General features: G+C 50.8%; 1 long non-coding RNA gene across 2 annotated transcripts; it reads left to right on the top strand.

Annotated features, from left to right (window-relative positions):
• Nucleotides 1–30,864: 30,864 nt before the first annotated feature.
• LOC140695728 (uncharacterized) lies at nucleotides 30,865–57,948 on the top strand. 2 transcript variants are annotated; one of them, XR_012071578.1, is made up of 6 exons: nucleotides 30,865–36,429; nucleotides 39,579–39,712; nucleotides 39,827–40,012; nucleotides 46,656–47,047; nucleotides 47,210–47,334; nucleotides 57,363–57,948. It is a non-coding gene; the product is annotated as an uncharacterized lncRNA (long non-coding RNA). The 2 variants fall into 2 exon arrangements; XR_012071577.1 differs by lacking the exon at nucleotides 57,363–57,948 and adding an exon at nucleotides 50,686–51,306.
• The last annotated feature ends 13,540 nt before the right edge of the window (nucleotides 57,949–71,488 follow it).

The raw sequence follows: 71,488 nt of genomic DNA, 5'->3' as shown, positions 1-71,488 counted from the left end.
TGGATAAGGCACCGACAGGCGCTATCCTTGGTCAGGTCTGAATTGGTAACATTCTGAATCGGCAAAGGCAAACTGGTGGCATTTCTCTTCCAGAATGTGAATTGAAGAGCGGCTGCCACGATCCCAAAGTGCGTCCCAGATTCGCCCGTTTTGTAACATGTCTTAGGAATAAAAGGCTTCAATGATTCAGGTGTTTCCAGAACTACTTCAAAACCTACTCGTTCTCTCAACATGCAACTCATGTGGTGGGGATCCAACGAAATAACAATTCTGAAAAAAAACACAGAAGTACACAAATGAATAATAAAAAGAACAAAACCCAACAAAACCTCTTCATACCTGTCTTTAAACTAGAATTTCACAAATATAACGAACATTGAATTATTATGTTTTTAACCACTTAACAGTCTTCCCACAAGCTAGTTTTCTGGAACACACCTGGGGATGCGCTGACCTGCGATGGCAGTTCAGATTTCTTTGGGAGCCACAGCTGACTTAGCTTCCTGCCCCTCCAAGGCTCAGGAGCGCCGGAGCAGGAACTGGGAGGGCCGTTAATCTGCAACACCCCCGGAACTCTGCAGGACAGTAAAACAAGCCAGGGACACGTGTTAACTACCTGTGCTTTAAACTGAGCTGCTGCGAAGCTCTGCTCTGTCCCCCTCTGTCGCTGGCCGCAGCCTTTTCATAGACGCTGGGGGGTCAGGGCGCAGGCACACCAGGTTCTCGCCGAGCTCCTTAACACCGGGTGTGGGCAGACCCGATGGCTGCGCGATGCTTCTGGGCCGTGTCTGTTCTAGTTTATAACACGAATAAATCTGGTCTTGGCAGATTGCAGCAAATTGACACTGCCAGATAAGTAATGGCATCGCCACAGGTACAGTTTGACCTTATTCACGTATTTAGACTTCAGAAATGACTAGTAAGATGGTGAAAATTACTTGTAATTACATAGCAAGTTAAGATTTCCTGAAAATGTTCTCAAAATTATTTCACTAGATGTCGATGCAAAGTTTCTCCTCGCTCTTTTATCTTTGTGTTGCGTTTGCAGAAAACAAACAGATGAGTCTTTCTTCAACCCGAGATCTTTCAGTCACTGCCCTGCAAGGGGCAACTCTTTGTTTTCCTTCCCCCAGAACCAAACTTCTATGATCTTTTTCATAGGCTGTTGTGATAATTCCAAGTATCGGTGTGCTCTGTCCTTGGAGCAGTTAGCTTTAGCATATAACAGCAGCACGGTACGTCTCTCTGACGGCTAGAATTCTTTTATGATGTCAGAATCGTTGTCGACAGTATCACTGTCCTCACGTGTTCATGTACACATCTTATAACTAATAACCTGTGGAATGAGCTACTTTACTTTGAAAGCTGACATGAATAAAATAATTTAGAATTTTTATTCATTTAATTGGTGCTTCCAGAAAAAAAAATTCAATTTCCAAGAGCATAACTCTTACAAAAAGAACAGCAGTGTAAACCAAATACTTACCATTTATTGGGAATCTTGTGACTGCTCTTTCTAACACATGTAAGGTCTGAAGATTTTTACAGGTGAGGAAACCGAGGCTCGGAGCGGTGAGCAGCAGGGAACGCTGACGCCAGGCTGACAGGCGTGTCTGCCCCTCTGTATGAGGTCGGGCTGCCCGCTGTGAGGGTCTCGGGGCACAAAGTAACACATGCGCCTAAAAGAAGCCCAGTATCCAAACCGTGGTCAGAACGGCTAGTCTTTTAGACTTTAACTCAGTGGTAGGATTTTATTTTACTCAGTTTCCTAAGAAACACTCCATTATTCCTATTCACGGTGAGTATAAAGTTCAGAGAGAGCCACTACCTCGCCTCCATTTGCTAAACCTGCATCCCACACCAGCCCGGACACCTGCCCTCGGCAGCCAGCGGGGCATCAGCGCACATCAGCACGCGCACCTGTCGGCGGCATTCAGCTCGGGTGCCTTTCTCTGCCTTGACCGGCACACACAGGTTCCCGGAGCACCGGCCTGTCCGTCAGGTCAAGCCCCCCTTCAGGTCTTCTTCCTGAAGGGCTCAAGGATGGCAGGGGAAGGGACTGTTTCCTTGTCTCTGAGCCTCTGGCCCTCTAAGCCTGGTGGGCTTCCACATCCTCAATGCTTTTTCTTGTCAAATCCGATTTATTAATTTTAAAAATGAATCTATACCCATTATTGCTAGTACAGAGTGGTCATTTTTCAAAGGTCAGTGTCTTTTCTTTTCTTCTACGCGCCAGTCTGCTTTGGAGGCTAACGCATTTACACTGATGGCCGCTGTCCTCAGCTTGGCATGGCTGAGAGGTTGTGTCAGCTCAACAGGACACACAGAGAGGGCTACTTTGTTGTCACTTAGCTCTTCAGAGAAAGCTCACACCAAGCTGCTGACACGCTGACTGAGTGCTCTCACTTGCTGCTGCGTTCTCCCAGCCCACAGCTACACAGCTCATCCTGCCTGAAAGCACGGTCATATTCCTGCTGGTCTGATTTTTCTTTCTTGTCACCACACCCGGTGCCATATTCTTGTTCAGATAGTCTTACATAATAATGCTTTTTATATTCCTGTATTTTATGTCACTAGGAAAAAGACTGCTAGAAAAAAGGGAATGCACATCTTTGCTTAATAAGCGACTCTCCAGTAAGCGGCAGCAATTCGAAGTCTGACCGGCGGTTCATGAGGATGACTACTTCCGAACACTCCCATCCATATTGGCTGCTAGTGCACTGAAAATTGTTTTCTGTGTTGGCAGGGTTAGAAAAAAGGGGAAAAAAGCCTCTTTCCACTGTTGTCTTAACTTGCGTTTCTCTGATGGTGAGGTTGAGCTGATTTTCGCACATCTGTTGACCATTTGGATTTGCCTTTTCTATGACTCAACTCTCCATTAAATATTGTTTGCTTGCCTTTTTCTTTTCAATTTGTAAAATGCTGGTGATATTTAACTTTTGTGATGTGTATATGTTGCAAGTTCTTTTTCCAGTACATTATTTGTCTTTGACTATTTATGTGATCATTTATCATTAAAACAATGTGGTCAGACATGGCTATGTTTCCTATATGGCTCTTTGTTTCTCAATAGCTCAAATAGCTCCAAAAGGTTGTCAAAATTATGTATTTTTAAAGATTTTAAAAAAGATACTGTTTTGAGTACAGTATAAGTAGAGGCTTAGTTTTGGCGTCTTCTAAACGAATAGCTAATGTGTCAGCACCATTGTTAAGTGCCCTCGTATCACTGTCCAGGACTGAAATAGCTCTTCTGCCATACATTGTTTCTGCACACACTTACTTTGTGCCTAGAACTCCTGTTATGGAATTCTGTCCTGCCAGTGTAATACTGCTTTCCATGTCAATGACTTTGTGTACATTTTACAGTAGTTTAAGTCAAGTGCCTACTCACTCTTCTGATATTTAAAATTCTACAGTCTCGTCTAAAATATTTACTTTTCTATATTGTTTCAGTTAGATTAGGCCAGGCAAAGAAGAAACAATTGACTTTGAAGTTTTAATGCTTAACTCAACACAGGTGTACCTGTTGCAAACTCCCACGTCGGGATGGTTCGAGCAGCTCTCCTCCAATCGAGAACCCAGGATGCAGGCACGCCTCGTGGCACTTGTGGCACTGCCATTTCAAAGTGCAGCTTCTGAATTTGTCTTTGCATAAGAAAAGTAAATAAAAAGCCAAATTAATTCTCAGGTACAGTCCACTGGTCAGACCACTCATGTGCTCCCAGCCTCAGAGCAGAGCGGATTGTGATGTGAAGGTAAAATGTAGAATTTTGGTGAGCAGGACTCTCTCTGTTTTATATCTGGCCTCTCAAGCCATTTTATTCAGTGCAAAACAAAGTTTTCTTCAGGTTAAAACTGCATCACATGTGCATATTATTTGGGAAGAATTAATGCTTTTATGATTTAAAATTTTCCTACCCAGGGAGATGATACTTGTAGCTGTCTACCTCGCCTGCTTTATGTTCTTCAACAGGACTTATAGTACAGATCTTTAATCTTTCTTATTAAGCATATTCGTAGATACCTTACAGTTCTTTTAGTTTGGAAAAATGGAATAATTTGTTCTCATTTTCATTTCTAATTATTGAAAGTATAGAAGAAAACTATGATTTTGTATATTTAGCTTATATCTAGCCACCTTACTAAACTTTATTCTACATTCTGGTAATTTGTTTTATTTTACCTTTTTCTGGGACAATTTTTTTTTAAATTGAAGTATAGTTGATGCATGATGTTATATAAGTTGCAGGTATACAACATACTCACAACTTTTAAAGGATTTACCCCATTTACAATTATTATGAACCACTGGCTACCTCCCCTGTGCTGTACAGTGTATCCCTGTGGGTTATTACTTCACACATGGTAGTCTGCACCTCTTATTCCTCTACCCCTGTGCTTCCCCTCCCCCTTTTCCTCTCCCCACTGGTTACCACTAGTTTGTTCTCTGTATCTGTGGGCCTGCTTCTTTTTGGCATATCCACTAGTTTGTTTTATTTTCTAGATTCCGATATAAATGATATCATATAACATTTGTCTTTTTCTGGCTTATTTCACTAGCATTATATCCGCCAAGTCCATCCATGTTGTCACAAATGGCAACATTTCGTTCCTTTTTTGGCTTAGTAGTATTCCATTTTATACATATACCTCATGTCTTCTTTGTCTATTCATGTGTTGATGGACACTTAGATTGTTTTCATATCTTGTCAATTGTAAATAATGCTGCTATGAATATTAGGGTGCATGCATCTTTTTGAATTAGTGTATTTTTTTTCAGATATACACCCACGACTGGAAGACCACATGGTAGTCCTAGGTTTAGTTTTTTGAGAAACCTCTGCACTGTTCTCCACAGTGGCTGCTCTGACTTACATTCCCACTAACAATACAGGGCTTCCTTTTCTCCATTCTAGTAATTTGTATCAGTTTCTGAGTTTTTAAATATTTTTCTCCTTTTCTGGATATAAAATATTATCCACAAATAGTGTTTCCTGCTCTCTGGCATGTAACCACATTATTTGAGATTTCTTATTATATTATCTAGATTCTCTAAAACTATTTTCTGTACTTGTGATGCCCCCACTTTTTTTGATGATATCCCCCAGACATCTCTATCTTGCAATCTCCTTAAAGCCTATATGTGACCCATTATAAAATTTTGAACTCTATCCACTTAAAATTTTCTTAATCCTTCCTGTCTACTTTCTTTACACCATCTCAGCCTCAGGTCATAACTTAACCCTATTAACCAAATTACTAGAGTATCTTTCTCATTGTTCTCTTTGACTCTGAAACCTAGTCTGCCTCCAGAGCTGTGTTTTTACTCCAGAATCTAATAATGATCCACCTTTTATTAAAACCTTCACTAGTCCCTCATTGTCTGTAGAATAAAGATAAGGCTCCTTATTGTTTCTTCTCTCACTGCCTTGACAGCCTGGCATTTGTCTACTTACTGGTCGTCATACACCTGATACGTCCTTGTGGGCAGGGTCTCCTCTGGGGCATGGTTTCCTCCCACCTGTTTGACTCTGCCTTTCATCATGGCACCATTTTAAGCTCTGTGGACAAGTTCTTCTGTGGTATATTACACTGGCTTCTTCCTTGCAGGTATCATGACTTCTTAACTGAAGTTAGACCTTCAGACACCAGAACAAAGCCTTCTTTTCATGTGTCAGTTCCCCTCTACTTCTGACCAGTGGAATGAGGATGTGTAGGAGGCCAATGTGTCTGACCAACCTCCAGATCATGATGCTTTTATGATGTTGTAATCCTACGCGCTGAATTACCTGTTGCAACAGAGCAGTGTTTCTACAAGGATGAAGAGACGGAAGGTGCTGAGCAACTGAAGAGTCGAGAAAATGACATATTGCAGCAAAGAATGATTGCGGACTTTATAACAAAGTAGTAAATTAAATTGATCTTTTCAAACTAGAGTTTTTCTAAAGGAAATAGAAATGGAACAACTCATGGCCTTAATATAGTTAAGACCAAATATATGAACACATAGACACAAGCTCAACTGTCATCATTTAAACATGATTCACCCGGAAACAGTGGAACATATTACCAGCATGAAGCTTCGTGAAATCAGGCTTCTAGCTCATTCCCACGTATACAGGCAAACCTCGTTTTACTGTGCTGAGCTTAGTTGCCCTTCACAGATGTTGCGTTTTCCGCAAATTGAAGGTTTGAGGCAACCCTGCGTTGACAAGTCTACCAGCGCCATTTTCCCCACAGCCTTTAATCCCTTGTGTCACATTTTGGTACTTCGAGCAATATTTCACACCTTCTCACTACTGTTATTTGGGTTGCGGTGCTCCATGGTGAGTGATTATTGATGTTACTACCTCAAGTCACTGAGGCTCAGATAACGGTTAGTGCTTTTTAGCAATAAAATTTTTTTAATTAAGGTATGGTCATTGTTTTTTTCAGACACAAGGTTGTTGCCTGCTTATTAGACTACAGCAGAGCATGCACGTAATTTTTACAGGCAGTGGGGAGCCAAAACATTTGTGTGACTTTATTAATTTTGGGGGTACATATATATTTTTATTGAAGTAGAGCCAGTTTACAATGCTGTGCCAAGTTCTGGTGTGCAGCACAAGGCTTCAGTTATACATGAACGTACATGTATTTGTTTTCATATTCTGTTTCACCATGAGTTACTGGCTTTATGTTTATGTTCACTTTGTTCCAGGAGCCTGGATCCAGACCTGCCTTGTCTCCAAGGACACCCATGTGCTGCGGAGAGCCTCTGCCTGGCCCAGGGTATTCACGCGAAAGCCCTCTTCCTGTCAGCTCTTTCCTCAACAGGAGGAGGGGGGAGAAGCCTCGTCTGAAGCTAGTTTGCAAAGCAGCCACTGCCCATCCCGTGCCGTTCAGCTCTCCATGCACCCTGTCTTCTGCTTCTTCCGGCCACTCAATACCCTGTCTGTTTTCTCCATAATTTCTAAGTAAGTGTCTTAATGTGGCTTTGAATGCTGTTTTAAAACAGAGCTATAAAATCTTGACTGCAGGTCTTCATCATCCAGTTTTTCATACGTAAAGCCTCTGCAAGGATTCAAGCCCGGGGAACGTATTCCACAGGGACCGCGGAGAGGAAAGATGCTACAAACACGAACTTGCCCTTATTCGTGTCTTAAGAAGAACTACCAAGATCGGCCCCAGTGAGCCCCTCCTAGAGTAAAGAAAGCAATGGTGTAGGTGGTCAGTTATCTCCTACTATGTGTTTATAGAACTTCAAGGTCACAGGACACCACGGACCCCTGGAGAGCAGTGTTGCTTCTTCCAGTCACTGCGAATCTGGGTCCTTAATAGCCCTTAGCTTGAAATCAGTTTTCAAGCTCCCCCTCTGTCTGTTTTCCCTCCCTTTCCCTTCCTCTCCTGTTTTCTTTCTTAATGTTCCTGTATTTGGTTCCCATAAACGCACAACAACGTGATGGGCAGACTCGCAGCGTGATGGAGAATGGAGAGCTCACGTCTGGAGCGCAGGAGCCGCGCCTGGCCTCTGTTCCCAGGGGTCAGCCCCAGGCTCTGCACGGAACACAGGTACAAGACCTTCTCCAGAAAGGCAGGATCATCTTGTCCCAGTGCTGGGCAGTCCAGCACAATGGAGGATCCGCTATCTTAAATAGTATATTTTGTCACTCTGTTGCTTAATTCCGTGGCCTCAGTATTCCCAGCATCTTCCTCTGAAGGGGAAGCCAACCCCAGCTGAGATGTCCAACTGGGGGTGTACTCCACCCCCCACCGTAGGTCTGGTCAGACGACGTAGTGCTCCCCGTCAGTTCTAACAGCTCTTCCTTGCTGGCTGGCTGGATGGTGGGAGGCATAACGTGCCCCCACTCATCCTGTCTTGGTTTAAAGTTGAAATCTTTTGCTCATCATGGATGTTTTTTGTCTCAACTTCATTTTTTAAAGGTTGCATTATGACACGATGTATCGTACTCTGGTCTCTCCTTAAACTGTGCCCCTGCGGTTGGTGCCTAACTCCGTGCACCCCAGGCCCAGCCCGCAGCTCGACAAAAGCTCCAGGGAAACGTTAAACATGTCCGTTAAATTGTCTGATTGGTTCAAACAATTTTAAGGGAAGTTAATTTTGACTTTCTATGCTTTGCGTTTATCCACAAAAAATAAAAATATCTTTATTTTACATGAAAGAAGAAAAAAAAAGAGTTGAATAATTTTACTAGATTATTCCAAATCCAGAGCAACTAAAACAGCTTCTAAAATAAGCAGTCAATTTCCTGAACAAGCACTTCGTCAGGGGTGGCTGGAAGAAACCGCAGCAGGACTGTGGCTCTCTCAGGCCCTCAGCAGACACTTGTCCACTCCCACGGGAGCAGGCACTCAGAGGCCAACGTTAGTGGTCCCTGATGTGGAGGCCTTCTTTCCTTCCAGAAAACAAATTGTCCAAAGAGCACGGCCTGGACTCCCGGGCCCAGGGTGCGCATGCACTTCTCTTTGAGCAGCAAACACTTTCCTGAGAAGACAAGTGCGGTTTCAATTATAGTCTACAGACATTACAAAAAAATACATTTTAAAGCTATTTTATAGAAAAAAATACTCTATCGTCTTTTGTCTGCTAAAAATATTACATGATGGATTTTCTGTATGGAGCAGGGCCTTAGACAGCACCTAAAATGAATCTGTAACTTTATAGATGAGAAAACTGGGGTTAGAAAGAAAAGGGTGGAGAGGGGAGCACGTGCTTAGCACACCTGAGGTCCGGGTTCAATCCCCAGTACCTCCACTTGAAAATAAGTAACTAAATAAATAAACTGAATTACCTCCCTCCTACCAATTTTTTTAATTTTAATAAATTAAAAAAAAAGAAAAGAAAAGGAACATGGTGGTTTCCTTGATTAGATTTCCTTAAATCTCATGGCGTGATTCTAACCTATTCACGGAGAGCCTGAACATCCAGGGTTTGCACCGTAAGCAGTGACATCAGTGATCTCAGCTAGTGGATGACCTTGGAGCCAACACGTTTTTTTCCTCTAATACTAACTTGTTCTCTTACTTGGAAAAGCACGAAGGCTGGGCCCCCTGCACTGACGTGCACCCCACCCCGGGAGGCAGTATCCTCTGGTCTTGTCTTTCTCCAGCTCGTGTTAGCCCACGTTCCCTCCAATTAATCTCTGTAACATTTTGAAAACAAATGAAGATTCAGTTTTTCTTTGTTTCTTTGCTTCTTTAGCCCACTGAAGCGTTGGGCCATGCTCTGCAGTAACACGTTTATTGGAGAACAGAGCAAATCTAGCTCATTATCGGTCATTAAAATTTGATCTCTTTCTAGCCATGTAACCTCAGAGATTAAAACCTTAATGGAGTAGCAGTAGGGAAAAAAAAAAGACTTCATATGGCTGGCCACCTGGAAAACCAATGTTTCTATTAAATTTTCTTTTCCCTAATGTTCTTAGGAGTTGTGTGTTGAAGGATATCTTTCAAAATTCTAATTTTGAACATTCCAGGGTTCCCTCTCCCCACCAGTGTAAGCATGTGTGTATACAATTCAATGCATGTTTTGTAGTGATACCTATTAATGCAAAATATTCTTGCTCTAAATTGTCTAAATAAAAGTGTAGAAAATGCCGCTAAAAACACGCATAGCCCCATGGTATAGAGTAGCAGACAGCCCCCAGACTGTAAGCCCCAGGGAGGCAGAATTTGTCTTCTTCATTTAGCACTTTTTCTACAGAGCCTTGGTCCAGTCCCTGGCACGTCGGAGCCACTCAGTGACACTTAATAATGAATGGATGATGCTGCCACAGTATCTTTGTCTTTTCATGAGATAGCTTTAGTTTTTAGAAGCTTAACAATGAGCATTGATGGATAATATAATGTCTTTTGATGTATTGTAGTCCTTGGACTTTAAAAGGCAGATGCCTTTTTTTAACTTGAAATATATTGATTTATAGTGTTGTGTTGATTTCTGGTGTACAGCATAATGATTTAGTTTCTCATATATATGTATATATATATTTTCATATTCATTTTTTATTATAGGCCATTACAAGATATTGGATACAGTTCCTTGTGCTACACAGTAGAACATTGTTGTTTGTCTATTTTATAAATAGTAGTTTATATCTGTAAATCCAAAACTTCTAATTTATCCTCTCCACCATTTACCTCCACCCTGTAACCGTAAGTTTGTTCTCTATGTCTGTGAATTTGTCTCTGTTTTGTAAGTACGTTCCTTTGTGTCCTCTTTTTCTTTTCTTTTGATTTCACATATGAGTGATATCGTATGATATTTTTCTTTCTCTTCCTAGCTTACTTCACTTAGAATGACAGTCTACAGGTCCATTAATGTTGCAGCAAATGGCATTATTTTATTCTTTTTTATGGCTGAGTGGTATTCCATTGTATAAATACACCACGTCTTCTTTGTCCAGTCATCTGTTGCTGGACAGTTAGGTTGCTTCCATGTCTTGGCTACTGTAAATAGTGCTGCTGTGAACACTAAGGTGCAGGTGTCTTTTTGATACTCCCTCCAGATACATGCCCAGGAGTGGGATTGCTGGATCGTATGGTAAGTCTAATCTTAGTTTTTTAAGGAATCTCCATGTGGTTTTTCGTAGTGGCTGCACCAAACTACATTCCCACAAACAGTGTAGAAGGGTTTCCTTTCACCACACCCTCTCCGTCTTTCATTGTTTGTGGACTTTTCCGTGATGGCCACCCTTGCTGGTGTGAGGTGGTACCTCATTGTACTTTTGATTTGCATTTTCATTATACTTAGTGAGCTTGAGCATTTCTTCGTGGCCCTATTGGCCATTTATATGTCTTCACTGGAGGAGCGTCTGTTTAGGTCTTCTGCACATTTTTGGATTAGGCTGTTTTGTTTGGTTTTTTTTGGTCGTTAATTTGTATGAGCTGTTTATATAGTCTGGAAATTAAGCCCTAGTCAGTTGCATCATTTGAAAATATTTTCTCCCATTCTGTAGGTTGTCTTTTTGTTTTGTTTATGGTTTCCTTTGCTGTGAAAAGCTTGTATGTTTAATTAGGCCCCATTTTTTATTTTTGTTTTTATTTCTATTGCCTGGGGAGACTGCCCTAGGAGAACATTGCTGAGATGTGTGTGAGATAATTTTTTGCCTATGTTTTCTTCTAGGAGATTTATTGCGTCTTGTCTTAGGCAGACTTCTTTTAACCTGCATTAGCTAGATTGATGTCAATAAAGAACAATAAAAATATAATTAATATAAAATTCTTTTGAAAGGGACTCAATCAAGCATTTTTTCATACACTGATTTTTGTCATTTTTCTGTGATTTATAACTGTGAAACTATCCCAGTATGATAGATGTGAATAATTTGGTTTTTACTTATCTGTCTGAAAGAGTATTTTAAGGATGTTGGAAGTAGAGTTGGAACTGCAGATTGGAAGAAAATAACGTGAAGTGGTGTTTCCACTGTCACCGGTCCAACTAGAAAGTGGCTGGGCTTGGGGGACCTGCCCTTATGAGCCAGTACTACAGCGAGTCATCCCAAGTCCAGCACCAGCCACCCCAAAGTCCCTGAGCCATGCAAACATGCCTCTCCATGCATTCAGATTTAAGGGGGTGTCAACATTCTCAGTATTGGGTAATTCATATTCAGTGCAACATTTAAAATAAAAAAACAAAATCACTACCAAAAAGTCCACGATGAATTAAATATCACAGCTTTAAATAAAAGATAAAAAGATGTTAACATCTCTGACTGTAAAGAATTATGAGAATTGATGAGAAACACTAGATAATTTGACCAAAGTCAGAGTGAAGGGTGGAGTATGTCCCAAGTCAGACCTCTCCTCTGCATTTCACTTTCTAACTCTCTCAAAGTCCCACCTGGTAGAATAGGTTCCTCTTCTGATCAAAATTTTCCCATCTAGTATCTCTCATCTCAGGCATGAATTTATTTAAAAATAATGCACCTAATATTTTTAAATCATATAATTTTTTAAAAAAGCAACCATTTGTGGGGACAAATTTTCTAAGTATTTAAATACATTAGTTTTTTTTAAAAACGTGGTCTGCATAATACTTATTTATACTAGAAAATGAAACTATCAATTTCAGTCCTACAGAATAACTGTCATTAACACAAGCCATCATTATGAGACTTTTAATTAGCCAGGAGTCTAATTAGGCAACGCCAAGTACAATAGTTACATACGGCAAAGTCTGCGAAACCCTAGCCTGCCAGGCATTGCTGCTGACCCTGAACGTAAGTGTTACGGTGGCACAGCATTTCTCCCAGCGTGCGACAAGCACATGTGATGGTCATCACAGTGCTCGGGGGGGACTTGCTCTCCGGTCCTGTAAGGGGATGAGCTGGGTCAGCCAGATGCCACGTGCTGTGTGCTTGACACAGTGACTCAGGCACAGGACGACACCCAAGGGAGGGGAATTTGTGTGTCTGTTGCTAAGATTCTGTGCACCTGCGAATTTTATATACTTGGCTTCTTACACATATGTCAGGTAAAATAAAGCCTCACTAAAATGCTCACGTGTGTGCCCAGCACATTTCCAGATTCTTCCGGAACCTTCTGCACAATCTCTGTGGGTCTTTGGCAGCTTCATGGCCAGCAGACAGAGAGGTCCTTGTCCCCCGAACTTCCGGGACAGTTCCTGGTGTCCTCCGAAGGATCAGGGCTGCTGTCTGCAGGGGACTCCTCTGCAAGGGTCGGGTCATCCTTGGTGGGAAACCGCAGGACCCTGCCGGATTTACCCCTCCAGCCCCTGGGAGCCTGCACTTGACGGACCAAGTTGGGGGCCTTGCCTGCAAGGCTCCCCTCCAGCTATTTCAGGGAGAGTACTGAGAGCATTAAGCAAATTACAACCCTAGGGGAAGCTGCGAAGAGAAAGATGCAACATCAATCCTCCCTATGACTTAGGTCTTAAAAAGAAAAAAAAAAGACTTGATGCAATCATCCGCGTCTACAGAAACTCCTTTATTTAAGTCCGCAGCCTGGTAATTGAACTTGCAAATGAATGCGGTCCCAGGCATCAGATAAGCCACCAGCCTCTTAAGTCAGCAGAGCCCGGCAAGCTTCGAGCACCATTTGACTAACGGCGGCCACTCATGCCCCACGTCCCGCACGCACGCTCTCTGCCCCTTGGGGGCCCCACTCCCCCACTGTCCACAGCAGGGCGATGATGCGGGGGCAGCGTGCACAGGGGAAGGCACGGGGCCCAGGGAGCACGCAGATCCTGTTGGGGCTTTCCTGTCCCCAAACTCCAGAGAAGCCTCCCCGCTGGCTCTGAGTCTGCATGCCCCTCTGAGGACACTCAGGGATGCCCTGGAAGTGCCCGTTAGTGCCTGTTCCCCGAGCAGCCGGCCGCGCACTGGGCCTGCGGGAGAGGCGGCGTCTGTTCTTGGAGGACGCTGCTTACCTGCGCCCCTCCCTGTGCCGGGCCCAGCACTTCTCCTCGCAGGAGCTGCCGGGCTGGCCTGTGAGCGAGGGAGGGGCCGGGCGGGTCTCCTGCAACCAGTCCCAAACCAGGCAGCTCCAAGCATCGCTTACTCCCTCGCAGTCTGGAAGCCAGCGGCCAGATACCAAGGCGTTGACACTGCCGGGCTCCTTCCCGAGGCCCTGGAGAAGGAACTCTGCCAGCTTCTGATGGGCCTGGTGCTCCCAGACCGGCCGCGGCACTCCTCGGGTGCTGCCTGCTTCTCCCGGGGGCCGTTCTCCCTCTGCGTCTGCGCGCTCCCCCCTTCCTCCAGGACAGTAATCCCTGGACTTGCTGGTGACACGCAGGCGCTGTCCTGTAACGGAAGAGTCACACCCACAACAGAAGGCAGCGTTTACCAGCTACAGAATGTGGGGTGAGAGGTGCTGTCCTGTCCACGGCCTCCCTTGCCCAGAGTTTATCATGCGTCCAAGAGGCTTCCTGAGGTTTGCCCTCGACGCTGCCTGAGCTCCAGGCCAGTCCTGTCCACCGCGTGTGCAGGGCGGCCACAGCCCCGCAGGGAGCCAGGAGCGGAGACCAGGGACGTCTAACACCTTAGGACATATTTGCTTCTGTTCTACATACAATTTAAACAAAATAGACTCTTGGCTTAAATCTCATAGATCACTTGGTTGGCTTATTATTGACTCAAATGTGAGAAATCCAATAAAAACTAAATTCTAAGACAAAAAAGAATCCAAAACCCTCTCTGTTCAATTTCTTTCTTTTTTTTTTTTTTGAAGTCTAGCCAGTTACAATGTGTCAATCTCTGGTGCACAGCACCCTGTTTCAGTCATACATGTGCATGTGTATTCGTTTTCATATCCTCTTTCATTACAGGTCACTGCAAGGCATTGAATATAGCTCCTTGTCTATGCTGAAGAAATGTGGGTTTTGCCTATTTTATGTATGTAGTTCGTATCTGCATCTCTCGAACTCCCAAGTTAGCCCTTCCCACTCTCTTTCCCCTGGTAACCGTAAGTTTGTTTACTGAAATAGTGAAGCAAGAAAAACAAAAGACATTCTGCTGATGAAAACGCCTGGCTTCCGTGTCCCCCTGAGCTCAGGAGGGACGCATACGTGAGGTCGAGCCTGGCAGTCTGGAGGTTTGGGACTCCGAGCCAGACAGCATGGCACCTGCCTTTACAGTCCAGAGGGTCCCCCGGCTGCGAGGAGGACGAAGCCAAGAGGCGACATTCAGCCTTGCGGGGCTGGTACCTACACGCCAGACTGCAGGTGCACATGCTGGCTCTCGTGCCACAGAGGTGTCACAGCTATTTTATGCATAAGTGGCTTGGGGAGAGAAATTCTGACCTGGATATGCCACTGAGATATTCCGGGTGGCCCCCCTTTTGCTCTCCCCGAGCTCTGAATTCTGCCATGCCTCGTGGAGGTGATGCCTCTGGGACAGCCACTCCCAGAGATAATTTTGCCTGAATTGCTTTTATGAAGCAAAGAGGGAAGACAAAAAAAAAAAAAAAAAAAAAAAAAAAGAGCCAACATGATGCTTTTGAAAATGAGTTTAAATGAGCTTCTTAGCTTCTCGCAAAGATTTGTGTTTACTCACATAATATTAGGCGTTCAGACCATCTTGCCAAATGGAGCACCTTTGGAAATTAGTATTCTTGGAACAGATGACTTGAGTATCAGGGCATTAGGTTTTCTGGCAACGCGATGCTGTGGAAGGGGGAGTATCATTACTCTTTAGGGCAAGATGCAAAGAGAAGCGGGACTCCATCCAGGAGCATCCATGGCTGGCTTTCAAATACACTTGTACCAGTCGTCCTTGAAGCAGCGCTCCTGTGCGTTACAGATCACCCCAAACATCCCCGGACAGTACCTAGGTGAGAATAAATATTGGCTTCACGTAGAATAAAATTGCGCTAACGTTTTGGGCAATTAAAAGATAAAACATGTAAAGCTTATGGAAACAAAAAGAAGCGCTTTTTTTTCTTTCAAGTATTGAATACATTTTTTTTTCTTTAGAGTTTTGAATATAAAAACCAGCAGAACACAGACATCAAGGCAGCACCTAATTGGAATGTTGTTGCAAATCGGAGAGTCATCGCATCAGAAAGGGAAGCCCGGGCCTCAGGGTTACAGCTCTGCCGGTGGAGCTGGCGTGTCCACGTGCCTTCCCTTTAGCCGAAGCGACCCACAAAACGAGTGATTTCCCTCGAAGAGCAATGGTTTAATTTCAAAACGAAAAACAACGCACACGTTCAGTTTTAATGTAACTTATCTCTTCCGATAAGCATAGGGCAATTCATATTATGTTTACATTAAAATAAAATTGTGGTTGGAATGTACCTGCCATTAATATACTTGCTGCCACAAACACTGAGCCAGCAGTGGGGACATTAAACTTCTGTTGAAGCAGAGGGAACAGCCGTTCATGCTCTCGGCCTCTGTGGCTGGCGGCTTTTGAGGGAGCTGGGCAGTGACAGACGAGGCACGAAACAGACCTGTGCGGCGAGGCAGCCTGGCCGGCTGTGCCGTGGAAACTGGAGACGGGCGTCAAGCAGCCGTGCTCATCTCTCGTATTTCCCTTACTTTCATGTTTACATTTAGTTTCAATAGAATAATACATAAAAAGCCCGAGCTTCAAAATGGCCCTAGGATGTCTACTTTGTGAAAAAACTTTGCAAATCTTGTATTTCTGCCCCTCTCCTGTTTCCATATGTATGCCTAACTATCCCGCGTCTGCGTCTACGCATCTACACCCGTATTAACATCGGTATGTGCATCCGGACCCATTTTGCGCCTGTGCCTGCACCTGAGCCCCCACTCCCAGGCTGCACGACCATCGCAGCGAGAAGTCTGATGAAAATGCACGGCAGCTACTCAGAAGGACTGAGTTACCGGAAGCTCCCTTTTTTTTTCTTTTCTCACAGCGGTCATAAATATCAAAATATATGTTGTGCGTGCCTTTTCCAAGGTTTCAGAAGAGTTGAACTAAGTTCGTAATGGAAATCACTGTTTGCTCAGATAAAACAAATAACGCTGGGGCTTCTCAGTGCCTGGACAGGGGCTGGAGTGGACTTGCAGAGGTAAACGGGAAGGCGGGCTGTTAACCCATCACTTCAAGCGTGATGCTATGCAAATAGGTTATCAGTTCTCCAGCAGGTCTGAACGGAGCCGCGAATTCGGAATCACGGCTGGCGTCACGATCGCCGGCCCTGAGAGCTCTTTCTTGCTCAAGCCGAGCGCGGTTGCCGGCCAACGAGCTGGAGGCCAGTCGGAGTTGCTGGGTTTCCAGGCACCCTCGTCGAGCCTTTACCAAACACACACACTCAGGAAGCGCCTTCACTAAATCAACAAAGCCCCCTGGGCCTGAGGCGCCATTGATGTCCACAGGCGTTATCTGGCCCGTTCCTTTTGGCCTCTGTTCATGTGCGGTTTAAAGAGCCGGGTTTTTGGATTGATTAGTTTCAAGAGGGCCGGAAGGATCAACGAGTATGACTTCCAGGTCTGATTCCATACGCGGGTCCCTGTCGCAGAGTCTACCGTAAGGGGCTTCCTTTCACGTGAAGTTCATGGCGGGACGACGGTGTCTTCTCCGGGCTTTCCTGGAGGAGAAGGGGTTCCGCCTCCAGACAGTGGCAGCAGCTCCTGCCCGAGCTCCCAGCCTGCTGGCCTGCCCGGTGGACTTCTGCCTTGCTGGCCTCCCAATTCTGTGTTCTAACTCCTTAAAGAAAATGTAGTTTTTGTTGAAAAAGAAGATATTTTATATCTATATACAGCCATATGTGGAATATATGTATATAGTAAATAGACAGATTCATAGATAGACAGACAGACAATGACGAACTTCTATTAAAACAAAGGGGAGAGCCATTCAGTTCTCTTAGTTTTTACTGTCCTGGCATCTCAATCTCTGTCCATCCATCTTTTCTTCTGTTGGCCTTGTTTCTCTGGGAACCTTGACTGATACACGATCCAAGGCCGAGTCCCTCCCCCAGGTGAGGGAGAAGGACCCACAATGAAGAGCAGAAGTTTCTGTGTCTCAGACAGGTCCTCACCTGTCACCTTGGGAAGAACTACTTAGCCGCCCGCGGACTTCGCAGTCATGGACCAGGACTCAGCCGGATGTCTGGGGCAAAGCAGGAGGCAGAGACTGCCTGTCCTTCATGCCCCCAGGGACGCTGAACGTTGCTTCGTATCCACGGTCTACGAGGACAAAAGGAAGTGCAGTGGAGCTCTCAACGCCCCTTCCGCCCTCACAGCCACAGGTGCTCCTCGGTAGCTCCAGGCGCCTCTGGGCATCCTCCCCGTTGCTGAGGCCACAGGAGAGGCCCGCACACAGCATGCGCTAAGGGCTGCCCAAAAGACCAGCGCCGCCTCCGGATGCCACGGTCAGCTGCACTCGCCGGGGCCCATCTGACTCTGGGCCCCCAGAGGTGCGCTCACTGGAGCGCCCGCAGGGCACCCTTCGTACCCACTGGGCCATCCCAGCCAGCTGGGTCTGCGCTTTCAAGCCTGGCCTGGTTTCACCCCACAGACGTGGGAGGAACCACAGGGCTTTCGCCGCGGGCAGCTGGTTGGGACCAAATAAGTCACGGCGCCTTTTGGGGCTGCTGTGACAGATCAGCGTGACCCAGCAGAGGCGCGCTCTCTCACAGCTCTGGAGCCGAGAAGTCTGAGATCCAGTGTTGGCCGGGTCACCTCCCTCAGAAGGCTCAGAGAAGAGCCCCCTGACCTTCTGCTGCCGCTGGTCCCCACCAATCCTGGGCATTCGCTGGCTGTAGCCGCATCCCTCCCACCCTGCCTCCATCACCACATGATCCTCCCTCTCCGGGTCTCTGTCTCATCTTCAAGCAAGGACTCCCTCGATTGGATCACGGTTCACCCCCATCCAGGATGACCTCGTCTTAACTAGTTATGCCAGCAGACTGTTTCTAAGTGAGGTCACTTTCTGAGGTTCCAGGTAGAGATGAATCTGGTGGGGGGGGCACTGTTCATCCCAACAGGAAACCCATGCTGTTTCCCTAATCACTACAGCAGGCAGTCAGGAATGTGGAGGAAATGCGGGTGCCCGGGGTGCCTGCTCCCTCAGAATCTGTCTCTGGGAGGCCAGGGCGAGGGGCTGGGCACTCTGCTCTGCCGGCAGTGAAGGGCTCCCAGAACACAGGTTTTCAGCTCTAAAGCCAGGACAGCCCTGGGCAAACTGGTCACCTGCAGACCCCTCTCCTAAGCCCCGTGGCCACAGGAGACGTCTCCGTCCAGCCCGGCCGCAGCCTCTTTCTCTTCGGGGGAACCGTGTCCTCTCTGACCAGCTCCGTCCTCTGCTTAGGTCCCAGCTTTGCTCAGCCTCCCATCTTCTCCGTCCTCCGCCCGCGCCTCTGCCCAGCTGTGCTGGTTGGTCCCCACAGGAGCGTCTGCTGCCGCCGCTGGGCATTCTTTGCCGTTCCATCACGCTCTGTCATCCACCCACGGCCCCTGTTGCCTCCTTATTTCCTGCAGGATGGCTGAACGGTAGAGTTACAAGCACATGGAGCTAAAAAGGAGGATAATCTCTCAGATTTTTCTGCTTTTAAGTGTTCGCCTGTTCTTTCATCTTTAGAGAGCGCTAAGGAAATGGTCCCTGTTCTTCCAGAAGGAACATGTAACATTTAGTAAGTCCAGTGAGGAGAACGATGGAGCTCTCCTCTCCGCCCTCACGGGGCTGGACCACAGCTCAGAAGATGCGAGAAGCCCTCGCCTTTTCTTAGAAGGAGGCCTCATCTCTGACAGTTGCTTGTGGATGTGGTTCCACTTATCCCAGTGTCAGTTCCCTGGGGAGTCACTGCTCTGTTCTCCTGACCCACGACTGCAGCATCGCGTGGCGATTTATGGAGACCCCGTCTAAATTCTGGTCCCTTCAACCAAGTAGAACCACGGGGTCTGGGCTTGGAGAAAACAAATTCTGAGCAGCTTAATGGAGTCTTTTTATGTTCCACAGCTTAGTCAGCGAAAGCCCTCATTGGCTCTATGGCATCGCGGGGTCCCACCCTCCTGGTTCAGTGGGCGCCTGTGCGGACAGCCCTGCGTCAGGACCCTGGCACGCTCCTGCCACACTGAGTCTAGACTGGTGTTCTGGGGAAGCCATGGCGGGGCGGGTACCTGCCTGGAGCAGCTGTAGCTTGTCCAGGTACGCGTTCAACTCTCGAGAAGTTAGGTCCACACCAGTCGACACAAAGTGCGATCAAGGAGCAAGAATGACGGTTGCGAGAGGCTTTGCTGAGGCCCTAGTGGGTTCTTCCCGCAGCGATGTACGTCTCGGGCAAAATGCCTGGCAAAGATGTTCCCCACCTGTGAGTCCCACTCCCGGAGGGCAGACGCCTCACAGCGCGGAGGGCGCTCTGAGACCTTTCACCCCTCGGGGACCAGCGGGCCCCCACCAGTGGGGCAGTGCGGGGGTGGCGGTCCCACAGCCCCTGCCGCGGTGAGAGAGGACTCGCCTGCGTAGGGAGGTAGACCTGGTGGAAATGAGAGTTTCTTCAACCGCCTTCTAAGCCTCTGGCAAGGGCGGCTGATATTCAGGATGACTTTCCATGAGAGCAAGTTCACTGAGGCTGAGATGCCCCCCGCCCCAGTATTTTCCCTCTAAAACATCTTGAATACTTACCACTTTTGCTTTTGTGTTTTTTATTATTCTTACTAATACCTAAGATTTTCAAGAGAACTTGGACTTTGCAAATCTCTCTCATACCTGTTAATGCCCTCATCCTCCTGACGGTCCAGTCTGTAGTGAGTGATTTGGGAAGGGGTGCGTCGCTGACAACCCAGGGGTGATACAGATGGTGGTCAGACACTGCAGAGGCCTCAGCCAGGATAGGAAGGTGATGGCCAGGCTCATGAGAGCGCCCGCCAGAGCTCGCCGCATGGAATTGGATGGATGTAGAATTCCGCATTCCCACGGGTGGTCCTGGAAATGCACCACAACCAGAGCGTCCGGAGAGGCCAGCTGTGAGCTGCTCCAGCCAGGCTGGTGTGGACCAGAGTCAGCTCTGCAGAGCCCTGGGCTTGGCACAGCTCCCGACTGAGGCTCCGGGCCCTTCCTGCAGGCAGGACCTACCTGGGAGGCAAGCATCTTTGGCTCTAAAACACACACACCCCTTCAAACCTTCTGTGGCACTGCTGCCTCAAGTGTGGACAATAAAAGGGTGGGTGGGGGGCACGTGCGGGATGCACAGAGGGGATCTTGAGCAAATAAGCTCCAAATCCTGCATCAAACCCAGTTTAAGGGACATCAGGACCCTCAGAGCCTTCACTCTGTTGATGACATTCCAGTCCTCCCGGAGGAAGACTGGCTGCAGGCTGCTTTCCAAACACCCCTGCCGTGGAGCCCCCGGTGCGCGGAGCGTCCCGAGAGCAGGGGCACGCACCCTGGGAGAGGTGGCCTGCTCGGTTCCCGCTCACCTGGGGAAGCTGTGGCAGTTATGATGGCTTCTCGAGGGAGCAGGTGAAGAGGTGTGTGCAGAGGCTAGCACGTGGCTGGGGACAAGACTCCAGCAGCTCCCCAGTGAGGGCATGTCCATGCAGGCCCAGTTTATCTGTTCTTAAAGGACTGCATGGTCTTAACCAGCTGGCAGCCGTCACCCCCTCACTCTGGTGGGGCCGCACCGCTCCCGGGTGGCTGCAGCCGTAAGGGTGTGGGTGCTTTGCTAGGCACCGTGTGACCCCATCCGATGTGTGTCCCCTGTGCTCTGGGGCATGGACTGTGCGAGACGTGAATTCGACCAGAAGCAGTGGACTTGGGTCTTGTCATCTGTTGTACCGTCACCATCTTTCTCCGTGAGTCTTTTCTGGGTGTGGCTCTTTGCTGTCTGTCTGTGCACGTGTGTGAGTCTGAGCGCGTGCGTTTGTGGAAGCTGGAAGTGGGCACTTAACCCAGCACAAGACTGACCCTTGAACCTGAGAGGAGTGGCGACATGAGGTAGAAATGACAGTAGCTGGTGAAGATCTTGGTTTTCCCTCCCAAGCGCCCCGTCACACCTGAGTGCTGGGGGTTGGTGGACGTGCCAGCCCCTGTCCCTCAGTGTCAGGGCAGCAAGCCAGCCCCCACCCCCTCACGTTCTTTGCAGCAAACTCCTTCCCCCCAGTTCAGATCATTCACGACCCTAATGCTGTCAAAAGGGTCGACCAGATATATATGTTGTACCTACTTTTCTGCATATAACTGCATTTTCTAAATTTAGAGCAGCCTTCTGAGATTTAAAGACAGCCTTGACATTTTTATCTTAATTTTGTCTCATTCCTCCGAAGTTGTTTAAAACATTACAGTAAGACATGGAGTATAAGAGTTGAAGGACCCAGTTAAATTGACAGTCATATAAATGAGTCTGTCCTTTTGGGGGAAAGTCTAATTATTGAGGGTTAAATACTCTGCTTCTTTCTAAAAATACTAAGCTCGAATTCAGAAGGAAGGTTCCCAGGATGCTGTGAGGACAGCTGGCAGCAAGGCGCAGCTCTGCGTTTTCTCCACGCGTGTCCTCATTATAATGTAGATCCACGGTTAGCCAGGCCGATGCGGTCTGGAGCAGCAATAGATGTAGCTTAGCAGATCGTAATGAAAACAGAATATTCTATGGAGTTAAAAATCAATAGATTTTAGCCAGTCTTATGCTAATGAACTACTCCGATTTCTTTATCAGTCTCTTGGGGGTTTGAGAAAATTACACCGCCCTCCTCCCCACAAAGTCGGCTCAGCGCTTTCCTGGTGGGTCTTTCTGAGGCCCCTTTTCAAGCCCCCGCGGTGGCTGGTTGAAGCTGGAAGGCTCGGGCAGCCGTATTGATTTAAAGACATATTCGTTCTCCTCTGTTCAGAGAGAATGCCGAGCCAGAATTGCAGGATGCTCATAAATGGATTCGGCGTGTTTTGTGCGAACTAATTAGGAGTCTCCCCCTCGCCTGCTTGCTCTTTTTGTCCCCTCAGCTATTCTAATCCTCTTTATTCCACGAAGCTAGAACGTACGATTCATTATTTTCTTTTTAAATATTTGACAACGCACTTTCAGCCAGATTGGGGTGACTGGGGATGCGTTAAGAGAACTACTGAAATACTGATCTAGTTCCTCTCTGCCTCCTTCCATATTCGTCTTGTAAATGTTCCTGTAGCCTTTCCCCCTCCTCCCCTGCTTCCAGCACACACACACACACACACACACACACAGCTCCTACTGACCTTGGGGCACACATTTGTGTTTCTAAAGGATCTGACCAGATCTTTAACCGATAATCTTGTATTTCGTTAATACTACACTCTGGTTCGCAGAAGAGATGCCTGTTGGTGCAAGTTACCGTCTAGCCCAGGTTCAGGTTAAACCCAGTTACTGAAAGCTTGATTTGACTCAGCATTCTAGAGCTGTCTGATCTGACTGGAGCAGATTTTCTGGAACTCAGAAAGCCTGAGTCCGATTCTGCTCTGCCTTTGTGCGGCTGGGTTGCCTTTTGAAGTCAGTGGGAGCCCTGAGCCAGGCCAGCTCTGCGGAGCCGGGCAGGGAGGGGAGGAGCGGACCCCTGGGATGGCCGTGGAAGGGGAGAGGGACTCTGCAGGGAAGCTGGACCAGCCCAGGTGGAGCCCGGAGGTGGACGTGGGGAAGAAACATTGTATGCAGGGAGCATGGCATGGTCACAAGATGGAAAACAAAGGGGCTGGAGACCCTCCTGCACCTGGCGGAGGCTCACAGGTGGGTTTAAACAAGGAGACCGGTGTAAATCAACTGGCAGTGACTGTCTACTGAATTTTAAGAAAATGTCTTAAAATACTAAAATTGTTAAAGCATTACTCCACGTGGATCATATTCCTAGGTGTTGTCTCCTGACTGTGATATCATGTATTCATTTTGATTGAGGTCACATGGAAGGATGAGCAGAGCAAGTGTTCAGGTGTCCCAGGCAGCCTGAGGCTGAGACACAGCTTCTTGGCGTTTTGGGGGCGCTTCCCCTCCAGCACCAGGGAAGTGCTTCTTCGTGGGTGGACTGTGAGCACATAGAAGGTAGGACCGTATTTTTATTTTAAAAGCTCAAAGTAATGCACCTTCTAAAATTAAGCAACTATGATCTCTACACGTACGCAAAGAACTGAGGACGTAGGTCCGTGGCCACTTTCTGTGGGACCCAAAGACCACAAACAGGTTAGGATGGAAGTTTGGGTCAGAGTCAGGGCCCTGGTGGGCAGTCACCCAACGGGGGCACTTCAGCCGAAAGAAGGAAGATGAAGGATGCCTTTGGTGAAGAGATGCCATCGCTGCCTACAGGAGGGTAGTAACTACCTTCATCGCGGCCAGCACATCGGCCCATCAGCTTTCCTCCTCGGCTCATCGGAGGTTCATGCTCAGAGCATCTTATAGCCACAGGTAACCCTGGACAGTCCATCTCTCTGCTGCTGGGAGCAGTGCTGTCCCGCGGAGCCTGGGCAGGTGCCCAGAGCCCGAGAGCGCCTTGTGCCCCAGAGCCTTGCAAACGGCTCCGTGACCTGAGAGCAGCGCCTGCCTGCGTGCTGGTCTCCCTGGGCTTTTGCATGAGAAAAGTGTTAGGCATTTCTGCTCCAGTTCCAAAAACCCATGACCTGAAAATTCAAACAAGCTGTGTGGTGTTTGCGACCTGAGAGTGAAAGTCTTGTGGTTGAGCAGCCTCTCCCACCTGCTGCCTGTTCACCGAGCTCTGGATTCGAGGGATCTACGGTTTCCCTCCAGCTCAAGGGCAGCGATGGACTAGCCCCCGGCCCCTGTCCTGGTCGTCACCCCCTCCCGCCATAGGATGGCGCTGCCGGAGTCTCAGGAGAAGGCTCTGTGCTGCCCAGCCCCATGGAGACAGCGCCCGCTCCTAGCCGACCGTCTGTGCCCTTCACACACCCAGCACTTTCCCGACTCAGCGGGGGGGTTGGGGGTCCCCCTGTCGTGGGCTCATTTGCTCCGTTTCCCTCAGAGTCTGAGCAAAACGGCACTTGTTCTCTAAGATTTCCCTCAAGTCTTAGATGGCTGGAAACCCCCCTGGTTGGAGACGCCGTATCAGCCTGGACGCGGAGGACCAGCATCTCACGGGGGAGGAACGCGGCCCCGTGCGTCAGGGGTGGACTTGCCAGTCTGTAGGAAGCAGCCTCCGTGTGGGTCCCCGTGGCCCCAGGGCTGTGCCCGTGCCTGTGCGGTTGCACACGCACGTGTGTGTGTTGTAATAATGAGTGTGAACCCTGAGAGAGCCCTCCGCTGCTCCGTCCCGCGTGGAGCGCTGCGGGCCAGCGGCCGGCTTCCCTCTCCCGGGCGCCCGCGCTCACCGGCGCAGCAGGGAGCGGCGAGAGAGCACATTCGAGAAACCGGCCGTGTGGGCCCCAGAGGGCGGGCTGACACTGGACAAGTCACTGGCACTCTTTGTCCTTCCGCTTTGTCAGTCCCCGGAAGGGGATAATAACAACATACTTCACCTGGAGCTGCGGTGAAGGGAGCCACGCGCTGCAGCGAAGCGCTTGGCGCGGGACCCGGCGCAGAGCGACGCCCAGCGAGCCTCGCCCGCTGTCGTCACCACGTGAGAACCTGCCTCGCTTACTTGTTTAGTTTTGGTGGGGGCGGCGGGGGAGGAGGTGTCAACTGGTCTCCTGTAATGTTTTGAATGATTGCTATCTGAATTCCTCTCTTACCTGAATTTTCTTTATTTTTTCCTTCTACGGTCCTGAGAACGTAGCATAAACTGCAAACAAACTGCTCCGCCCCCGTATTCAGCCTTAGGAAAAGCAGGCGTCCTGTCCTGCGACAACACGGGTGAGCCTGGAGGGCGTCGCGCTCAGCGAAACGCGCCAGGTGGGGAAGGGCAAGCACTGTGTCCTCTTACATGCGAAAGCCGGAAGGAGGTGGGCTGGAGGAAGAGCAGGGCAGAGTGGCGGGCGGAGGAAACGAGGGGAGGCTGGCCCGGGACGAGCAGGCGCTGAGGGCGCGGGGCGCCGCCCAGGGACCCACCCACGGAGACCGCGCTGTCCGCCTGAAGTCTGCCGAGTGACTCTTAGGCGTCCTCACACACACACACTCACACACAAGGTGACCATGCCAGTTGAGGGGTGTGTTTATCAACCCGAGTGTTGTAACCATTTATATACACATATAAACATCACATTGTATGCCTCAGATGTATATAATTTTTATTAAAAAAATTAAAAAGTTAGGTAGTTAGGTAAGTGAGGGCACCGGGCAGACAGGTGGGGGAGAGGAAGGAGGGTCCAGAAGACGGCGGTGTGACCGCCTCCAGCATAAAGCGGGTTTACTTTAAATGAGCACCTGCAAGAAACCAGTTAGACCCTGACAGCCGGGATTGCGCGGCAGCAGAAAGGACTTCACCGGACGCGACCTCATATTCACTGTATTATAAGTAGCATAACTACCCACCACGAGCTGTTCCGTGTGCTCCACGGATGAGGACACGCACAAAGGGGATGAGCGTGACTAAGCACTCCAGGGGCAAGAGCCGTCCGCCAGCCAGGAGACCACTGCGGTCAAGTCGGCAGAGTCTCGCGGGGTCACGGTGCCCACGTGCCCGCCGCCGGGCGGACCTGGGGACCAGAGTGTCCACAAGGTCTGGAGTGGGATCCCAGTCTGCGTCAGGGCTGATCTGGACAGGGGAAGGATGCCGCCAGGCAGGTGGGGAAGGATGCGGGACCTGGCGAGCTACCTCACAGGGGAGTAACTGACAGTTCTCAGGCAGCGAATGGCGTGGTCACATTTCTAGGAAGATATACCAGTCAGGTTGTGCTAAGTTCAGCTGTGGTGAGAAACATCCCTCAAAGTCTTAGAGCAGGGCAGGATGGCAGGGGGGTGTTGGAACATGCAAAAATTCTTCCAGAAGAGTGTCAGAACACTCTTTTCAAATCACTCTCCAAATTCTATGTAATTTTTCCTTCTTCTTTGGTATTTATCCCTTACCCTCTGCCTGCTGTCCATCCTGTAGTGCCCGGGGGCAGAGTGACTCCTGGGGAATTACCAGCACCCCTGGACATTGGGAAAAGGAAGACAAGACCATCAAGGGCGGGGATTACTTTAACCTCCTTAATCCTCACAAGTGAGATCCAGATTCAGCTCGAGGTCTGGGGAAATGCATGCATTTATTTTGTAACTGTAACCAAAGGAGTAATTCCACTGTGCTCTAAGCCCCACAAATATTTAAGGAGGATGTCTTCTGAAAGGGGGTGCAGCTCTGGGGAGACTCCTTCAAATTCAGCGCAGACGTGCTTCTGGTGTAGGATGACATTGGCGGGACAGCCTCTGAGCTGGTCTCGGCGGCGTCTGCTCAGGTCCCGGGACGGGACTGCAGGATGCTCGTCTGGAAGGCAGGACAATTTTAAAGTAAGTCGGTGGAGATGTTGCTTTTACGAGAAAATGAACGAATGGCGATGTACACTGAAATAACATCAGACAGTAAATAAAACTGAAGTATTAATGCAAAACCCAAACCAGCCTCTCAAAGGCTCCAGGGCGCTATAAACTTTCAGGTAAATCAGAGGTGGTGTTTCCAGGAGTGCACTTTGCTGCCCTCCCCGTCTCATTACCTGCTGTCCAGGAATTGACTTTCTCATGTTTCTGGTTCTTGCTTATGTATTTCTGGCCTCTCTATGTTGCAGAATTTCCTCCATCACCCTCGTGAGTGTCACCAGCTTCCCCTCCCCCACCCCCGTGTCAATTCACACAGTGCTTACTTTTGGGTTTTGGCTTTGTCTTCCGAGTACAGAAGAGAGGATGTCCCCTGGTGCGTCCCAGTTGTTGCCTGGGGGAGACGCTGCTAGTGCTCTTGGTCGGGGACGAGGTTACCAGGCTGCGTATTGGACAGGTGTGTCTGCCTGAGGAGAGCCAAGGTAGTTATGCAAATTATTAAAAGGTGTGAGATGCTTATCATTTATAAGCCACCAAATGAATCATTTAAATAAGCTCTTCAGCGCCCTGGAAAAAAAAATGGCTCAAATGACAGCCAAGATTGAATAAATTCAACGAGTTTCCTCAAAGTCAATCAAGCAGAAGAGAAAAATGCATTTACTCTGATCGAATGTCAGGGACGGGCTTATGCCTGCGAATGCTTCCTGCTCAGAGATTCTGCACCACGTTTGCACAGCAGACTTGAAGCCCTAAGAAATCGTTATTTCATACATTTCATCAAAAGCGACTGCCTAATAACACCAAATACAATTAATCCATGTTAGTGAATTTAGAGTGGGGCACAAGCAAATCTATGAACTTCCGTGATTCTCAGCTGAAATTTACTTAATATTTATGTACACGTGGAAGCCATAATGCCCCACTGCTTTATTCTAATAAGGCAAGACAGTCTGCATTGTTGTGAAATTTGCATTAGAGAACATTTGGAGACTTTTATTTTAGTTCATAAAAGAAAGCGCTTCATGGGGAATTTGCTTTAATAAATATGTAAAAATGATTAAGAATGTGTAAATGAAGGTGAATAAATTAATATTCGAAATCAAAGTGCTCTAAATTGTTTTTGTTTTTCTGGGGGGTGTAATTAGGTTTATTTATTATTATCATATTTTAGGTGGAGGGGTCGAGGATTGAACCCAGGACACTCCCCTTGTTTATTTTACAAAATGCCACATAAGCTCCCTTCAGTCTTACATGTTTTATTAATTCCTTGTGTGAAGTCCTTTGCTTTGCTGTTAGATATTGCCCAGCACTCCCCGCCCCCGATGAAACCGGTCCAGTTGCTCTTTGGTGGGCTCATGGCGAGTGCTGCTGGCAGATGCAACCAGTGTCCCAGGGTCTTGTCCCGTCCCAGAAAGAATTCAGAGACAAGACATGGTGGTTAAAAAAGTAAGGTGAGAATTTATTAAAGGATAGTACAGTCTCAAGGGGAGAGCGGGCAGGCTCAGGTGAGCGGCTGCCCTGAGTTTCTTTGGCAAGTTAGTTACACAGGGTGTAAAAATGAATATTCACTGGGGAGGGAAGAGCTTGGGGTCGCATTCCCTGATTATCATCCCAACTGCACCTTCCCAACGGGAGGAGGGGCTTTTGTCCTTATTTAGTCTGGATCGGAAGTGTCACGGCGTCGGTGCATGATGGGTACTTCTGATCTGCAAGGCTAATTTTATTGAAATGAGGGCATAATGAGCCAAAGGTTACAGCTGGGCACTGGAAACTCCTGCCTTTTCTCACTTTTCTTTGTTTGTCTCCAGGCCAAAAGGTGTGTCCCCTTATCAGCCCAAAGATTCCTGCTTTTCTTTTCTCTGCTCCAGGACCCCTGGTGATTACGTGATGTGTGGTTTCCTGCATTTGGCCTGTGCCCCTCCTTTCTGCCCAGTTCCTACCATGTGGCCTGTGTCCCCCTTTCTCCGCTCGTATCTAGCTGTCTGACTGCTCTGACAAGAGGAGCGGGCACGGTGGAGCCCGACTGCCTGGGGGTCGGACTTGGGGCTGCTTTGGTGCCAGACCACACCACGCTACCGGTGAGCCCCACAACGCCCAACTTCCCAGTGCCCTCCGGTCCCCTCGTGGCCCAGCCCTAGTGCCCTGACCCAGTGGTGGCTCCTGGTGGCAGGCGGAGACTTCTGGGTTGACGAGGGCTTCCACTCCCACAGCTGCAAGCCGCGGTTGCCACTGCTAGTCATCATTTTGTGTCGATCCAAAAATCAGATCACTTTCTACCTCAGGTAACTTTGTAAGAGACACGGAAGCCTATTCCGTTCAGGGCAAACCCCTTCGGTTTAGTTCTGGGCCCCCTTCTTCCTTCTCTACAAGCAAGGTCACACTTCCAAGGTCTTCGAGCATCGGGGCATGAGGGGGACCTGGCCGTGAGCACTCCTGCATCCTCTGTCCTGGCAGGGCGTGTGGTCAGGCCACTCAGGATGCTGCCCTCCTGTTCCCTGCACGTCCCCTGCTGAACCAGCACCTGCTTCCCCTGCTGCGACTCGCAGGACTGACCTTCCTGCACACTGCCATCCCCCTTCCCTGCCCCAGCTGGCGATTGTTCTTAGCAGAGGGGCAGAGAGGGCGGGGCCTTCTGCAGGCTCCCCTGGTAACTGGTGAGCTAACAACTGTCCCTATGACCCATAACCTGCGGCAGCCCCAGGAGGGGGGACTCGCTCCAGGACCCGGCTTCAGACTTGCGAGCTCCCCCATCCCTCGACCCTTTCTTTGGTCTTGCAGCTGGGCGAGTCCAGGCCTGCAGGCCTGCGGGGTGCACCCAACAGCGAGCTCCCAATCCACTCGCCTGCCTTCTCCTTCAGATGCTGGGAGAACACTGAACACCTGTTGTCAAGCTGGCCCCTGCTGAGGACGTTTCTGGTCCTTTCAGATCCCCAAGCCCAACTGGGGTGTCCATCCTCCCCCGCCCCCTCTCAATCAGGAGACGCGCTCCGCCCCGCCCACCGGCACCCCTCTAGGCCACGCACTTCTGATGGGGGAGGAGCAAGCCGGCCCCTCCCCTGCCTTTTCCAGGGGTGGGGGACCTGCTGGTTAGGGGAGAAGGTGACCCCATCTCACCCCCAGCTAGAGGGGATTTAGGTTGATAAACTTGCAGCTCAGGCAGATGAGAAAGCTTCTCTCTCACAACTATCATCCCCATCATGAATCTCAAAAGCTTACTGTATTCCTTAAAAGCCATGAACTGGTGGCTTTGCTCTGCGTCATCCCTTCCCTGAAGCTGTAAGCTTGAAATGCCTCCACCTCCGGCTATTTCCAATGGGGAAAAGGGCCAGGATGGAAGTAAATTAGAGGGTGTGGAGCACCTTGGTTGATACACTTACCTCACTCTTAATTTAAGGACTTCAGTCCTGAAAATTCTGCCCTTAAGTGAAGAGCCAGTACATGAAAAAAAGTTTTTTTCCATTGATTTCAGTGAGATGATTGATGATGTGTTCCCAAGAGACTCAAATAATTTTCCCAAAGGGGGAAAAAAATCAGTTGAAGAAGAGCAAGTTTATATAAATAATAAGCAACAACTCTAAAATAAGTGCGTGCAAAGTTTGCACATAATACATAGTGTACTGAGTGGAACAAGTCAGACAAGGAGAACTATCATACAAGGTCACTTACAGGTGAAACCTCAACAGAATGACACAGATGAGCTTATTTACAAAGCAGAAACAGACTCACAGACAGAAAATGAACTTACGGCTCCGAAAGGGGGGAAGAGGGTTGGGAAGGATAAAGTGGGAGTTCGAGATTTGCAGATACACACAACTGTATATAAAACAGATACACAACAGGGTCCTACTGTACAGCACAGGGAACTATATTCAGTATCTTGCAATTGTCTATAATGAAAAGGAACGTGTATGTGCGTGTATAACTGAATCACTATACTGTATGCCAGAAACTAACAGAATATTGCAAAATGACTATATTTCAATAAAAAATTTAAGAATATATAATTTTATATATATATGTATATATCTCCTTTTTTTTTTCTTTCTGCCCCATAACCATCTCCATTTTAAAAATCTTTTGCAGCTGATGAATATCTTGCATTCAAACTGCGGTAACAGCAAAGTTATAAGTCAAGAAACCAACTTCAGGGCAAAATAAAGCCTCAGCACGAGTCCTTGGACACCTGCTGAACAAGGCGGCTGCACTATAAACCCAAAGGTCTTCCAGGAGTGTCATCTTCATCCCTCTCACACCCAGACATGAGATGGGGTCCCCCAGTTGCTCGCCCCCCACTGATTGCTGCAGGATCTCTTGGGCTTCCCAGAACACTTGCTGCTCCTGTGGAAACTCAGTGCCCTGATGCTGCCTCTCCTCTGAAGGCAATTGACATCCAGGGCCAGGACGCGCCGGCTTTGACTGTCCTAGGCAAAGAACATCCTCCACATCAAGCCCGTGAATCCCAGGGCCCACTTCCCAGAGCAGGACACCTCTGACCGCCTGGTGGGCTCCTCCTTGCTGCAGATGGTCAGGGAAAGGCCGCACTGTCTGCAGGAATGGCTTTCTTGTTTCAGGAGAGCTTTCCGTGGTTCTGAAAGAGACTTTGATTTTTCTTGGTAAGTCAAGTAAGTTGGTGAGAATTTTTACCTGGAAACATAATGTGAAATGCCACTTCTAACAGCACCTCTACGTCCTGTGATTCTTTCAAAGAAGTCACTATGAGAGTCAGTATCCGGAGCCTCTATGATGAACAGTTGTTACCTGCACCCTCGTGCCAGGTGAGCGTACATCCAGAAACCCAGGGCTGCCTTGGCAAAGCTGTGTCTACAAATACGATCTTTCCTGTTCTAAAATGCATCCTTTTCATTCTACTTAAATAAGGCAAAGCCCTAGCCACTCACAACATTATATTAAGACACAAAGACTGTGCTGAGATACAAATGAAGACGCCTCAAATACATTATTGATTGAATTCATTGCTATTGCCCATTTACAGAAACCAGTACGTCTTCCAACCACAGCTTCATGGTCGGGAGATATCTTTTGAAGGACCAATGTGACAGACAAGCCTTTGAGCCCCTGACCCCTACGTTGTTCAAGGGAGGACACGCCAGCACCGGCCACACCGCGTGCTCCCAGGCACGTCTCCTATGGCATGCATGGGTGTTCTTTTCCAAGCGGGACTGAATGCCTTCTTGGGAGGGACACTGTGCTTTATGCTTATGTGAATACATACATCATCACACGAGACACTGAGACTCAGGTAGCCACCACTCAGCCCTGGATTGGTTCCTAAAAGGTACACATCTTACCTGTTAAAATATCCATGATATGGGATAAAAACAAATTGGTACTACAAGTTGGAAAAAAATCACAGAACCTCAGGTTTGAACTTGGACCATTCACACCTGAATTCCCAAGAAGGGTCCTCTAGGCTCTGTCATTTCTTTTTAGTGACATCATGAATCATTTCAGCCCAACTTGAATAGTTCTGGATATTTGACTTTAGCTCAGTGTAAAGGAAAACTTCCTCTTTCGTCATTTGCTTGCCCTGGTGCAGTCCTACACGAGGGACCATGAAATGTAAGTCTGAGAGGTTGAAGGCAATTGACACCAGCATCTCAAGTCTCTTCTCCAGGCTAAAAACCCAGATGTATTTAAACAGACCAATCACTGCAAGTGAAACAAAATCTGCGATTTAAAAAAAAAGGCAGAAGCAAAACAAAAACAAAACAACCCCCTGACTGGACAGCTGTGCTGGCGAATTCTACCAAACATGTAAGGAACTTACACCTGCCCTTCTCAAATTCCAAAAACTGAAGAGGAAGCAATGCTTCCAGATTAATTCTAGGAAGCCACCGTCACCCTGATACCAAGACCAGACAAAGACACTACAACAAAAGAAAATTACAAATCAATATCTTTGATGAATAAGGATGCAAAAATTTTTAACACAATATTACCAAACTGAATCCAACAATACATAAAAAGAGTCATACACCATGTTCAAGCTAAATTTATTCCAGGGTCACAAGGATGGTTCAACATATAAATCGATCAAAGTGATACACCACATAAAAGGAAGGAAAAACAAAAACCACATGATTATCTCAATAGAGGCAGATAAAGCATTTGACAAAACTCAACATCCACTTGTGACAAAAGCTCTCATCAAAGTGGGTATATAGGGAACATGTCTCAACATGACACTCAGCAGTGAAAAGCTGAGAGCCTTCCTGCTAAACTCGGGAGCGAGACAGGATGCCCACCGTCACCACTTCCATTTAACATGGTACTGGAAGTCCTCGCCACAACAACCAGACAAAGAAAGACATAAAATGTGTGCAGATTGGAAAAAAAGAGGTAAAACTACCTTTGTTTGCAGATCATGTGACATTCTATATAGAGAACCCCAAAGTCTCCAATCAAAAACTATCAGGACTGATGAATGAATTTAGCGAGGCTGCGGGATGTGAGAGCAACATGCAGACATCTGCTCGTTTCTATGCACTAATAACGGAATATCACCCAAAAGGAAGGAGGCAAAAGACCTACACACTGAGAACCATAAACCATTGATGAAGCAAACTGAAGATAATTCAAAGAAATTGGAAAGATATTCTGTGTTCTTGGATTAGAAGAGTCAGTGTTCTTAAAATGACCATACACCCAAAACAATTACAGATTTAATGCAATCCTTATCAAAATACTTGGGACATTTTTCACAGAACTAGAGGGAATAATCCTAACATTTATATGAAACCACAAAAGACACCAAATTGCAAAAGCAATCCTGAGAAAAAAGAACACCGCTTGAGGCAAACCTTTCCAAATTTCAGACAGTACTGCAGAGCCACAGCAATCAAAGTACTGTGGTCTTGGCACAAAAACAAACTCATAGATCAACGGAACAGAATGGAGAGCCCAGAAATAAGCCCACGCACCTACAGCCAGTTAGTCTATCACAAAGGAGGCAAGAATACATAACGAAGAAAAGATAGTCCCTTCCACAAGTGGTGCTGGGAAAACTGGGCAGCTACATGTAAATCAACGAAGTTAGAACACTCCCTCACTCCATACACAAAAATAAACTCAAAATGGATTAGAGATCTAACTGTAAGACGTGAAACCATAAAACTCCTAGAAGAAAACATAGGCAAAACACTCTTTGACATAAACTGTAGCAATATTTTCTTGGCTCTGTCTCCTGAGAAATAAGAAATAAATGCAAAAGTAGACAAATGGGACCTAATCAAACTTAAAAGCTTTTTCACAGCAAAGGAAACCATCGACAAAACAAAAAGACAACATATGGAATGAAAGAAAATATTTGTGAATGATGAGACAAGCAAGGAGTTAATATACAAAATATGCAAACAGCTCATACAACTCAGCATCAAAAAACAAAACAAAACAAAACAATCCAGTCAAAAAGTGGTCAGAAGACTTGGATAGACATTTTTCCAAAGGTAACATACAACTGGACAACAGGAACATGAAAAGGTGCTCAATATTGCTAATAATTAGAGAAACAAAATCAAAACTACAGTGAGGCATCACCTCACGCAGGTCAGAATGGTCATCATAAAATGACCACAGAAAACAAATGTTGGAAAGAATTTGGAGAAAAGGGGACCCTCCTACACTGCTGGTAGGAATGTCAATTGGTGCAGCCACTGTGAAGAACACAGTGGGAGGGTCCTTAGAAATCTAAAAATAGAACCACCATGTGATCCAGCAATCCCACTCCTAGGTATATATCTAGAAAAATACAAAAACACTAATTTGAAAAGATTCATGGACACCAGTGTTTATAGCAGCACTATTTACAATACCAAATGTCCCTCAACAGGCAATTCACTTCAGAAGATGTAGTGTGTGTATGTATATGTATATCTATATGTATGTGTGTGTGTGTGTCTGAGTGTCTGTCTGTGTAATGGAGTATTACTCAGTCATGAAAAAGAATGAAATTCTGCCATCGGCAGCAACATGGGTGGATCCACGCTTAGTGAAATAAGTCAGACAGAGAAAGACAATTGCTGTATGTTATCCCTGACACGTGCAATTGGGAAAATCATGCAAATGAATCTAAATACAAACTAGAAACAGGCTCATAGACATAGAAAACAAACTAATGGTTACCAAAGGGGAAAGGCGAGGGCAAATTAGGGGCATGAGATTAACATATACATAAAGTCCATCAATAAAAGCCCAGGTGCCGCTTCCAGCTGTCATGTGGGTGGTGGTCTCCTCACCAGAACCCCGGCCCGTGCCCCCAGACGGGCCCTCCTCAAGCAGCATCCCTGCAGTCGGCGCGTGGCCGGAGCGGGACAGCCGTCGGCCCCCTTGTCTGTGCAGGAGGGCGTCTCACGCTAGCACAAGCTGATGTGCAGACGGGCAGCATGCTGCGAGCAAGCTTCGATCAGAAGCTCGTTTTGTTAACACCCTTGAGTTGTCTTCCCCCCCTTCCCACGTGAAGAGTCCAACATGGAACAAGCAACCTACCTGGAGCGAGTCAGAGACCCAGAGCGGCTGTCTCTGTCTCAGGATGAGACTGGGACCTCAGCCCCGGGAGGCAGCACCACCTACACCCCAGCAGTTAAGGGGGTAAATCCACTTGCGGTTAAACCAGCTAATCTGGGAATAAAGACCTGCCAAGGTAATGAAGAACTCAGGCATTTCCAAGAAACTGGATTAACTTATCACAACACAGAGCTTAGCATCTGCAGGGTGACTGTTCCAAAAACTCGAAAGTGCCCTGCAGATCAGACGTCGTCTCGTTCAGCCCGGGGAGGTTGGGGGAGGCTGGCACTGTCACCTTGTGTTCCACGTGGGGAGGTGTCAGGGCAAACCTCCACCGGCAGCCTGACCATGGACCGCATCAAAATGGGCTGGATACTTCGAGAAAATAATACCCTTTAGCTGCTCTGCATATCTGGTCACGTTACTGCAAAGAAACTGTTATAAATGACAAATCCATTTTTTAAAAAGCCGATTTTGTATTCTTCTGGAAAGGGGGTTGACGGCAGCAGCTCAGTTTTAGAAGACACGCCTTGCTGAGGGTGGGATGCAGCAAGATCCTCCATGATGGCAAGGTTGCCCTTCCGATTCCAACGGCCTCCGAGGATGAGATCTGAAAATGGATGACTGACTTATAAATGCTGCCTACAGAAGGTTCTGGATGCTTGGAGCCAGGGGGTGTTGAGATCCCATCCAGGGAGCAGGAGAAGTGGAGGGGAGGGGAGACGGGATGAAACACTGTTTGCTGGTGATTCACCGATTTGGAAGTTTGAATGACACACAGGGACCTTCTAGACTCTTCTCGTTGGAGACCCTGAGTGGAGACAGAGCGAAGGGCCGGTGACGCTGGGTGCAGAGAGGAAGATGACGAACAGGCTCGGTTAAGCTCATTTTGCTCTTTGCTGACCTCGGACAAGCTCTGGGTAATTACCAGGGTGGTTTCAGACAGAGGGGGAGAGAGAGGCCCAGCGTTCCCTCTGGGGCCCAACCCTGCACCCCCAGGTGCGGAGTCCTCCCCTCGCCGGGGCTTCTCTTTGGACCGAGCACGTACAGTTAGCATCTTCGTTCCTGCGCTCGGCGGAGCTCCCTGGTGGCTCAGCTCTCGTGTACAGACTTCCTGGGACATTTCAGGTACTGACTGATTTCTAATCTATATTTTTGCTTTAAAGCCAGAATATTGCACTCCTCGGTGAGACGGCATTGAATGCGATGGCTGCCTAAGCCCATGACACTGTGCCAGGGCTGGACCATGGCTCCGTGGGTGCCACCCTTCTTGCTGAGCCGCAGATGCCCCTTCCTTGTAAAGATGACGCTGTGGTTTGGACTTTGCCCCTTCTTTTCGAGGCCGTCTGCACCTGCGTGAGACCACGGCCTCCTGGGCTTGAGGGCGAGGCGGCTGAGAGCGCCCGTGTGAAATTTCTCGCCGGTCACTGAGCGGCTAAGGGAGGGGGCAGCCAGCCTTGGGAGGCAAGGGCCTGTGGACAGGCTGTGCACCTGCAGGCTCACCGAGACCCGGTGGTGCACGGGCAGCTCGGCGTCAGCCTGCCTGCTTGTTGCCGTGGGTGATGCAGCCTATCCTGCTTTAGTCTGCACATCCGGAAAATGGGAACAAGATCGTACCCACCTCAGAAGATTAAAGCACCCAGGCATAAAATGTTTGGGTGAAAATGGCCCCCCCAGAGTCCGTCACTATGTGCTGTTACACGGCAACAGGGGCTTTGCAGGGTAATTAGGTCACAGGCTTTACGACAGGGAGGGTCCCCTGAGTGGCTGAGTGGGCCCAGTCTAGCCCTGGAACTGCTGTAACAAAGCTCCAGAGACTTGAGCAACAGACTCTTGTCCTCTCACGGTCTGGAGGCTGGATGTCCAAGGTCAAGGTGTCGGGAGGGCTGGCTCCTTTCAAGTCAGTGGGGAGAAGCTGCCCCAGGCCCCTCCCCAGCTCTGGGGGTTCACCAGCGATCCCATCTCTGCCTTCATGTGCACGTGGCTTTCTGCCTCTGTGTGTGTCTGTACGAATGTGCCCTTCTTACAAGGACACCAGTCACGCTGCACCAGGCCCACCCACCCCCATGACCTCCTCTGAACCTGATCATCTGCAAAAGTCCTACTTCAAATAAGACTCCTCCCAGGCCCGGGAGCTGGGACGGCAGCGTCTTCTGGGGGCGCAGCCACTCCCCACGGGCCCTCGTGAGCACAGAGCTTCCTTGGGCTGGGGTCCCAGAGACCCGAGGGAAAGGGAGCAGGCTGGGGACTAAGAGGGCCGGATGCTGTCGCGTCCACAGGTGCCATGTAAAGGAGACAGCCGGGAGGACCCGGGGCCTCAGCTCCAGGAGCACCAGGAGCTGACCGCTGCCGACCCCTGAGCGACAGGAGCCCGGCTCCGCAGGGCCTCCAGGAGCCCCTCCTGCAGGGGCCCCGCCCAGCCACCCGGGCTTCCAAGCTGTGGGGAGGGGACATTTGTGCCGTTTTAAGACACCAACTTGGTGGTGACTTGTTAAGGAAGACACAGAAAACCAACACAAATGGGGGATAAAGGTCGTGCGCAGGGCCTGGCTCAACAAACAGCGCCTGTTTTGTACGAGTCTTCTTCTCAAGTGTGAGTACATTCTCCCCCGTCTCGTCACCCTTTGGAAGACATTGCATAAACTATATGTGTTACCTAAGTGACTGCTGGACGACGAGATGCTGTCAGTGTGTTCAAACGCCATCTGTACAGAAAGCGACTTGCTGTGCAGGTGCCACCCCTCTCCCCAGAGGGAAGCCTGCTGGGCTGAGGGTTTCGCCTGCGAGTCTGTTTAATCGCGTCCACTACTTCCCAATGTAAAGCGTGGCGGCTCTGGGCCGACATCCCTGCCAGGGGCGGCACCCGGGCTGCAGGGAGGGGGGCCCCACCCAGAGTGAGAACTCAGCCCGCTTCCAGCTCTGCAGCCTCCGGGCCCGGGCCTCAGGGGCTTGAAAGGAATGCTGAGCCAATGACAACACTAAGGCCCGTTTCCGGGGGAATAAGGGACAGCCATTATGATGAGACTGAGAAATAGGGACCATTTACTGAAGCGAAGCCAGAATGTACCCAAGCACTGCTGCACAAAATTTTCGGAAACTCAGCTGTTGCAACACCGTGCCCACTGCCTGTCCTGCCCCCATTCAGCCCCTGGAGCTTCAGCCCCACCCGCACCCCCAGACTCAGCCGTGAACCCTCGCCTAGTCCAGGAGAGCTGACAGGTCCACTGGGCTTTGGACAAAAACGAGCCAAATCAAGGCAGCCTTGCTGCTGAGAATGTGGACGACGTGTTTACTGAGCACGTACCGTGTCCTGGGAACGAAGCTAAGAGCTTTTTTCTTTTCTTCCCTTTTTTAAAAATTTAATCCTTTGAGAACAAGCCCGTCCCTCCAGGAGCTGTACCATTTCCTCGTTCTGTGCTCAGAATACTGCGACCAGACATAAATCACTTGGCTATTTATTCTAGGAAATACTTGCTCCTGGAAGATAAGACCGTTAACAGATTCATGTAGCTTACTTATCAAGCCTTATCAAGACCCTTGCTTTCAGAGACCCTCAGTTCCCTGGACCCAGCAGCTCCAAATGAGGGTGTCACACCCTGTGCCCACTTCCGGCACGGGAGCTGCCTCCTGGCCACCCCTCAGCCTCTGCCCGCCCGCCCCCGGCTGCTCTGAACCTGAGACACAGCTCTGCTCGGGTGGCGATTCTCTGGGGGTCTTGAGGGAGGGTGAGCGAGACGCTGAGGTCACGCCCCACCCACTTCACAGACGTGGACACTGAGGCAGAGAGAAGGATGCTGCTCACAAAGGCAGCCTCTGTGCCCTGACCTCCCACCTGGGCTCTGCAACTGGGGTCTTGTCACTTGAGTCTCCCTCCAGCAGGCCAGTCTCAGTTTTGATTCTGGGGTCTGGGTCCCTGCCTCTGACCTTGCCCATCCCCCGCAGGACTCGCGTCCACCTCTGAAGCCCAGGTAGGCCGGCCAAGGCCCGCCATCTGTGCAGCGCTGCCTCCCGCCAGGGCCCGGCTCCAGGCCACGCCTGCGGGACACAGCCCTGTGCCTGTTTTTGTGGCTGGCGTGGCCGGGCCCTTCCTGGTCTGACCAGCCCAGCCACAGACTGAGCCTGGTCCCCAAGGTATGAATCTTTGGTGCTTGGTATTTTTTAAATTATTAATTTATTTACTTTTAATTGAAATATAGTCGATTTACAACGTTGTGTTAATTTCTGGTTACAGCGAAGTGACTCAGTTGTACACGTATATATATTCTTTTTCATTACAGGCTGTTGCAGGTGTTGAATATAGTTCCCTGTGCTGTGCAGGAGGAGCTTGCTGTTTATGTGCTTGATATTTAGACACTTGAAAGTATTTCCTCTCTGGATTTCTGAGTCCCATTACCCCATGTCATCAATTAAGGTAACACTTTCTAATATTCTTAAATTAAATATTTCATGACCGTTTCCGTTCTGGGGTTACTTTGAGAAGTGTTTCACTTTTCTGTTGTCTCTACGCTCATCACCACAAACCCAGATTCTGGAATCTGGGGACAGGGCACAGCTTGGCGGGGCCTCTGCTCAACGTCCCGCAGTCACAGCGTCGTCCGGGATGGCTTCTCATCAGAGGCGTGACTGGGGCAAGATCTGCTTCCACACCCCCTCAGCTGGTTGGCACGACTGATGTCCCTGCTGTGATGGCATCGTCCTGTGTTTCCTCAAGGTTTTGTATTTGTCTGTCAGACATCCACTCATTATATTTTCTGAGTTACTGGCACCCGGGTAGCTGGGGGCCTTCGGGTCAGGAGGGAGACCACCCCCCAAGGCTGAGCCCTAATGATAATTGTAAGCAGCCCTGAGCACACCTTTCAGCCGGGCCCATGCCTGCAGCCCCAGCTGCCTCCTTGCTGAGACTCTCACACACAAGCCAGTGTTCCCCTGCCCACATCAGCCCAGGGCCAGGTCCCGGGCACCCAGGGCAGCTTCCGTCACAGCCCACGGGCCAGCAGGATTGCCCAAACCGGCCCTAGGCTGTTTACTCTGCCTGCCTTTCCTGTCCCAGGAAACCCCAAAAGGCTCTGGGTGGGCCTCCTCCCCGCACCGCTCCTGACCCCCTGGCTTTCCTGTGGTCATGCGTGGTGGGCGGGGCACGCCGCGCCTTCCTTTCGTGGAACAGGTGACTTCTCCCGGCGGCATCAGCCTCTTCATGTGGCCAACGGGTCATAAATCTGTAAATCAAATCCCAGCTGCAATTTAGAACAAGGATGCGTGGCAGGCCTCTTCTTCAAAGCCAGGAGCAGAGCGACAGAGGCTGGAGTGAGTCTGCCGGCAACTGGCAAGGTGGGGTCTCACACGCCCTTGCCTCCCGCGGTGGCGCCCCTCACCCAGGCTGATTCTGTTGGTTAGAAGCAGCCACATGGCCCCACACGCAAGGGGAGGGGGTCTCCACCAGGACCAGGATCGTGGGACCACCGTAAAGTTTGTCCTCAGCCGTAAGCATTTTTAGAAAGATCATGTGAATCGAGTGAAAAAAGTGAAGCACAACTGACATGTGAGTTTTACTGACTCACACGCTCGGTCCCTGGGGCTTGTGACTCAGTAAACATGAGCTTGCACACTGGGCATCCCTAATCTGCGGGAAATGCACGCGCGCAGCGGCAGTGACGTGCCCAGCTCGGCTATGTGCCTGGCTCAGTGGGTGTTCACTTTGATTTAGTGGATTAAGTGTCTGATTCAGCAGAAAATTCGTGTTGTGTCAACAGGTGAGGAGCGCATGTGATTTCGCCTCTGATGGGTACGGCTCCACCGGTGATCTGCTTCCTTCTGGTCGGTGTTTGTTCTTCCTGTGAATGATTTATCTGCTTTAGAATGAGCTGTGTCAACTGCTGCACATGGTATATTAATTTCAGGGTGTTATGCAAACATTTCCTCCATAATATACCTTATTCCATCTTTATGTGCTTTCACTGGCAACATCATATCCTTTTTTTATTTGAATTAAGTAGCTTTCTTCTCAGCAGGGTGTAGAGCACGGGACTGGGGCACGTGGAAGACGAGGTCTCCTTTAAAACCGTTTTTATTAACTCTCATCTGAGAGTGTTAACACATTAAGCATTTTGTTTCCAATATTCCAAAATTTACTGTTGTTTTAATTCCAGAAGTCTGGGGTTTAGCTTTTCTGTAGTTATAATCAAATGCTGCCTCACTGAAATGTTACAGGAGTTTTAAAGTATTTAAAAATGACCTCATGACATATCGGGTGGCTTAACGAGATCAGGGGAGGTGGGGTGTGACTGCTCACGGTCCAGCCAGGACGTGGACACAGGGAGCCGGTGGGAGCTCACAGACCAAGGGCACCCAGAGAGAAGGAGGGCACAGCAGGTGGGCTCATCAGAGTACTGGTTCTCCTCCCCTGGAGGGGAATCTTTGGGCCTGTTTCCTAATACCAGTGCTCTCCTGATCCTGTCTCAAACCCCAAAGTCACACTAGCGCTCCATCCAGAACCATCACTGTACACCAGGCGGTGCCTGGTCTGGGGCCATCACTGTACACCAGGCGGTGCCTGGTCTGGGGCCATCACTGTACACCAGGCGGTGCCTGGTCTGGGGCCATCACTGTACACCAGGCGGTGCCTGGTCTGGGGCCATCACTGTACACCAGGCAGTGCCCGGTCTGGTTGCATTTATGACACATTAAAGAAGTTCTAAACCGCTTAAAGATAGCCTTGAGTGTAGACACCTCGCTTTGCCACTCGCAGGCTGACACGCATAATGCGAGGTAACACAGCAAACATTCGTGAAATAACAATAGAACAGTGCCAGACCCAGAACCATCATTCTGTGTGTGTGTGTGATTTTGTAGTGTAAGACGCATACAGTGAAACGTTCGACTTTAAATGAACCATTTCACCACTTTTCATAAATTTATTTAAAAACACAGACTGTATCCATCAGCCCAGAGTTCAAGCGTCTTCCATGCCCCTTGCCAGTCGGTCTGCTTCACCCTGGAAGCAGCCACCTCTCTGCCTTCTGTGCCACGTGCTCCTTTCGCTGCTTCTGGAGAAGGCCGCGTAGGTGCGTCAGCGGCACCGAGCCTCCGCGTTGCGGTCTGTCACCGGGCGGAGCGGCTCTGACGTCGTCTGGGCGGTACCGACACCGCGTCGCTGTCGGGCGTGAGCAGGGCACAGGCGACGCGTCCCTCCTCCGGTGGACGTTCTCCCAGCTTTGGCTGCTGAGAATGCGGCAGCTGTGACCGTCGCCGCGCCGGGCTTTGGCGGCTGCGATGGCCCTCACCTTGGGTAAGCGCTGGGGGCACTCTGGCAGAAGCACGCCTGGAAGCTTAAGGAGCCTCCGGGTCCCGCCCGCAGCGGCGTCCCGGGCGCTCCGGCGCTGCGCGCTCTGCAGCCCCGCGCCCCCAGGCTGCAAGCCGGCGCCTTGCCGGGCGCGTGGCGCTCGGCTGCGGCAGCCTGCGGGGGTCGGGCGGTGCCGGGCGCCCCTGGGTTGCCGTTGTCCTGCCTTCCTGGTGCCTCTGCCGCTCGGCCTCCCGCGTGTTCTTCTCGGCTTGCTTGTCTTTCCCGCTTGTTGGTTGCGGGGGTTCTTGACGTGCCACGGTTCCAGGCCTCTGGCAGTTTCCTTGCTCCTGACGCTTTCTCCCCCCTGGTGAGAAGGTGTGTTTTTCGTCTGGTTTTGTTTTGGTTTGAGGTTTTGCTTTTTGTTTTGTTTTCTGGTGAGCAGACATTCTTAATTATGATTAATTCCAATTTATCAGTAGTTTATTTTATGACTCAAGCTCTTTTGACATTTCGAGGAAATCTCTGCTTACCTCACGATTCAGAAGAAGTTCTTCAGTTTTTTGCTAGAAGATTTACCGTTCGCATTTACATTTAGGTCTATGAACCGCCCTAAACCGGTTTGTGCACAGCGCAGGACGCCGGCAAAGGCTTCTGCTGGTTTGTTTCCTGTTTCGGCATGTGAGGACTTAGCTATTGCAGTGCTATTTACTGAAGAAACTGTCCTTTTCTCACGAAGTTTCTTTGGCACTTTTGTTGAAAATCATTTGCTCTCTTACATGGATCTGTTTCTGGATTACTTACATTGTTCCACAGATGCATTCTGAGGTCATTGCTCTCATATTACGTCAGTTTAATTACCCACACTTTCGTAGTAAGTTTTGAATTCATGGAGACTGTTTCCTTTATTCTTTTGGGGGCTGTGTGTATGTGCACTATTTTTGGTCATTTGTCTTTTTCAAAAAAGTCTAAATTATCTTGTCAATTTCTAGAAAAAATTTGTTAAAATTTTACTGAAATTGCATTGATAGAGATCAGCTTAGGGAAAACTGGTATCTTAGCAATACTGAGTCCTTTAGCACATACATCTCTCCCTAATTAAATGTTCTTCAGTTTACTTCATCTGCATTTTATAATTTCCAGTGTGGAGTCTTATAAACTTTTTGCTTCTACTATAGAGTTGATATTTTTGATGATATTGTCAATGGTTTTGGTTTTTCGGTCTAACTTTCTAACTGTCCATTTCAAGTATACACATATATGCCTCCTTCATGCAGAGTCCTGCCGTGTGTTAAATTCACCCGTTTCAGCAATGATCTTAGAGACTCCCGAGGCTCTTCCACCTCCACTAGTGCAAGGCCTGTGACCTGGTCCCCCCTCCTCCCGCCTGAACCCGTTTATTGTCTTCCTGCACTGGTTAGAGCCTCCGCATAGACGCTGCGTGCAGGCGATGGGAGGGGGCTTCCTGGTGGTCTCTGGTCTGAGGCGGAAAGCACTCGGTTCTTCACCGTCAGTGAGACACGGGCTGTGGACCCTTCACCGGGCGCCTTTATCCTTTGACGAAGTTCCCTTCTTCTCCTTCTGTGTGGCTTTATTATGTGCACTTTATATTTTGGCAGATTTTCTCTACGTTTATTAACATGATTCTATGCCCTCTTTTCTCCCTCAGTCTTTAATGTGGTGGATCATACAGGTTAACGTCTGCATGATAAACCGAGCTCACATCTGGAAGATAATATAGTGTCCATTGCATATATTGCTGCATTCAGTTTTTAATATTTTTTGAGAATTTTTATGTCTATGTTTATGAGGGACATTGGAGTTTAATTTTTTGGCTTTGTTTTCAGGGCACTAATGGCCTTGTAAAATGATGTAGAAAGTGTTTCCTTCTTCTCTAAGTTTTGAGAGTTTGTTTGGAATTGGCCTTATTTCTCCCTTAAATATTTGATAGAATTATAAACAGTAAAACTCTCTGAGCTTGACGTTTTCTGTGGTAAGATTTTAAATTACGATTTTAGCTTTCTGAATGGAATAAGGCTGTTTAGATTTTTAATTTCTTCTTGAGTCGACTTTTTAAAAAAAAATCAACTTCATTTCAATTGTTTACTTGCATATTTCCAACAGATAAATGAGGGTGGTGCAGAGTTGAAGGTACTAGAAGAAATGTTGAATTCATATTGCCTTTTTTAAATATATATTTTTATTGGAGTATAGTCAGTTTACAATGTTGTGTCAATTTCTGGTGAACAGCACAGTGCGTCCATCATACAGGGACACTCATATACTCATTTCCATATTCTCTTTCCCCATAGGGTACTATAAGGTGTTGCATATAGTTCCCTGTGCTGTGCAGTATGAACTTGTTGTTTATCTATTTTATATATATTAGCCAGTATCTGCAAATCTCGAACTCCCAATTTATCCCTCCCCACCCCCTTGTCCCCCTGGTAACCATAAGTTTGTTTTCTATGTCTGTGAGTCTGTTTCTGTTTTGTAAATAAGTTCATTTTTTTTTTAAGATTCCATATATAAGTGATGTCATGCAGTAACTTTCTGATTTGGGCAGTTTTGGGACATTGGGCAGATCTAATTTCCCCACATAGTGTCTGTGTCTCATCCCAGAAAGTTAGCTGTCGAGGGCAGAGATTACAGTCAGTTTTGGCCACTGTGGCACCCTGCACCCTGAGTAGCTCCCAGTGCAGACAGCGTCCCCAGTGAGCACGTGGTCAACAGGCAGCTAAGGCCTGGTGACCTGCAGGAAACCCAGGCTCATCTCGGAGCAAGGTGAGGATAACTTCCTCTGTGTACAGATCCCTGGGGCTGCCATGCGAGCTCCCACAGACGAGGAGACTTAGACAACAAGAATGGACCCTCCTGAGCTTGGAGGATGGAGTCCGTCCTCAGGATGTGAGCAGGGGTGTGCCCCCTCCGGCGGCCCTGAGGGGGATCCGTTCCTGCCTCTTCCAGCCCTGCTGGGTGCAGGTGTCCTGGGCTTGTCACTGCGGTCTCTGCTCCGTCATCTCCTGGTCTTCTCCCCCACTGTGAATGTCTCCCTGCCTCTGCCTCCCCCTGACAGAAACACCTGTGATGGCACTTAGGGCCCGTCTGGTTCATTTAGGATGTGCTCCTCATCTCAAAAATCCTTAACTCAGTCTCATCGTTTGCCCTAAAAGTTAACACACACACGTTTCAAGGATTTGGAAGTGGAATCTTTGGGACCAATGTCCACCACCACACGGCCCCCATTCCCATAGTGAGATGGGGACATCTCTTCCAGTCTTTGCTTCTCATAGGAGCTGGCATTGACGCAGGAGCCGGTCACTCCCAGGGACCCCCTTCTGTGCTGCTCGAGACACCAGCACGTGTAACGAGGAGCCTGGACTTTCAGGATAACCAGTTGCTAATTGAAGAGCCCACGCTTCTGTCATCAGCCCCAAATGTGTTTTACATTCTATCGGCTGGAATACCTTACATAGCATAGTGTAAGCGATTATGGGACCGTTAGGAACAGAAACCTTTGCTTCTGCTTCTGAGCCACGTCAGTCTGTGACACAAGCACAGAGAAATGGACAAATCCCTGCCCGTCGGGTCACATGAGGGCAGTGCCTGCAGTCTCCGAACTATTACGTTTCAATAGGTTCCTCTTGTCTACACATCGCTCGGGGCTTCAAGTTTGGGGCAGGTTTTAAGGTAAACAGAGCCTGCATTCCAAGCCGCCCCTGCACCCGTGATGACCCCGGCTTTATTAGTAATGAGAGCTGATGACATCATCTTTTGACAGCCACGATCTTTAACCTGGTTTGATCTAAACCAGACTCCTTGGGGATGCTATCATTAAGGTAAATCCCGGGAAAGAGCCCCGGCCTCCTCAGTGTAAACCGCTGAGGGGCATCGAGTTACTGGGAATGACTTCGCCATCACGCTTCCCTTCCGTGGGCAACGCAGACCGGGTCAAACTGCAGAGAAGGGCCGGGGATTAGGGGCGCTGTTTTCAGTCATAACACCCCGAACCACAGCAGAACTCTAAGCACGCATACGGGCAGACTGTTTGAATGTGGCTTTTGTCCTTCTCTGACAGGTTAAGTTCTGAGAGTCTACACATCACCCCATGTTTGGAAAGAATGCCTGACGTGTCTACAGAGTTGAAATATACCCCGCGGCCCGTGTGCAGGATGAGACGGAGGCACTTCTATGAGTGTGCCACCTAGCTTGAGCAGTCCCTCGCAAAAACAATCTACAGGTCACCTTTGTATGAGCCAAGAATGGTACACGTGCATCCACATCTCTACCACCTTGGCCCCAAGTCCTGGCCATGTCATCTGTCCCCTGCCCCAGGAGAGCCTCCTTCCTGAGCTGCCGGCTTCTGCTGGCATCCTCGCCAAAGCCCTTCTCTATGTGACCCCGAAGCACTGGCGCGGTGTATCTGGGCTGAAGCAGACCTATAGCCACGCTCACCTCTGCTGGCCAGAGGTATTTTTTGGTAGCTATATACATACTTATGCAACCACAATGCTTATCAACAGCATTCACAGCTAACTTGATAAGCTATTTCCATAAAGAATTAGCATGCTTTTCTTGCTCCGAGCTAGGCAGCAGACTTTAATTTCTTCCTGCCCTTAAATCTCTTCCCAGGTCATACATACAATTTTCAAGAAAAGTCTCAACAAACTCTTCAGAAGAGAAACACAGTAGATCTCAAATCATTAGAGAAACTACTTTACACTCGAGGTAAAGGCGGACCTAATCCTACCACAAAGGTAAGTTTGATGCCATGGTAGATTCTCCCACCGACCTTTGTGAAGCTGCTGGGCGATTCATGTGCTAATGGGGAGGAACAAAGCCCTGGACCACTGGCCTCGTGCAGACGTGCACGTGCGAGCCCAGGGGCCTCCTGGCTTCCATCACTCCCGGCCGCCCTCCTAGCAGGACCCTCCGGAGGAGTCATCTGCTTTGCTCATCTCTGTGCTGGCCATGTCTCCCCTGCCTCAGGCTCCGAGTGTTCGGAAATTGGCGGCAGAATCTCCAGTCACTGCTTCCATGTCTGGTCGCAGTGGGAGGACTTCCCCTTCCCCCGCCAGGAGCCTGGACGAATTATCTTTTTGCCCATTGGTTCTGGTCTGGCCCCAGCCCATTTCCGAGTAGTAAGTTGGTGCAGCTGAGAATTGCCCTGTACATGTTCCCTCCTGCCCTGTGGACCAGGAACGGGCAGGTTGGATCCCGAGGGAGGGCAGTGGGCGGGGTCACCGCGTGTTCCCCAACCCGTCCCTGAACCAGGGGGAGGCGGCGGGCAGTGGTGATGCACTGGCTGGCACCAGGGGCAGAAGGCTGGCATCCAAGGCCCTTCCTGGGTACCAGTTCCTGGTTGGGTGAGAAGGTTGCAGGATACCCAGTGCCTCCTGGCTGGGTTTCCTCACCTGTGAAGTGGGAGGGACGCCATCGTGCCTCCCTCAGGAGCGCACATCCTTGTGTCATGTTTGCAAAGCACGAGTTAATCTGCTGTGGCTTCTCCCTGATAGTCGAGCCGCGTCAGGGGCTGAGGGAGGGCTGGGCTTTGTCTGCGGCCCTGGACCCGAGTCTTGCCATGTTTGTACCAGCGCCTGCCTCCTCCGGCTTTAAAGCCAGGAGTTTCTGACACTTTAACATGGTGTAACTTAATCGTGTGTGATTTATGTAGCCATCAGAAGCAACAGCAACATCTCCATCCCGGAAACAAATCAAAGTTCAGATATGGGTGCAAACACTAATTACTTTTAACAAGTGCGGGAGAAAGGTGAGGGGAGGCCAGGACTGCATTTGGCCCCGACAGACAGCCGGGCGATAACTCAAGTATTTTCAACACCCGGCGAGGAGAGCCGCCCGGCTGGGGAAGTTTCAGGAAGGGCCCATCCACCGCCGACCCGCCCTTTGAAGTGTCCAACGTGAGAAGTGGGCCACATCCATCTTTACAGCAAGGAGTCCCGCGGGCTGCTTTGGGTTAGCGAAGGAATGTGCACTTATTTGAAACCTGACCCAGGGGCCCCTCAGAGGCTGGGCTGGGGGGGCCAGGAGTGACCTTGTAAATTTAGAGAGCTGCTGGGCCAGCGCTCGGAGCAAATTATTACAGCAGCGATGATTTTCCTGACTCGAAAAAAGCAGAGGGCACGTCTTTAAGCCCTGCCAGGTCAGCTTTCCCCTTAAAGACCAGTGTGAGAACAGGAGCCTCCAGAGAATTAGGGCGACCCCGGGGCGAGGCTGCGATTACAGGGGGGCTGCTGGGCAGGGGAAGGGAGGCTGGAAACGGGGAAACCTGCCCCCCCCCGCATGCACGGGCCCTGTCACGCGAGAGCCCAGCCTCAGGAAATCTCTGTGCCCGAAGCGCATCCCACCCAGCCGCTGGTTGTGTGTGCTTCTGCACCAGAAGTTCAGACCATTCTCTCTAAAATGTGACCCCAGCTGCACAGGCCCCCAGAGCAGCCGGCACCCAGGGAGCGTAGAAAATGTGCAAAATGCAGAAAACGCAGCTCTGCTGACAGGACCCAGGGATGCACAGATGCTCTGCGGCCCCGCCCCCAAGTGAGCAGCCCCAAGTGGGTCGTGCACATGGGGCTCCCTCTATTTAAGGCTGGAGGATGAGGAACAAGGAGGACTTGCAGAGGTGCCTTACAGATTTCACAGTTTAGAAGTGGGAGAAAGCAGGTTTCCCCGGGGAGCTCCAAGAGGAAGTGAGCGCACAGACCCGGGGAACTTGCATTTACCAGGGCGCGTGGCGACCTGTGGGTGCACAGCCAGGAGGGCCACGCTCTTGCCCAGCGACACGCCCAGCGGTCACAGGGCCTGCAGGAGGGCCTCACTGTGCAGCCCGGTCTGCCCGGCCTCCCACCCGCCTTCCTAAGGGATGTAGTCTGCTCCTCAGGGCTGGAGCCCCATGGGACGGGTCCTGTCTGGTTGGCACCACCAGGGGCCTTGGGCTCTGCCACCTGCATGGTTTAGGGGTTTATTCTGAGTCCTGCGGTGGCGAGACACCTATGAATGTTGTCTAAACGTAGAGAGAAAAAGTAGAAAGCCGCCGGGAAAACGGCTCCCTGCAGAGCCGTGCCAGCCGCCCGCCTGCCGCGTTCTGCTCTCAGCCTGGAGGGGCTGCTCGGTGCGTGGTGGGCCCTGCCCGGTGGGGATGCAGCTATGGACGCTCCTCACTGGAGATTTCTATTCACCAGGTCCACCCCCCGATGGCTTGGGACACCCCCAGGGGCGGATGCACGGGAGGTGGGGGTTCAGGGAAGGCCAAGGAAGGGGAGCAGACACAGGGTAAAGGTCCCTGCACCCTCAACAGACTTCACTGGCTTAGGGACAGACACCCAAAATGCTCTGTGTCAGTCAGGCTGCTCGAGGGAAACGGAACCTGCAAACATAAACACAGATATAGAAACAGATACAGACACAAGTGTGGATACAGATGGTACAGGTATAGATGCAGGCTTAGGTCAGATTTAGATGCAGATGCAGATGCAGATGATGCAGATGCAGATGCAGATGCAGATGCAGATGCAGGTGTAGAAACTCATTACAGGGAATTAGATCATAAAATCCTGGGGCCTGAAAAGCTCACAATCTGCCTCTCCAGGCCACAGACCCAGGGGGGTGGACGGTGTAGTTCCCGTCCTAAATCCGAAGGCAGGCGTCCCAGAGGGAAGTCAGGCAGAGAGCAAACTCCACCCTCCTCGGCCTTTGTGTCCAACTCGGGTCCTTAAGGGACGGGGTGATGATCCCACCCCCCGACCCTGGGAAGGTGACCTGCTTCATTCAGTCACCAGATCAAGTGTCATCACCTCTGGAAACCCTCACAGAGATACTGTTGGGTTGAATATCTTAGCATCCATGGCCCTGGCAATCACAGCTTCGGAAGATCAATTTTTGAAATCACACACCCTCCCCAGGTGTCAATACAAGGGACTTTCCCCTCCATAAAACTGGACATTGATGGACGTCTGGGTCCTTCCTCTGGGGTTTTTGCAACTGCATCCTGGCGTCAGGCCTCCCTTCTGTAATTTCATAGGCGCAGGTGGCTGGGTGATAGAGGTTCTCAGGGACACAGGAATGCACCTGCAGGCAGCGTGCCTTTTGGTCTACAGGTGACTCCAAGAACATGACCACAGCAGCCACGCCGTGTTGCTAGAAGACAGAGCTGCATGGGCACATGGCCGGGGTCACTGGTTTTCCACTGATAGACATCACTGGACTTGCCAGTCCCTGAGAGGGAGCTGCCCACAGGGAGAGGATGGGTCATGTGGCCATGTCCACGGGGAGGGCTGCACAGAGTGGTCTGTGGACGTGGTCCATGGACGTGGCCCGGGAGACCTGAGATGTACCATGGACTGAGCCATTCTGGCTGGAACCCTGTAGGCATCAGTGTCACTTATCGCCCCTGTGATCCGGAGTACAGACAGGAAACGCCACTCAAAGTGGTGAACTCGGGGCGCAGTCCCGCCCGCCTTGTCATTTGTGTCTTCCTTGTTGGATCATCCATGAAAAATAGAAATCTGAGGTGAAACTGGATTACAAAGCCCCCTGGCCCCAGGGCACCCCTCCGGGCCTCTCCAGCGCTCGGGGCACCACCAGTCTCTAAGAGAGGCACCGAGCGCCGCGCCCCCGGGGTTGCTTGGTGCGCGGACTTCCTCACCGAGCGTCTGGGGTCCGTGGGACCAGCGCTCTGGGAACAGACTTTGAGATGCCCAGATCCGCTTTAAGGGTTCTCTGTGTGAAGGGGTTGTTTCTGTTGCTATGTGAGAAGAACTGTTTCTTAATGACAAAGTACAGCTTTCACTCTGAAACTACGGACTCTGTGCTTCCGTCCCCTGGCTGACTACGCAGGAATCCGAGCCTCCTCGAGGAAAACTCTAAGATCAGTGGTCGATTTCTTCCGGGAGGCATGAGAGGGATGTGACGTGTCACCGTTGGGCCCCAGAAGATGGGCAGGGTCCGTCTGTGTTCCCCCCATCAGTTTGTCCCTCCTCGGAGGGTGGGGAGGGGGGTCCTATTCTGGCGCGGGGAGGGCGTTCTGGCCAGGAGTCCCGGGTTATAGATCACAGAGGCTTCAAAGAATAAGCTGCGACAGGGGGTGAGTGGGCAGGGGGCATTTTGAAATGTGTTTCTTTAACCCAAAGGGTCTGCAGTCCAGCACCCCCTGTTCCCATGCAAGACTCCAGGTGGTTCTTCCAAAACCAGGAACCCTCCGAGGGAGAAGTTCCGATGGAATCTGAACCCAGCCCCCTAGCCTGGCCCAGCTACCCCTTGACTGTCCCCCTAGGTGGCCAGGAGAGCCGCATTTAAAGGTCTGCAGACTGGTGTTTGTGGCCACATGTGCTGTGGAGACCCCAGGTGTTGCCATGACCCTCAGCCCGTGCCCGGGCCCGGAGTTGAGGGGGACCACCAGAGCCGGCTGTGAGGGATGGGGGTCCCTGCAGCAGGGTTCTGCGGGTGTGTGGGGCCTCCTCCAGCCCAAACCGGGCCCGTTAACAGAGTGTGCTCCCCACCCTGCCCCCAGCACCTGCATCTCATTCACGGACGCTTCCCTCCGAGGCTGGGGGTGACACTGAGTGAGGCACCCTCCTCATCTGGCCCCTCACGTGGGGACGCCACGCTCTTCTCTGGGGCGCGAGGCTGGGCTCCCGTGTGGGGCTCTAGGTGGCGATAAGCCCTGGTCCTGGAAGAGTGCCCCCGAAGTGGCAGCCAGTGAGTGTCTGACATTGGACACAAGTCCTTATCTGTCAGGGCTGGGGGAGGCGGGGGACTGGAGAACAGAGCCTCCCAAATGTCACCCACACCCATTCTCTCCGCAGAGCCAGCCACGTGCGTGCCGGAGGGACATGGTGCCCAGGCCAGGCTGCGCGTCATCCAGAGGGCGTCCTAGGGGAGGGTGGGAGAGCATGTCATTTCTGTAACAACGGAGCACCCGCAGTTTGGGGGAGGGAGAAGACTTTGGGTTACTCTGGTCGGCACACGCACGTGCTCCTCTCTGCAGAAGGACGAAAACGCGGTTCCACAGAGCGCTTTTCTAGGTACTGCAGAGCAGAGGCACCTGGCATGATCGCTTCTGGTGACGTAATGCTTTCTTAAGTCACCTCCAAGCAGCATCCATGACACCCCATGCCTGCCTGTTGGGTTCTGAGGTACGGAGCTGCCTTCCCTTCACCCCAGTGGGGGCTCACGGACCCTCAGTGCCCCCCGCCTTCTGCTAGATCCTAGTGTACGTCTGGGAGAGGAGACGCCTTGGACCCGGGGGGGGAACCTGAATCTTAGAGGAGGCAGCAATTTCTTGATTGTAGTTCTGAGCAGACCCCAGCCCGATGGCCTATGTGCAGATCCAAGCCCCTCCCTCACCTGGACATGTCCTCTTAGCTTCTCTGTGCCTCAGTTTCCTCACCTGTAAAACAGGACAATAGCAGCACCTGCCTCTCCCGTGCGCAGTGACTGTTAGCAGCTGTGCTGGTTACAGTTTCTGGTTACTAGTTACAGGTACTGGAGAAAGGGAGGTGGATAGACTAGGAGAAGACGAAGGCCAAAGAGCTGTGCCAAGAAGGGGGTGTGACTGTCACAGGAAGGTGACTGCATCTGGGGGGCTGGGGAGGGAGCTCTTTCTGGGAAGGTGACATTTATGCCATGTGATCAGGGAACACAACGTGATTCCAGAGCAAGACGGCGCTCAGCGCCTTGCTCTGGTCCAGTCGTCCTGGGGTTTAATTTCTGGTGTGAGTTTATGGAATCCATCGCCTCCTATTTTCTGCTTCTTGTGACAAAGAAGAGCTGCCTTACCGAGATAAGAAAATGATCAAGTGCAGGAGAAATCAAATGGAGAACTTCAAGACATTATATAAATTCCTGCCGTAAATGTCATCATTGGGGAAGAGAACGCTGCAGGTGTCTCCTTTCTGGAGTGTTCAGAGGAGCAGAGGGGATGTAGGGCGGGCATTCAAACAAGACCCAGGGGAGGCTGCTGCCAAGTCCCAGAGGAATCATTTCCCGTGACACCGAGGCCCCCACCTGCTGGGTCTGGGGCCCACTGTCTTTGGACTGGAAACACACCCCCGGACAGCCAGCTGGTGACAGTCCTGGACTTGTCAGCCTCTGTGGTCACGTGCGCCAATCCCTGTACTAAATCTCTTGCTCCGTATGTATACGCTCTGCAGCTTCTGCTTCTCTGGAGGGGCCCGAGCAACTCACCAGCTCCAAGCCTTTCTAGAAAAGACAGTGGAAGGATCAGGGGTCCCCCCGGAGCCTGTGGGGAGGGAGGAGTGAGCAGGTGGGTCAGGGGTGAGAAACTTCTCTGAGTGACCCAGTAATGGTGAGTGCATGTCGTTACACACTTGTCAAAACCTGTAGGATGGACAGCACCAAGCGTGCACCCTAATGTGAGCTCTGGAGTCGGGGTGACAATGCTGCGCTGTCCTGGGTCGCTGGTTTTAACGGCGGTTCTCTTCTGCTGGGAGATTCTGACTCCACGGGGAGCTGTGCATGTTGGGGGGGTGGGGGTGGGGAAGCCGCGCTTTCACTAAATTTTGCTGTGAACCTAAAACTGCTCTAAAAGTAGCCTTTATTAAATTTTTCTAATGCTACTGCCTCTAGCCTTTGGGATCATGGATGTTTCCCCTGTGACAGAGCGGGCCTCCCTGACGTCGGGGGCAGGTCAGCCGAGGTTTTAAGCCTGACGTCTCTGATGGTTCTGAGATAAAGGTGGAGACAGCAGATCACCTTAAGTTTTCTTCAGAAAATTGGAACATCTCAGACCTTCACCAGATCTCTGAAGTTTGGAGAAAACCTTGAAATTCATTTTGGCCTTCATCTAAGTACCTGGGGCCACATCAGCCTGGAAGTCCTTCCCTACTTGGGTTGCACCCTAAGTGCTCCTTGTATCCGGAGCAGCTGCGGAGGGAGCGAAGCGAATGCTTCAGCAATTCGCCCAAATGACTCAGAGAGAGGGATTCGGCTTATTTTCCTTCCAGCAAGTTGAGGCCCCCCGCTCTGCGCTTGTTTGCCTCGGCTTCCGAACCCCCCCCCGGCGGCGCGGGGTGACGGCGGGGTTGCACGGCCTCCCCCGGGCGCGCAGCGGCCCTCCGGCGCCGGTCAGCGCTGCGCCGTGATTTCTGTGCAGACAGCGGAGCCCTGGCTGACTCCCACCACGGGCGGCCTGCTGGTGCTCCCCGGCCTCCGCTCTCTCCGCCGGGCGCAGACGGTGCTGGGAAGCACTTGTGCTGAGCTCTGCACAGGCGGGCAAATCACACACGCACCTGCCCGGGCGGCCGCCCCTCCTGAGCAGCGCCGGGGGGGGGGGGCGAGCGGCGCGAGGCGGGCGCAGGAGCGGGCCGCCGGGACCGGGCCGCCGGGACCGGGACTCCGCCCGCACGGCCCGCCTGCGGGGTCCCGCTGCTCTCGGCCTCCGCTTTAAACACTGCGGCTCAACCGCTACATTGTGTATTGAAATAACTTTTTCACTGCCATTTTCAAATTGATTTTGCATAGTCAATTCTAGCAAGAGACCCTGCAGCCCAGTTTCCACGCGCCCGAGGCTGCAGGTTCATGTTATGTCCGTAGATGGTAGAGTCTGTGTTATTGTTGTCCCCGGGCTGGCACTTGGGAGGCGCAAAGGCCCCCGGCTCGTCACGACGCGCCGGGGCCCTGGCCGCCGGCCCGGAGCCTCGTCCCGCTTCCTCGGGGCTGCCTCCGAGCCTGCCCCGTCCCAGGACTGTGTGCTCGTCACGCTGGCTCCCTTGTGCGAAGTCCCCTGCATGAGGTGAGTTGAGATGCCCCTGCGGTTCAGCTGGTGGGCTACCCGGGAGGGCGAGCACCGCTGCGCACATTTGAAGAAATGATCCGCGTGGCCCCCGTGGCAAGATGTAGGGAGCCTTCAGCACTTGATTAAGACCCACTTTTCAAAGCCCACCCTCCGACAGACACCCCGCCCTCCCTCTGACCGGAGCCCGGGCAGGCCCTGCACAGGGGCGGCCGGCCCGCGCCGACTTCTGCGCGCGTGACCTCGGGTACGTCCCATCTGCCGCAAGAATGGTGTCTACACTTGGACCTGTGTGTCCTCTTAGTCGCAAACCACTGCGTTTGCTGAAAGGATCAGACTAACTGGAGAAACACCCCTGAGTGCGTTAGGAATCAAGAATGGGTGCTAGCCATACAGCGCCGCGCTTCGCAGCGTGTGAGTGCTTTCAGGGCTGCAGGGTGGAATTTCTGTCCCCTTTGGACACACAGGTCAAAAGTCTGAGAGGCTGTGACCGGGGCCGGCCCACAGCTCAGGGAGAGGAGCCTGGCCGCGGGGTGGAGAGTGACGCGGCTCAGTGCGGAGGCCGTGGCCCCGGGAGCCCTGTGAAGTGCTGATGTCTCCCAGCAGTACATGAAGTGACTTCCCGAAGGCCGGGTCCTCCAAGCCCGGCGCCCGGCCCTCACCCTCCCTGTTGAATTGCACAAACGCGGACTCTGCCTTGCGGTGGCCGCTCGCTCCAAATCGCAGTTTGCAAGTCGGTGCCCGGCTAGCACCCTGTCAGACCCACAGCCCCGTCTGGGGCTGAGCCTGCAGAGCCGCATTCCAGAGCTGGGCCGCGGCTCTCCGGGAATGCTGGGTCTCAGTTCTCGACCAACAGTGGGGTCCTTTGTGTGCAAGTTCCTGGACCATTTGATTTTTTTTTTGAATCAAAGCATTTCAAAATGGTGGGATGGGTGGAGGGATAAATTGGGAGTTTGGGATTTGCAGATACCAACCACTATATATAAAATAGAAAAACAGCAAGCTCCTGCTGTAGAGCACGGGGAACTCCATTTAACACCTTGCAGCAGCCTGGAAAGAAACAGAATAGGAAAAGGGACACACACGTGTATAGCGGAGTCAGTGTGCTGCCCCCACGGACTGATACAGTTTTTAGGTTTATAGAATCCTTTCATATCAGTTGTCCCACTTGACTGTCTCAGCAACCCCACGAGAGGCACTGGGAAAGTATTTTTATTCCAGTTCTTAATAATGAATGACCCGAGACACAGAGTTTAGTAAAGGAAAGGGCTTTCACCTGAACCGTCCTGTCACGAGTGGCCTGAGTCTGTTTCTGAAGGAAGACCAGTGGAAACAAAAACTCCTGGCTCTCGAGAGTCCGGGAGGGGTGTTCTGTGAGAGGAGGGCAGGCAGCCCGACCATGTCCTGGCCAGTGGGGAGGTCTGCCGGGAAGGGTGTGTGAGCGGAGGCTTGACAGACGGACAGGCACACAGGCCGTGCCGGGTGAGACCTGCTGGGGAAAGACGTCCCAACAGCGGGGAGGGAGACAGGTGTGATGGTGGCAAATCTGAAGACACACTGATCATGTTCTCAGAAGAGTGGAGAGACGTGCCCATGGTCACCTTATGCAGGACAGGCTGGACCTAGGGCTCCCCCCGTCCACCCCAGGGGTTGCTTCTGCTTCTACTCTGGTGCTACCTATGCAGCCTCCCTATCAGCTCTGCTTGTGTGTCTATCCATCCATCCACCCATCTACCCATCATCTCTCCATTCATCGTCTGTCATCCATCCGTTATTTATGCACCTATCATCTATCTATTGTCTATCTGTCTGTCTGCCTGTCTCTCTGTCTAGCTAGCTAGCTGTCTAGCTCTATTTCTGTATCTATGCCATCTATGTCTCTATTTCACTTTTGAAACCTAAGCTTATAAAAGCAAAGGTTGGTAAGTTGTGGAGAAGCTGGTGTTACCATACATTGTTTCTGAGAATGTAAAATGGTTCAACCACTTTGAAAATAATTTTCCTTTAAAATCAAACCCACAGATACCACAGCTGACCCCAAATTCCACTTGGAAGTATTTACTCAAGAGAATTAAAAGCATAAGTCCACAAAATAACTTGCAGAAGGGTGTTCATGGAAGCCTCATTCATAATGACAAATGCTCATTGCGAGAGAACAGATGAACAGATGCGGTTTATCCACACCAGGGAACGCCACCCAGCACAACACAGCGGCGGCTGCGGACACCCTGCCCTGCGGACGCCCTGCCCTGCGGACACCCTGCCCACCTGTGGACACCCTGCCCTGTGGACACCCTGCCCCCCTGCGGACACCCTGCCCTGAGGAAGACTCTTGGAAGGCTCCCCCGAGAGAGGGAAGCCAGTTCAGTTCAGGACAGGTGGCGTCCAGAGCAGACGGAAGAGCTGACGGTGACAGAAGTCAGGGGCAGGAGGTCGAGTGGGACCAAGGCTGGGAGGAAGGGCCGAGGGGGCCTTCCTGGGGAGGTGGCACTTCTGTGTCCCTTCCCGGTCGTCGTCCCAGGAGGTGAGTAACTGTCCCAGCTCACTGACCTGAGCACTTCCGAAATCCGTGATGCGCTGACTGGCACGTCCCCTCCCTCGGTATCTCCTGAACATTAGCGCACAGGGAAGGGGCGACGGCTCTGGGGGGGCCCTGCCAACCAGGAGCTCCCTGGATCTCCTGTGTGTGTCTACAGCCCCTGTCCTGACCACCGAAAGCCTACCCTACACTTGGGTATTTTTGCTTTTTTTATCGCCTGACGTAGGAACATGATCAAAGTTACCTGTTTCCACACAGTCAGGCTAAACCTTTGATCAGCCTAAAAGTTCTGCTTCTGCTCCTTAGGCAGCCCTGCCCGGAGGAGCACCTGGACAGCTCATACCGAGGGGCACTTAGACGTCAGCCGTGGTCCACTGGACCTGCCCTCCTCGGCCCTGCCGGGTACCGGTGGTTCCACCTGGACATCCTGTTGCTCGGTCTTTACCTGCACATGGAACCAGGCGGAGAGGGAACGGGTCACGAGGTTCCTCTTTGCAATTGTTCTCAAATTTGGGTAGCCTCTGTCCTTTTGGAAACTCAGATAAGAAATCAAAACTGTACTGCCACACTGTAAAAAGATGGTCTGAAATAATACAACGAAGAAGGATATAGAAGATTCGTGGATTCGAAAACATGATCACACGTATACAAGTCTGCGTCTGCCGGCTGTCAACCCACAGGCAACGCAGAGGAGGTGCGGGTTTAACAGGAGACGTGACGCTTTAGTAAAAGGGCGCATGACCTGCAGAAGGCTGAACAGAGCGCTTCGTGTTCAGCGGCACACTTGTCCCCATTATTCATCAGTGTGGTGACATTTGAGCCTAAATAATAATAATTGGAGACTGGGTCTCAAAATGAATTCCCACATTCAAAGGGATTCTAATTCATAGGGTGAGCAGGGCAGAACATAGCAAGCAATAAAGTGTTACAAAACAGCATGAAAGCATTCAGAGTAAAGGGCTGGGTAAAGGCTGCGTTGGTGGACTGGCAATACATGGAGCAGTGAGAGGACAGCGGGTCATCTAAGGACAGGAGTCAGAGGTCAGATGCATCCAGACTGTGTGTCTGTGTGTCTGTGCACTGAGGGACGGTGGGCCGCTGGGCACCCGGCTGGTCTCCATGACTGTAACCAAGGATACACAGGAGAGGATGTCAGAGGACGGGAGAAGGGGCAGGGAGCTTCCAGGTTGGGCGGGGAGAGGCTGGACCCCGCCAGAGCACTCTGCGGCCCCCACGGTGGCCTGGACAACGGAGACCCTCAGCGGGCCCTTCTCCCCCTGAAGGCACTTCATGGGAGAAGAGCAGGTGGCGATGCAATGGCGGTGTCCCAAGCGGTGTGCCAGGCGGCGGTGTCCCAGGCGGCGGTGTCCCCGGCAGCGGTGTCCCCGGTGGCGGTGTGCCAGGCGGTGGTGTCCCAGGCGGTGGCGTCCCAGGCGGCGGTGTCCCCGGCAGCGGTGTCCCTGGTGGTGGTGTGCCAGGCGGCGGTGTCCCAGGCGGCGGTGTCCCAGGCGGTGGTGTGCCAGGCGGCGGTGTCCCAGGAAGGCTCCGTGTTCGGTGGAGAAAGGGTCCGGGCTGTGGACGCCGACCCGTGAAGGAGGGTGTTCCCCGAGGCCGGGGCCTTGGGCTCAGAGTTCTTTTTGGTTTTTTCCTGTTCTTTTCCTTCTTCCTCCCTCTCTCGCTTTTTTCTTTCTCGTTTCCGTTATCTGGATTCCGCCAGCAGATCTGTGTTGCTTTTCTCATACACAGGGCACCACGTAATTTCTGGAAGTTCTGAAGAGGGTATTTCTTATGCTGTGATGAGCTCCTCATAAGCAAAGAATAAGGAACAGGCTAGAAGTTGAACAGATTGTGAAAGGAGTTTTATTTGGTCTCTGCCCCCGGAGCTGGGCACAGACGCCGCCCTGTCCATCATGAGACTTCCACGGGCAGCAGTGTCTAATCGCTTCCACGTGGGTCTCAGAGTGACCGAGAGTCTGCCCACATTACAGAGCAGACTGGGGCCCCAGATCAGAAGCGGCATTTTTGGCATCTGGGCAAAATCTGACTTAGGATTCTAAAAGGAAGAAAAAAAAAAGATAGGAAGGAAACTGACTATGCTTCATCCTATGATTGGCTTAGTTTTCTTTCGATGCCCCGTTGCTGGAGTGTCTGTTTCATGTAGCATCGTATCAGCTGACGGATGTATCTCGGCATCCTGTGAAAAGCTGAGGTATCAGGAAGCCCCCGACCACATCTGCAGGGCCGCTGCGGCCGAGAACGGCTCAGAGGTGCCTGGGAGTGTTAATTAAACGGAACCACTCAGAAGAAGTGGCTCACTGAAGCAAAACTGCGTGCTCCCACGCGGGGCCATCTCCCCGTAACTCTCCTTAGTATTTATTTGCTGATAGGAAGAGCCTGCTGATGAACACGTACGGGGCACTTCAGGCCTGAGTAGGGTTAATCTCTTTAGTTCAGGTGAGTTCATTTTAGCCGTGATTCACTTCATTGGCTATCTGTAATGATTATTAACAAGCTTAAAGACCTCAGGGAGATTGTGGATAAAAATGCAGTGCCAGGGAAGCAGGCTATCATTATGCTAATAGGGTTGGAATAATAATTACCAGGACGCACAGCTTCCAGAGGAATCCTGGCCACTGGAAAGGGTCACCAGGTTAGGCCATCTCTCACCGGCTTTGCATCCTGGTGGACACACACGCACGCACACGCACACACGCACACACATGCATGCACACATGCACGCACACGCACAGGCACGTTATTCTTCTGTAGAGAGATATTAAATATATATTTATATTCATTGCTTCTCCACTGCACTTAAGTGAATTCACAGTGAGATGGAGGATGTAAAGAAACAGCGTTTCTGTTTTTCATGCATCAGCGACACATTTTAATAGCCTTAAGTGTGGATTCTGTTAAAATATTTTGAACACTTCCTCCACATCTATCACGCGTCCTTCCTCCAAGCCAGCACCCTTAATTCCAGGCACATCTCTGTCTACTTTCATTTTCTTGTCTTTCCATCTCTCTCTGTGCTTCGTCCTGGGTTCTTGGGGGCAGAAATCACATCTTGCTCATCACGCTGCCTTCTTTTCTGGGCACAATGCCTGCACTCAGACAGTTGCTATAAAGACATACTTAAAATGCATGATTCAGTGGTCCTGGACACGCAGTGAGCTCACGTCTGAGTTTCCCCGTCAAGTCCCTCCCTGTCCTCAGAGCACTGGGTCCCCACGCCCGACCTCGGTGGTAGCGGAGACTCCAGGATGCCTGAAGGCCGGCACCCTTGGCCTTCTTGCAAACGTCATATCAGCCAGCCTGGCATCTGCCCTCCACGTGGAGAGGCATCCCCTGTGCTGTGGGCAGCCAAGGTGGGCATCCGTGCTCCTGTGCGCATGAGGGAAGATGGGCCAAGTGCTGCGGACTCCTCCCGCCCATGGGCTTAGGGCGGGCACGTGGGGCTGCCACTGGCTGTCGCCTTAGGATGGGGGCAGCGGGCAGCTCCAGCCCCGGTGGCCCCTTTGAGTGGACAAGAGGACTGTCCCCACCCGGAAGGGGTCCCTGAGCAGCCACTGTGGGGGGCGGGGGGAGCGGCCCAAGGAACCAGCGTTCCTTAGCAGAGGGGACCTCAATTCTGACACTTCCATGATCTGTTTCAATGCTGCCCCCCAAATGCCCGAAGAATGAAGCCAATGCAGAATAGCAGCGGCTGTTTTTAACAATCAGCTGCTTTGATCAGCAAGTCATGGAAACCTGTTCAAGCCAAACTTTTGAGGCTTATTGTTGCAAATATGTAAACGTGAAATCTTGACTCACAGCTGCTCCCTACGAGGGGACTTTTGTTCCATATTCGCAGCTCCTAGACTTTCTTTTAAACAATCTAAGGATAGTGATTGGAACTAACTCCTCGCCTGATTTTGACTTAAACACTCTAAGTGAGCACACACAGGGAATTCTTCTTCTTCTTCTGATTCCAAACTGGGGGAAGCACTGATTTCTGACTCGGGGGGTCCCAGGCTACTGCTGAGTGGGGACAAGGCGGCCGACAGGCAGGGCCAGGTGGGCCGTCCCCGGAAGGCGCGTCCCCAGTGCCCAGCATGCGTGCGTCTGCACCGGTCAGCTGGGCTCTGTCTTTTCCATGTCAAAAGTGCAGCATTTTCTGTACGTCCAAAGGAACACTTTGCAGAACTGGGAAATGTGCACCCCAGCCCTGAGCATCACACTAGAAAAATGCACAGCACGGGCAGATTGCTGGGGTTCTTTGTTTGTTTGTTTGTTTGAGTGACAAGGAGGTGAATTTGTCATAGCAGGCTCATCAGATTCCATTGTTGCAGCCTGTGATTTAGCCCCTCAAAGTGAATTGTAAACATTCTGCTTGTTTTTGTTGGACTAAATTCTTCATGAGAGACGTTTCAATACAATCTTAGAAGTTTTCTCTAAAAACTTTCACTGGAAAATTAATATATTTGATTGAAAGGTCATGCAGTTTCTTTCTGAGTCAGTTTATATGTTCCCAACAAGGGCAAGCAACGATGGAGGACTGTCTCCATCGCACAGATGCACCTGTGGGAAACCGCACCTTTATGTCTAGACACAAAAATCCCAGTGCGTGGGGGAAAGTTGTTAATGTATCATTTAAAATGTATTTTTTTTATCATCGTGTACATCTCAGAAACTCCATCCAGACTCAGTCTGCAGATTGATGAAGAAAGCCTGTGTGGGGTTGAGGGGCAAGGCTGAAAAATGTGGGGAAAGATTTTCCAAACCTTTGTCTCTCCTTTCTCCATATCTGAGTAATAAACAGATCAATCGGTGAATATTTTCCATAAATTTGTTCCTTATGTGTTTTATTCCTCCCTGGTATAAATGAGTCCTTTTGACTGAGTGACACGAGTCTTAAATTGCAGGCCTGCCCGCCTCTGACATCTCCAAAGGTACCCTCCTTACTTTAAAAGCTTTTCCCCTCAAATCACAGCTATGATAAATTTCTCTTCTAATGTGGAGTTGCAGGGAAAAGTTGAACAAGATGAAGATGATTTTACGTGTATATTCCTAGTATTCCAGTGGTCCTCCGGCTCCCCACCTGGCAACCATCTTTCACGAAGATCAAAAGGCTTTTAAAGCCCGGCTCTTCCTCCTCGGGGTTCATTCCTGTGAGATGGGCTGGTGGGGGTGCTGGGCCAGGACGTGCCCGTCCTCTGTCCATCCATCAGCCCCTCGCTCGCCAGCCTGCGGGGAAATAGTGACCAGGACCCGCCCGCCCCACGGCCCCACGCAGTGCGCCCGAGCTGCTCCTGCCCCTCACATCGCACTTTCTGAGCTGGCTGAAACCCTCAAGCAGGAGACACTTCCCTCCGGGGTAGCTGCCTGGCCGCGGGGACCACAGTTCTCTCTCTGAGACACACTGGGGGCAGCTTTGCCCCTGGGGCTCCGGCTCTGACCACCTCCCTGCAGATGTGACGTGGAACAGTCACCCGGAAGCCCATCTGAGGGGGATTTCACACCAGATATCTGGTTCACATCGGTGTGCTACAAAAAAGAAAAAAGTGCGTCAATACTCTTGGTTGTCTTGAATGATCTCCACTTATGGAAAGTGCTGTCTTGTTTTCCAAGTGCTTTCACATGTATTATGTGGTTTTATTTTAAGAAATACGCTGGTGTGATGTCTGGAGCATCAGACCCCCCACACCCCCCCGCTGAGTGGATGAAGGTCGAGTGCGGGCGGCGCTTGGAGAAGCCCCCTCCTCCTTCGCCCTGGGTGGGGTTCTCGGGCCAGGGCGAGGCGGGGCGGCTGCGCTCAGCGAGAAGAGGTCCCCTCCGGTGGCCCTGGGGACCCCAGGATTAGAAACCAAGGTGTCCACCCCCCTAGTTTTAGCACCCCCGGCCCCGACCCGGCCCCCCAGCAGAAAGCAGAGCCGAGTGTGCGCACTGCAGTGTGACCCTCATGGGTGACAGCTGTGACAAAGGCAGGGAGAAGGCAGCCTGAGTCCTCGACGTGTGACTTCTGGGCAGCGGGCTCCGAGGGCTGTGACGCGCACGTTAGGGCGGTCCGCGTTACGAAGGTCCCCCGGCTTGTGCCCCGTGTGCATATGTTTTTGCCTCCTTCACAGACTGCTCAGGAGTGAGTGTGTGTGACTCTGGACGGACGATCATCTGATTGGCGAGCAGATACCTGCTGTTCATATCGCAAACTCAGGGAGATGCCTGTCACTTCAACTTAGAACTTGAGCACAAACTGCAGTCGCCGTGCGTGTCCGCCACGCTGAAGGGCGAGTGCCCCGCGCCTGCTGCAGGATGCGCTCGGGTCGCCGGGGAAGCGGTTGAGCCTAACGCTCGGTTGCAGGCAGGCCCAGGCTCGTGTTCCAAGGAGGCACCCCGACCCGTCCAGCCCCGTGTTCACGATATCCGTCCAAAAGGCTGCAACCACCGAGCTACTTCATGAGCGGCAGCTGGGAAGCTCAGGGGCCCCGATGCCGGGATAAAAGCTCCCAAATTATAAAATCACATTCAATTATTCCAGGGCTTTTCTCACCAGATGGTGTTCACGTGTCAGACGAGAAAACGTGCTTTGTTCTGGCCGTGCGGTTAGATTCAGGGCCTGCAGAGGGTCGGGCTCCAAGCACGGGGAGGGGACGCTGGGTGGGTTGCCGGCACTGGGCCGGTTCTGAGCGGGGCCCAGGCCCCGCGAGCCGGCAGGCAGTCACACTGCCCCCTGCGGGTGTGTGTTTCTGTGCGGCCCCGAGTGCCCGCGGTGTGCGGTCAGGTTCAGGAAGCCGGTCAGGACAGGGTGGCCCCAGGCAGCCCAGGGGAGACTTAGCAGATTTCCACATTCGCGGATCAGATTCCCAGGCAGCCACGCGGAGCCTCTGGTCCATGAGGCCCAGGTGCCGGCACGGCCCTCAGACTCCACATCCTCACCGGTCACTGGTCAGTGGAAACAACACGGACGTATCGCAAGTCTGATGCAGACAGAAGGCTGCCGGCCAAGACAGAGGCTCTGCACCGGGGATCTGGTGCCGGCCAACCCCCACCCCGCCCTCAGAGGTGAGGACCGTCCCCGCCCACCTCGGTCCCCAGGGTCACCTCGGTCAGAATGCTAGGTGGGAGCAATATGGATACCAGCGATGACAGCAAGGGAAAACTTCCCTTCATGAAAGGAGAGGAAGGGACACTGAGAACAAGGAGAGTCTCCCTTCCTCAGGCTCCACAGAAAAGCCGAGTGAAACGGATGGAAGTTGACGAAGAGCCTTGGGAATATGGAAACGGAAACAAATGGGAAAGTTTTCAAAGCCGCATTTCTGACAGTTTCTGGAAGACGTGATGCTCCTGGGACTGAGAAGGAAAGTAACAAGACGGGGGCTGGGAGGCATTTAAAGCCTTGGTTGCAGATACACTGTAAAGGTGGTGGTTTGGGGTGTGTGTGCTTCCTGAGAGACCGCCGGCAGCCCGGCTGCTGCCTTAACAGTGTCGCACGGTGGTGTCTCGCAGACACCCTGGGAGAGAGCCAGCCCCGCACCCATCCCCCGGCCCAGGCATGGGTGTTGCCCCCACCCCTGCCCAGCGAGTGCAGAGAGCCCAGCGTCTCCCCCCAAGCCGCTGGGGCTCTCAGGAGACCCCGGGAGACAGAGGGCGGTGAGACCCGCTGGGGACCCCGGGCAGATGCTGCACTCACACCGCGGTCTCTCCAGGAGCAGGTGACTCATCACATCGCAGCTACGTGTTGGCTCACGTGTCTTTATGTTGACATTCACAATTTTCCATTCTATTTAAGTAGTCACAAAATATGTAAATTTTGGTGAATTTTAAGTGTTAACGTCTTAAAATTGAATTATTACATCACCTTTTGACCGATGGGATACCCACCAGCTTCTTTTAAAGACCCACGTGCATCTTAAATCAAGTGTGATGCTGATGGGTGTCCATCCTCATCTATTTAAATGTATATGAATGACCTTGAAGTTTAAATAAGCCACTGCGTTGACACCCACTCTCATCCATTTCATAACACGCGAACGATCTCTGTAACGTTTGGAAAATGTCACTTCTTTTTTTTTTTAAATTCTATTTCCATTATACTTATGACCCTAATTTTATCTACTGTTATGTTATTATATTTACAACCTTAATTTTATCTACTGCTGCTCTTAAGTCGTGCGTAGATCACTCCATCACTCTTCCTTGCAACAAAAATCTACATAAAATTGAAGTTTTATTTTCTCTTGGTTTTGTGTAAGCTTTTCAGTTGGATTGAGCTATTATTAGAAATACTGTTTGTAAAAATTGGATCAAAACAGTAAGAATATATTATACATTTAAAAATCATTAAAAATAAAAAATACAGTGTTATTGGGAGGGGTGGGAGGCACAGCGCAGTGGGAGTGCAGGAGCCTGGCACACACGAGGTCCTGGGTTCCATCCCCAGTGCCTCTGTTAAGGAGGGAAAAAAACAATGTTATTGGAAATAAATCTGGAAACAAAATAGATAATTGATAATATTGATTCTTGCTGGAGTTAAACATGGTTCAAGTTTATTCACTTCATTTTGTTGTGGTGGTCATTGAAAGTGGACATAAGCAGATGGGACGGAAGAACTTTTGGTGTTAAAATAGCACTTGGTTCTCTAAAGCCCTGAGTTATGGGCCAAACATCACACAGCGGTCTAGCGTCGAACGTTGTTGTAAGTGGCACCTGAAGCAGGACTCCTTCCTTTGCGCTGATGATCACAGCCGTGGCTGCTGCCAGACCCTCGGAGGCCTGCCACATTCACCTTCCTGACCGCAGCCTCCTGTTCGGTGCCCCGAACCTCAGGCACCGGGGCAGAGCAAGGCGCCCGGTCAGGCTCCTGATGGTGGGACAGCACCTCCCTTTTGAGAAGTGAGGAGAGAGTGGTCGGCAGGAGAGGGAAAGGCAGGAGGCAGGCCAGCCAGATCGGGTTTAAGAAGGAGGCAGGTGGAAGGTGAGAGTCTGGAAGGTGACGGCTTTGCACCCACCCGAGCCGGGTTCCCCGGGAGCCTCTTCCCTGGGGGAGGCAGGTCTGGGCTGGAGACTGGCTCCTGACGTGTCCCTCATTTATAACGTCGTGTTAGTTTCCAGGGCACAGCATGCCAATTCAGTTATACATACATATGTATATATTCTTTTTCATTATAGGTTATTTTAACATACTGAATGCAGTTCCCTGTGCTGTACAGCAGGCCCTGTTGTTTATCTATTTTATATACAGTCGCTTTATCTGCAAATCCCAAAGTCCTGATTCGTCCCTTCCCTCCCCAGCTTTCCTCTTTGGTAGCTATAAGTGTGTCCTCTATGTCTGTGAGTCTCTGTTTTGTAAATACATTCATTTCTGTCATTTTTTTAGATTCCACATATGAGTGCTATCATACAATGTTCTTCTTTCTCTTTCTGGCTTACTTCACTTAGAATGACAACCTCCAGGTCCATCCATGTTGGTGCAAATGGCATTATTTTATTCTTTTCTATGGCCGAGTAGTATTCCATTGTATAAATACACCACAACTTCTTTATTCAGCCACCTGCTGATGGACACTTAGGCTGTTCCTGTATCTTGGCTACTGTAAGTAGTGCTGCTGTAAACATTGTGGGTGGGGGTGCAGGTACCTTTTCAAACTAGAGCTTCCTCAGGATATACACCCAGGAATGGGATTATTGGATCGCAGGGTGAGTCTATTTTCAGTTTTTTAAGGAGGCTCCACACTGCTCTCCACAGTGGTTGCGCCAGATTTGGAGACTGGCTCTTGATTACCTGGAATGACTTCAAAGCAATTAGCTTTTCCATATTAATTTTGGAAGGGGCAAAGTCCAGTTCAAAGGGAGAGTTTGGCCATGTCAGCATGTTGGGAAAGAAACTCTCAACACCCCATAAACTTCTGGACAGCTCCGGGGAGTGTCAGGGACCACACACAGCAGAGCCGTCCCACAGACCAACAGCATCCGAGGGTCACTGTGCTGAGGCTCAGGATGGAACCGCCAGGTCTGGGTGACCAGGAAGGGAACAGCATCAAAGAGGGGCATGGATGAGCCCAGCTCTGCCCTCGTCCACACGGAGAGACACAGTGTAAGTGGGTCACACTGGTAGCACCAAACGTTTCCAGCAGGATCATAGACGTGTGTTCATGGCAGGGCTTCTGCTGGGGATTCTGGAGTCCCAGATCCTGTACTTCTTAGACATGACAAAGAAATTAAAGAAATATTTTCAGCTCTTGCATAGCTTCCCAACAGAGAAAACAGAGTCTGTGAAGTTTTCCGTTGTTTGTTTTATTTAGATGGCAGCTTCTGGAATTTCCAGCGTGAGCTTCCATTTCCATAGGTTATCACTAGTAGCAAATAACGTGGAGTCCAGCCTAGTCTCCAGAAGGGAAGGAAATCACAGCCTTTGAAAACATTTTAGTGAGTTGAAATGTCACGTGTTTCAGCGGGAGGAGGCGCGTGCTTCCCCGGCGCAGGGCGGCGCACCAGCACAGCCACCGCGGCCAGGGCGGAAGGGAGAGCAGACGTTCCTTTATGGGGACTCAGCATCTACAAGACTCGTTTGCATCTGATCTTGTAAGCTTTTTTATTTTGGAATAAATTTATTTTATAGAAAATTTGCAAAGATAGTTCACGGAGTTTCATTTCTCTTTCACCCATCATCTCTGGATGTCAGCATCTTAAATAATTTGGTGCATTTGCCAAAACTAAGAAATGCTGGGACCACACCATCAGCTAAGCATGGACTTTCATGGACTTCACCAGCTTTTCCGCCAGCATCTTCGTACTGACCCAGGATCCAGTCCAGGAGTCACCGTTGTCCTTAGTCCACTGGTCTCCATAAACGACTCCAGTCCGGGACAGGTCCCCAGACTTTCCTTCTCTTCCGTGACTTCGACAGATGAAGGGCGCTGGGCGGGTGTTTTAGAACGTGCCTCTATTTGAATTGCTTGAGGCAGTGTCATGATGAGTCTGGGGGCTGCAGCTTCTGGGGAGCAAGAGTCTGCACATTCCGCATCCAGGGTCTGCAACACCCAGGTGACAGCACAGGTGACGCCAGCCTGGACCGTGTGGCTCGGGAGGTGGTGCCAGCTTTCTCCTCCGTAGTGAGGCTGGGCTCCCCTTTCCAGACTCCACCACCTGGAGGCCAGTCACAAAGTCCAGCGCAGTGTCCGGGGGAGCCCTGGGGAGGGGAGGCTTGGGCCCCGTTCCTGGAGGGGACAGTTACGTAGATTGTTTGGAATTCCTCTGTGTGAACGTGCCCCTACTTTTTCTCTGATCATGAAATGTATGCTAGCTAAGGCACTCCCCTATTTCACAGGTCAGTAAAGCAAACTGAGCCTCTTCTCAATGTGTTCTTAGGGAAGGTCAGAAAAGCCAGCACTTCGGTGCAAGGGAGCAACCTCTTTTCACACAAGCGGGCTCCTGCTCACGTGACTCCTCCTCCTTGTTCACGGCCGAGCACACAGATGCACGCAGAGCCTTCAGATGCCCCATTCCTGACAGGCGGCCATGCTGGCATCGCCCAGCGCGCACCTGTTGGATTACAGTATTTTCAGAGGGGAGGTTCTGGAAGCACAGCGAAGCCCTTTTGCCCTGGAGCCCGTGCGAATTTGCAGTCCCCGCCCCGAGAGCAGCACCTGCTTTCCTGCCAGCTCGCTCTCGACCCGGGGGTCCTGAGGCAGGGATGCCGACTAGAAACCAAAGTCAGGCTCCAGGACTTCAGTTCCCAGCTCCAGGGTTTTGCTGAACATCCACGCTGGCCAGTTACGTTCTGTCCAGAGGTCAGCATGGCCGCACGGCCCCCGGCCAAGCGTGCTCCATGGGAGGTGTAAGGGAAGCGTAGGCGTTGGAAACGTGCACGGCAGTGCGGGTGATACTTTAAACAATTACAGATGGCGCGGGGCTGGCTGGGGCTGACAGCGGCATCAGCCCTGAAAGCGCCCTGACAGGCCTTGGCCGCGATGATTAATCACCGCGCTGTCTCCGGGCACTCCAGCTTCCCCTCACAGCTCCCAGCTCCGGCAGGATCTGTAGCTCTTGTTGCACCACACAACACAGGAAATGTCTTTTCCTTGCCCCGTCCGAGGGCCACTCACGGCTGGGAGAGCTGCTGGGAGCGGCTCCCTCTGACGGCTGGGGTCTGGAGAAGGTTTGGCCCGGGAACCCCGAAGGCGGCCCCTCTTTACTGGCTTCTCCCAAGTGGCCGAGGACTTACGAATTGAGTCAGGCCGTCAAACAGACTGGCTGTGCCTCTCTGGGGAAGAGGTGCCTGAAACAGCGGTGGCTTTGAGGGTGAAAACTGGGCATTCTGTCTCTGTCTCGTGCTCTCGTTTCCCCGAGGTCATGTTGTGGACGACACGGCGATGTGCGGACTCGGATCACAGGGCTGTGGAGACGCTGCTTTCCATCCCACAGCTGTCTTTCCTGAGGAGCTCGGTGCCTCCCCTGCCTGCTTCCATGGGGACGCCCGGCCCAGGGCTCAGGAGGTTCTCCAGGAGCCTGGCTGGTAGTCAGTGCAGCGGGGAGCCCGGGGCGGTGGGCTCCTCCACCGTGAGGATGAGGGCGGTGACTTTGGTCCTTGTCCTTTGGGTGGATGCTCTTTACAATTTTGTGAACATTTTAATAAGTGCAGCTTCTAAAGCTAGTTGCCTTACCATTTTTTTTCAGCTTTACAAACAGTTATAAAGTATCCAGATCTCCCAATATCTGAACTCTGAGGAAGTGATGTTCCCATTAGGACCACTGGTGTCGACAGAGACCAGATAAAGCCAGACACCACCAGGGAGATCATGAGGATCACGGGGAGATGGTGAGGACCACGGGGGAGATGGTGAGGACCACGGGGAGATGGTGAGGACCACGGGGAGATGGTGAGGACCATGGGGGAGATGGTGAGGACCACGGGGAGATGGTGAGGACCATGGGGAGATGGTGAGGACCACGGGGGAGATCATGAGGACCACGGGGAGATGGTGAGGACCATGGGGGAGATGGTGAGGACCACGGGGAGATGGTGAGGACCACGGGGGAGATGGTGAGGACCACGGGGGAGATCATGAGGACCACGGGGAGATGGTGAGGACCATGGGGGAGATGGTGAGGACCACGGGGAGATGGTGAGGACCATGGGGAGATGGTGAGGACCACGGGGAGATGGTGAGGACCATGAGGGAGATGGTGAGGACCATGGGGAGATGGTGAGGACCACGGGGAGATGGTGAGGACCATGGGGAGATGGTGAGGACCATGGGGAGATGGTGAGGACCACGGGGAGATGGTGAGGACCATGGGGAGATGGTGAGGACCACGGGGAGATGGTGAGGACCATGAGGGAGATGGTGAGGACTATGGGAGACATGGTGAGGACCACTGGAAAACCAGCCAAGACGGCAGCTGGGCGAGTGTGCAGAAGTGCAGTAGACGCAGCCCTTTATGTCACTGCTCACTTAAAGAACGAGAGAAACAGGAGCAGTCAATGAAGTGACTTGGCCGTAGACGTTGAAAAAGTGACAACTTGGAGGAGCAGCACTGCCTCCAGGGCCAGTGGCAGTGAAGCAGGCAGGGGGTGCTCGCCTCCCAGCTCCACTCGGGGTCCAGGCATTGGCATGGGGGTCACGCTCCC

Source organism: Vicugna pacos, chromosome 3 (genome assembly GCF_048564905.1).
Source record: "Vicugna pacos chromosome 3, VicPac4, whole genome shotgun sequence".
Classification (NCBI taxonomy): domain Eukaryota; kingdom Metazoa; phylum Chordata; class Mammalia; order Artiodactyla; family Camelidae; genus Vicugna; species Vicugna pacos.
The sequence above is the reverse complement of the archived record's forward strand: the minus strand, read 5'-3'. Positions and strand labels throughout refer to the sequence as shown.